This window comes from Salmo salar, chromosome ssa18 (assembly GCF_905237065.1).
Source record: "Salmo salar chromosome ssa18, Ssal_v3.1, whole genome shotgun sequence".
Lineage (NCBI taxonomy): Eukaryota > Metazoa > Chordata > Actinopteri > Salmoniformes > Salmonidae > Salmo > Salmo salar.
In genome coordinates, this window is record NC_059459.1 from 56070681 (window position 1) to 56142769 (window position 72089).

The window sequence follows — 72089 nt, forward strand, 5'->3', positions numbered from 1 at the left end:
TATCTTGAAAACTTGACTGCTGACATGAAAAACATTTTGGGACTGTATCAACAGAGAACTAATGAAAGAAAATAAAGATATAGTTTTGAGTGGAGTTTCCCTTTAACCCTTAACTTAATAGATGTGAAACAGACCAACACAGAGTTAGGTAACAGTGTCTCAACTTAAAATGTCAAAAACCGACATTTACTTGACTTCACCCATAGACATTTGGAAAAACATACACAAACGTCAAATTTGGAGGGTCAAACGGGATAATTTGTTGACCTGTGCATGCTCATGTCTCCTGGTCTCTCTTTTCAAACAGAGGGCTGACATTTTCCATTGGAAGAGAAAATCGTCCTCCCAGGCGCTCATGATTCATAGCATTGACAGTGAGGTTAAACAATGTTTAGCCGTAAACAGCTCCAGTTGCCCCTGAGAAGGTGAGAATGCACGCAAGCACACACTTTCTGTCACACACACACACACACACACATTACAGTAAGCCCTCGCCCACACTCTCTAATGCCATTAACCCTCAACATCAAACTCCAACTCAAGCTATACCACAATAAACAAAGTTCAAATGCAGAGACTCCGAGACCATTGAGAGCTTTTGAAGTGACAGGTTGACGCAAAATCTGTAGCCCATCTCCGCTAAACTGTATCAGCACAATGGACAGCGTCCTACACAGAAAAGCAATGCCTATTCAGCAATGGATATTAGGGTACGCTACGAGATAGAACGGGTAATTCACCTATTACAAACAGCCTGTGTGAATGCAGCATAATAAAACTAGTTGTTTTCCCGCAGTGCATTTCAAATGCTACTTGCAGTGCCTAGCGAATCCTTTGGTTTTAGCAATAGCATGCTTCCAGTCAGAATACCCGCCTTGGGCGAAGGCCTTGTCTGTGTTATTCCAGCCACTCTTCCTATAACCAGTTGCTATTAAATTAACCGTTTGGACAGAAAACCTGCGGCTGTAGGACTCTAGGCTAACCTGGGCTGGCTCCTCTTTTCCAAGATCGTCAGGAACAATCGGGGGTGGAGGGAACTATGAAGCCATCACCCTGGCGGCACTTGTGGAAAGGAGGGGCTCTTCACGCCGCACTAGCAGAGCTCGACAGCATCAACGCTGATGTGCTTGGCGGCGGCCTTGGTGGTTTCATTTCTGATATCCATGGTGGCAGTGGCAAATTAGTTGGTTAGAGATAAATAGGCTAATAACACTAACGCCTTTTATAGCGAGCTAAGAAGCTAACTAAACTATGTAGTGGTGGGGCGTGAGGCAGAGTTGAGTGAAGCAGCTTCAACTGTAAGCCTGACCCGTCCTTATAAATCAAAAATGACAGGCGGAGGCATATCTCGTTATTGACGTAGCCTAGCATAGATGAGCAGTGTTTCCACCGCTTTTTATGGAAACGCAAAGGAGTCCTACCAAACCGCCCAGCGGCTTTCCATAACCCCCTTACACACAAACACAAACTCTGCGGCGCGCTCTTTTCATGGTGCTGACACGTCGCAGCGGAGATACAGATTTGGCGCCAACCGGTCACTCAATCATTTGAACTTTTTGCTATTTTTAAAATAGGGACATAAGTTTCAACTGAGGGCTAAGGCCCCTTTTGCCCTCTCGTGGAACCGGGCCCATCTCCCTCGCTCTTTCTTCTCGCTTTCCCCAGTCTGTCCTCAACATTGTCACTTAGATTGCACAGGCCCTCGAACGAATTGAGGAAGAGAGACATTGCGAAGGAGGAGGGGATCAATAGGCAGGTAGTCTGGATTGAAGAGGCCACTTTGTTTGGGGGGGATGGAGGGAGGGATGGCGGAATGGAGGGATAGAGTTCTGGTAGTCATCAACCCACACTGTCCCTAATCTAAACAATTCAGTCACAAACTGGAGGTACTTAATGAAAAGTACTTTACTTAATCTGTACGTTTGAAGAGCCTGTAACACTAGGGTAGGTTATCACATTTCCACAGATTACAGTATCTAACCAGGACGACTAGTTTACTCACCATGGGTCTCCATTGGATTTGAAGTACTAGGAACTTGGTGTTATGAAGGTTATGGGCCAATATACAGTAAATACTTCTCTATGGTTTCTGAGCCATCACCCTCTGTCTCACTGCAATAATCTGAGAGTACAGTTAAGAGGGGTTAGGATTTAGAGAACAAGAAAGAGAAACAACACATCTGGAAGCTGCAGAAGAAAGGCCAGTAAAAAAAAGAAGACCCATACATCAGTGTGAATGATAACCTACAGATGGCATTCCAATTGCTGCCAAGACTCAAATCATTGGTGTAAAAACCTTCAGTATTGATACGTCGTAATTCACTGGGTTATTTCATAGTCGTACCCATATTCTGGTGAGGAGGAATCTAAATGACAAACAGGCGAAGACGGCAAGCTTTATTGGAGTAATGCCGGCAACTCCATAATCAGCTCCTTTCATAAGAGACAGCAAGTGGAATTGAATGTGACACAGACATCATAAAAACCCCATGATGGGAGTCTCATGTAGGCCTACATCCACGCGTATGACACTCTCTCACTCTATAGCCAGCTAGCTTCCCCTCTAGCGCTAATTCATTTCGATTAAAATTAACATAAGAGATCAACGTTGGAGGACGCTGTGCGGATTGCATCAGAGAGGGTGTTTGCTTGCAACCATACCGCCCGTTCAGATCCTTTTTTTGTTTTAGGGACCGAGTAATGTTCGCTCTCCCTTGAGACGTTTTTCCGAAGCATGATTCACAGCCCTTGAACACAGGCAGCGTTAGAAAAATAGAGTTTTGCAAAGTGTGTGACAACAGATAAAGAAATGGGTGAGGTACAATACGATGAAGGCCACAGGGGGACTTGAGTGTGGTGCAGAAAAAAAACTATGCAGGTGGAATAACTAGAACACCATCAGAAAACATAATAAGAATCAATGCTTGATGGATCCAGACCACAGAAATAAACACAGGGAATGGAGATATCTACAAAAAAAATCCTCCCAAGACATATTGATAAACTCAAAATAACTGTGGGGATGGCAAACAAAATAAATCAGCGTACTGCACACACCATCGCACACACACACTCTGGGGAGCTACTACAGTATAATGGATACTACTTTCAGCAAGCTAAAGATTCAGCCAACGAGGTGTCCTCACATCCCCTTTCTGCAATGGCTGATTACCATCTCTGTGCGTCTACTCATCCCCAGGATGACTATAACAAAGCGACAACAACTTTCCATCGTGTAAAAGTGTCTGCAGCACCATTGAATGGAGCCTGGCCTTTAACTAATTATTAAATCATCTGCTGGGCTGTTCTTGTGATGACACGTGTGATATTAAGTCTGCCAGGAACAATATAAATGTAGATTTTAGTTACACAACTAAAGTATTTGTATAAGGACTGAGAGGAAAGATATCTACCTGGTCATTAAAAGAAAATCAAGACAAATTAAATTTGATGATGATCAATACCGTATGGACTATAGGTCTAGCTTATATGGTTGGCTAACTTTCAGCACTACAAACTTTGATATGTTGTTCCTAACCAAAGGGTGAACTCTGACATCAGAAACAGACTCAATACAATCATTACTCAGTACATAGAGCACTCAACAACTTGGGACAGATCCAGGAATTCAACGAGTCAGTCATTGATTTGAGTGAAAAGCACAACATCGGGCACAAAAACATGACAAAACACCTAGAGACGATTTATAAAATTAGATAGTTTATTTCCGAATGGCTGAGATTATTTTTGCAGTGTGTGATTTCTATAAGATCCCATAAAAGATTGTCATCATAAAAACACTGGCCATTGAAGATTGGTGAGTCTCCAAAAAATGGCATTGCACACACAAAATACACATGCACATATCAGTACATTCAAGTCCATGTCACCAAAATAGATTTGATTTACAAAATAAAGTCTTTAATAAAAACATCTGGATAATATTGTTGTTGGTTTTTTACAACCAGGTCAGAGTCACAGCACGTATTCAACTAGTCTGAAAAATCCAAGCTTTAAAATCATTCTGTTGTGTTGTTTTACTAAAATAGCAGAGCTACATATTCAGTTACAAAAATATATATATATTCCTGTCTCTACTGCTGTGTTTCCGGTCTATGCATATACTGTAAGTCACTACTTAGAGTACTGTTGATACGATTGTTTTGCTAGGACATTTGAGAGAAAAATGAAGAAAGATACATACAATGTGACAGTGTTTTCAGCATGAAAGTGGAGTCAGCATTTCTGAAGCCTAGTTATGTCTACCGGATTTCAATTCAAGTCAATGCCAGGAAAATAAAGTAAGAACAGTGGTGAGAAGTAGCCTAAAGTGTGAATCCTAAGGCAGGATTCATACAATACGAGCCAGGGACAATCTTTACGAGAAATGTCTCTTTTCCAAAAGGGGACAATGTTGATGATGTGGGAGAATGATAAGCAACGGGTGAGCACAGATGAAACTTGATTGTATTGAAACACCTCTCTACATGTGCTTCTTCTGACCCTACCTAATACAAATTCAACACAGCTTCGACATTGAGACGTGAATGTGTAGATTTACTTTGTTGTCGAAATTGATCGGCTACCTGAACCTGACAGCATGTCTCTGTAGGGTTAAACATCTCAGATTCTCCGAAACCAGTGATTGATTGAACTCCAAAAATGTTTTTCTAGGGGCTAGGCCAACGCCTCAGGCAAAAACATTCAAGGGCATCATTTTGGATGTGAGATGGAGACCGCAAGATAGTTTAGAGTTTGACTCTAAAAAGAAAGGCTAGAGTCTTTGTTAAATTGATCAGAGAGAATGCTCAACAGAGAGACAGGTAGCTATCTAAGTTCTTAGGGTCAAACTCCCCTTTCCTCTCTAGAACTATATACGACTTCTCTATTGGGACGGGGCGCCGTGTGATGAGACGAAGAGGCAAGAGGAAATAACAGAATAAAAAAAAAAAAGGATTGTTTTTTTTCAAGTGACGGATGACCACCCATCAGAGAAACCTAATGAACAGATGTGCGAAGGTCCCAGATTCCTGTGATTCACATTTCCACAGCACAACACCCAGACTTGGTACTCTGGCGCTCTCTGGCGTACATTTTAGATCATTACAGCTGGTCTGGATGCATGTACCTTGCAGGTTCATTCAAGAGAATGTATATTAAAACCTTCAACTTGGGGATATATGGCCCATCTGAGGTCAGCTTTAACAAACGATCTACTCAAAATACTGGCTGATCATTATTCTGATGTCAAAACCTTCAATCACCATAGTATTTAACATTTCACCTCTAAACGACAGGAATGGGCATATATTTATTTTTTATTCACATATATACAGCTTTTTCAGATAATTCCCTGATTTTGGTCATTTTCCATCCACTAAGTTATTGCTGAAGAGCGTAATGTAACTACTTCATAGATTATACAGTACAGCAACTGACAACTCCTCGCTGCTGTGGTAGAAAGCTTCACAGATCTATCTTCCCGTCAGTGAACGTTAGAGCCTTTTGCAGGGGCCTCTCCAAAAATATGGATCCAATTTACACAGTGAAGTCTGTTTACAAAATGATCAGTTCATTCATTTACCTTGACATCCCATTTCAATACATTCAGTGTGATGCAATCTTCTAGTTGATAAACCAGTCTACACTTCTGTTTTAGTCAACTGGAGTTGTTACATAGTATTGCGCCGGGTTCATAAAAAGGGGATAAAGTCCATTAGCGTTCCCCGTAAAAATCTACAAACCACCAAGCATTTCGCTACACCCGCAGTAACAACTGCTAAATGTGTCAAATTTGATTTGAAATTATTTAAAAAAAAAAAAAAGGAACATTTTCACCTAAACGCCCTGTCTATACAGTGAAATGGACTACAATGGTCATAGCCTGGTCAAATAAGTAACGTATTTTCAAAAAAACGATGCAAAGTTTCAGTAGCTGAGATGAGTAAGTGGATAAACATTGCGATATAACACTGAGTCTGTACATGATCTTCTTTTGGAGTATAGCTCGGTTTGTGCGAAAAATGTAAACGCGTCGTCTTGTCTGACATCCGTACGTGTAGCAGCATGCTAAGTAGTGGGTAGATAGCATTCAAAACGACATACATATGACTACACCTGAGTGTTCTAGAGGGTTTGAGTCCCTTGAGGGGGAAACGGTCTGTCATCGCAGCCCAGCTTAAGGTAATTCCCTCTTTAAACACTCAAATAAAATGAACATAGATAACCCTGGGTAGAACTGTGTGTGAAGCGAATGGTAGGGGCCCAGAGTTTTTCCTGACCAGGTTCACATGGTCAGGGAAAAACTCCTGGCCCAACAAATGAGCAATGGTATTGTTAGCTTTAGTAATTATAGGCTTCTATCTGCATGACTTGGAATGGATATTTGGAATGAGCGTCAACTAGAGTGAATGATTGAATTCAGGGCTGGGTAAAGACTGTACCCTTTGTGACATCGCCTAACACGAATTGTCTGGCGTCTTAAAACAGTTGGACAGAAAGGCTTTGCAGCCAATTCAAATATCAGCCTGAGTTAAAAGCTGAGAGCATCGTGGCTAAACTGTCATAGAAGAGGTAATGGAAAAAAAACAGTCTGCACGTCCAACCCTTTACAATAGTAACAATCCAACCCAACCCTCAACCCACTACATCCCCCACCAATAAAACAAATAAACACTACATTATAGAAACATGCAGATGTGTAAATAAATACTCTTATTCAGCATCTAGGACCTATGAAAACACTGAAATATTCACCACTAGAATGTATTACTACTACAGTGCCTCACATCATAGCCAGATAGTGTTCCTACACTACAGACCACGTAGGCCTATAGACTGACTGGCTAACTGACTGACTGAAAGCCAATGTGACCTGAACATAAGGAATGGCTATTTAAGTTACCCTGCTCCCCCCCAGCAGCATACATAGTAGAGACAGCCCATAGCATTGAGTGTCCATACCTGAAATTACCTAAACCCTCACCTCTGCTCACCTTCCCACATCCCACCAGAGAAATCACACTCAAGCGGGCATGACCGAAGAGCTAAAACACCCCTCGTTCTTGGACCACTTGGAACCGCTCCTACTTTTGGCTGGTGGTGGCGACCCGCTCAGTGGATCAGACCATCTAATACAGAGGGGTGTTTGGTGGGGGTGGGATCAGGAGACGCAGAGGGAGCTGGGGACGGATGCCAGGGTGCAGACGGGGGTGGGAAGGCCGTAGAAGATGGGGTCTGTGAGGGGGAAGAGGAGAAGAAGGAAAAGGAGGACCCCCAGCAAGTAGCAGGACAGGACGGTGAGGCGGTGGGGGTGCTCCAGGGCCATGCCAAGGGCCGGGAAGCCCATGTGGTTACAGAACGAGTGGCACAGCACCGGCCCCACCAGGTGACCTGACGACCAGAGGGGAAGGGAATGACAAGACTGCATATAATGCATACAGGTTGGTATTACAGTACACAGTAGTAGTGGATGGGGTGAGTTAGCCCCAAACAATGTGAAGTGCCTTGAGACATAGCATTTATGTAGAGCTTTCACCATCTAAAACAAAATGAAACATATATTAGGCGTGTGCGTTTTCTGTACACCAGAAAGAGAGAAACTGTAGGATCACCTGTTCTGATGAATATGAAGGCAGTGTAAGCTCCAAAGACAGCGGTGTAGGAGAACTGGAATACTGCAAAGCAAACAGCACAACAAGTCATTAACTAACCACTCCTAAACAATCTAACGGTGCATGGAAAAAGAAAGGCATAACAAACTACCAGCACATGGAAGTGAAGGTAGAAGAACAATGAATATGGTATGGTCCTTACCTGCAGCGAGAAAGATCCCAGACAGGGTGCCCTGTCTGAAACGCAGCAGCTCGATCACATGATGAAAGTGGGCTGCGAAGAAAACAGTTGACATTTAGCACAAGCAAAATATCCATTATATTTCAAATAGTTGGGAAGGGCACATTATCCTAGGAGAGTTCAGAATACTGCAACTCACAATTGATTGCATCCAGCAGTTTCCAAAACACAGGTTAAATCATATTCCCCTTATAAAAACGCTCATCTTCGCATATATACACCGCAAATTTAAATGTAGTACATGGCACTGACATAAACTTACATATCAGACACATTTTAAGAGTTGTTCTAATTAAATTAGCTATTTTTGTCAGTTGGGATCGAGGAAAGATCTAGAAGATCCCCCTATGCTGTTTATTGAGTGGGACTCACCCACTCCGAAGAAGAGGGGGCAGGTGAAGATGGCAGTGGAAGGACTGGTGCAGGGTACCAGCATGGGCAGCATACAGGCCCTGAACACCAGCTCCTCAGTCAGAGGGGCCACCACCTGGTTCCTCAGCCAGCGCATGTCACTGAGGCACAGAGCCCAGAACCACGGGTCTGTGGAAGGGACAGAAAGCTTTAGAGAGATGATGTATGCGATATTGTGCGTGTGAGAGGGATACTGTACACGTCTAGGAAAAATGGATGCACTTAGGGCTGAATCCTACTTTGAGATTGGCACACTTAACTTATAAATCATGCATTGGTGTCAGTGGGAGGTTTGAACGAAACTCAAGTTAAGCGTCCAAATCTTAGGTTAAGATTTAGGTCATAATCTAAATTTGACATATAGCAGAAATGAATAGTCTCCACTCCAGGATAACACAGTAATAGACATATTGGATGAATAATAATCTCCAGACAGTATCTCACCAAAGGTCACCCGTATCCCATCCATGAAGCCCCAGGGGCAGTCCATAGCCAGCTGGATCAGGGGGCCAACAAACAGCACCTACCAGAGCAAAGGTCAGAGGTCAACCAACGGTCAGACCATAGGCAGAGGTCGATCAAAGCGAGTTTCTATTACCATGGTGAGCAGCAGAGGCAGTATGATGGCTGGGATGAGGCCCTCAAAGCGAATGCCCATCAGAGCCAGCAACGAGGGACCAGACTGTGGAAGAACAAAATGAGACATACTGATGGAATTCATGGAAATGTTTTCATGTGTATTAGGGATGTGAACGTTAAAACTTTAAACAAAATTGGAATTCCTAACATTAAGAAAAATCTCTAACCGAAAAACAGCTTTGATGTTTTTCTTGCCCCGTAAAATTAAAAGCACAGTGCAGTAATCCCAAAACCTTATATTCTGTGTTATAGCCTAACTAGACGCTAGGCTATAAAGGCCTGGGGAAAGTTGTGTAATTTAAAGGTAGAAAGTAAACAGCATTGTGGGTCAATTTCCACAACAACTAAGAGCGTTGAAGCGCGAGGCTCAACTTCTCCTCTGTTTTGAAGCCCTGGCTACCATGCTGTGAACAGCTTGAAGCGAACCCGTGCACATGAGAGCAGACACTGTATGTGTGTGTCTGTGTGACAGCATAGTGTTGCATCACACTCATCTCAGTATCCTAGGCCCTGCTTTACTGAAGTCGAGAAATTACAAGCCCAAAAAAATTGCAAGATACAGCTTTTGATTCCTGATAGGCATAGCGCATGGTTTTGACTCCGTCTGCCTGGTGGCCGACCTGCCTATACTGTGCCCCTCTCTCTCCGTCCCTCGCTCACTGTGAAAGATGCGAGTGTTTGTGTTCTCGGAAGTACGGAAACTAAAATCAGTCGCCTCGGATTCAAAAATACTGAATACCTAGTGGAATCTAAAATTGACACAAAGAAATGGGAGTCGATGTGCAAGGAGTCGAGGAATCAATTATTTGAGTCGACACTCCACCACTACGTCAAAAGTTTAAGATGCCAGTGCATCGGTTAGTGGGAGCCCAAACCAATCCAAATAAGGCATGCATCCGTAAGAAAAATGATTCAAACGTTACGAATCAGCGGTTTTTATTTTTTATTCTAAAAAATGACTTAAAAAAAATCGGTAGTGACGGAATTGATGAGTCGTCTCCTTCAGCCTAACATTTATGCATGTAACTGCATATGACAATGATCTACAATTCGGATAACAACTGTGCCCACAGTGCAGGAGACGCAGCTGCTCACTCCAACGAGAAGGCGGCCTACCCTATCCCTGTTCTAATTAGAGGTCGACCGATTATGATTTTTCAACGCAGATACCGATTATTGGAAGACCAAAAAAGCTGATACCGATTAAAATCGGCCGATTTTAATATATAATAATGACAATTACAACGATACTGAATGAACTTCTTTTAAATTAATATAATACATCAATAAAATCAATTTAGTCTCAAATAAATAATGAAACATGTTCAATTTGGTTTAAATAATGCAAAAACAAAGTGTTGGAGAAGAAAGTAAAAGTGCAATATGTGCCATGTAAGAAAGCTAACGTTTAAGTTCCTTGCTCAGAACATATGAAAGCTGGTGGTTCCTTCTAACATGAGTCTTCAATATTCCCAGGTAAAGATGTTTTAGGTTGTAGTTATTGTAGTAATTATAGGACTATTTCTCTCTATACCATTTGTATTTCATATACCTTTGACTATTGGATGTTCTTATAGGCACTATAGTATTGCCAGCCTAATCTCGGGAGTTGATAGGCTTGAAGTCATAAACAGCTGTTGCTTGAAGCACAGCGAAGAGCTGCTGGCAAACGTAGGAAAGTGCTGTTTAAATGAATGCGTACGAGCCTGCTGCTGCCTACCATCGCTCAGTCAGACTGCTCTATCAAATCATAGACTTAATTATAATAACACATAAATACGAGCCTTAGGTCATTAATATGGTCAAATCTGGAAACTATCATTTCGAAAACAAAACGTTTATTCTTTCAGTGAAATACGGAACCGTTCCGTATTTTATCTAACGGGTGGCATCCCCAAGTCTAAATACTGCTGTTACATTGCACAACCTTCCATGTTATGTCATAATTATGTACAATTCTGGCAAATGAATTACGGTCTTTGTTAGGAAGAAATGGTCTTCACACAGTTCGCAATGAGCCAGGCGGCCCAAACTGCTGCATATACCCTGACTCTGCTTGCACGGAACGCAAGAGAAGTGACACAATTTCCCTAGTTAAAAGAAATTCATGTTAGCAGGCAATATTAACTAAATATGCAGGTTTAAAAATATATACTTGTGTATTGATTTTAAGGAAGGCATTGATGTTTATGGTTAGGTAAACATTGGTGCCACGACAGGGCTTTATTTGCGAATGCGCTTGTTAAATCAGCACCCGTTTGGTGAAGTAGGCTGTAATTCGATGATAATTTAACAGGCACCGCATCGATTATATGCAACGCAGGACAAGCTAGATGAACTAGTAACATCATCAACCATGTGTAGTTAACTAGTGATTATGTTAAGATTGATAGTTTTTTTATAAGTTAAGTTTAATGCTAGCTAGCAACTTACCTTGGCTCCTTGCTGCACTTGCGTAACAGCCTGCCACGCAGTCTCCTCATGGAGTGCAACGTAATCGGCCATAATCGGTGTCCAAAAATGCAGATTACCGATTGTTATGAAAACGGCCATTCCGATTAATCGGTCAGCCTCTAGTTCTAATATTCGTAAGCAACATCTGCACGGCACCTTCAGCATTCAGATGTTTGTACAATGGTTTAGCAACATTAAATTATAGGCTTTATTAAATTGATGGACAACCAATGTAATTTGCTGGGTCATTTTTACCAAATGCGCTGTAGAAAACGGTATTTTCAAAATTGTAGAATAATAGTGAAGACATCAAAACTACGAACACATATGGAATCATGTAGTAACCAAAAAAAGTGTTAAATCAAATATATTTCAAATTTGAGATTCTTCAAAGTAGCCGCCCTTTGCCTTGATAACAGCTTTGCACAGTCTTGGCATTCTCTCAACCAGCTTCATGAGGTAGTCACCTGGAACGCATTTCAATTAACAGGTGTGCCTTGTTAAAAGTTCATTTGCAAAGAGAAACGACAGTCCATTACTTTAAGACATTGTGGTCAGTCAAAACGGAACATTAAGAACTTTGAACGTTTCTTTAAGTGCAGTCGCAAAAACCATCAAGCGCCATGATGAAACTGGCTCTCATGAGGACCGCCACAGGAAATGAAGACCCAGAGTTAACTTTGCAGCAGAGGATAAGTTCATTAGAGTTACCAGCCTCAGATTGCAGCCCAAATAAATGCTTCAGAGTTCAAGTAAGACACATCAACAGTTCAGAGGAGACTGTGTGAAATCAGGCCTTCATGGTCGAATTGCTGAAAATAAAACACTACTAAAGGACACCAACAAGAAGAGACTTGCTTGGGCCAAGAAACACGAGCAATGGATATTAGACCGGTGGAATTCTGTCCTTTGATCTGATGAGTACAAATTTGAGATTTTTGGTTCCAACCACGTATCTTTGTGAGACGCAGAGTAGGTGAACGGATGATATCTGCATGTGTGGTTCCCACCGTGAAGCAGGTGATGTGATGGTGTGGGGGTGCTTGCTGGTGACACCGTCTGTGATTTATTTAGAATTCAAGGCACACTTAACCAGCATGGCTACCACAGCATTCTGCAGCGATACGTCATCCCATCTGGTTTGCGCTTAGTGGGACTATCATTTGTTTTTCAACAAGACAATGACCTTACACACCTCCAGGCTGTGTAAGAGCTATTTGACCTGGCCTCCATTCACCCGACCTCATCCCAATTGAGATGGTTTGGGATGAGTTGGGCCGCAGAGCATAGGAAAAGCAGCCAACAAGTGCTCAGCATATGTGGGGACTCCTTCAAGACTGTTGGAAAAGCATTCCTCATGAAGCTGGTTGAGAGAATACACAAAAGTGGGCAAAGCAGTCATCAAGGCAAACGGTGGCTACTTTGAAGAATATAAAATATATTTTGATTTGTTTAACACTTTTGGGGTTACGACATGTGTTATTTCATATTTTTGATGTCTCCACTATTATTCTGCAATGTAGAAAATGAGTAGGTGTGTCCAAACTGACTGCTACTGTATCTACAGAAATAAGACAGAGCCTGCTTCTGTTGCTGTTTGAGTGTTTGTTTAATAGCCTACTGATTCCATGAGCACCAAGCCTAATGATATGTCAAGTAAACAAATTTGGCTATTTTTAAATCTTTGCTTTGCTGTTATATAGGCTTTACACTTTTTTTTTCGTTAGAACAGCTTCTGTTATTATTTATAATGTATTTAATGTTTACACTTTTGTCAGAGAAATAATATTTATAATAATAATGCTCCTTTTTCTTGATCTCCTTCTTATGAATATTATAATAATAATAATAAGTAATGTCATTATCATTAGTAGGCTTAGCATAGCAGCCTTGTATCACCACCACCAGCAGCTGTATAGCAGCCTTGTATCACCACCACCAGCAGCTGTATAGCAGCCTTGTATCACCACCACCACCACCACCACCCCAAGCTGTATAGCAGCCTTGTATCACCACCACCACCACCCCCAGCTGTATAGCAGCCTTGTATCACCACCACCACCACCACCCCCAGCTGTATAGCAGCCTTGTATCACCACCACCACCACCACCCCCAGCTGTATAGCAGCCTTGTATCACAACCCCCCCACCCCCAGCTGTATAGCAGCCTTGTATCACAACCCCCCCCAGCTGTATAGCAGCCTTGTATCACCACCACCCCCCAGCTGTATAGCAGCCTTGTATCACCACCACCACCCCCAGCTGTATAGCAGCCTTGTATCACCACCACCACCACCACCCCCAGCTGTATAGCAGCCTTGTATCACCACCACCCCCAGCTGTATAGCAGCCTTGTATCACCACCACCACCACCCCCAGCTGTATAGCAGCCTTGTATCACAACCCCCCCCAGCTGTATAGCAGCCTTGTATCACCACCCCCCCCAGCTGTATAGCAGCCTTGTATCACCACCACCCCCAGCTGTATAGCAGCCTTGTATCACCACCACCACCACCAACCCCAGCTGTATAGCAGCCTTGTATCACCACCACCCCCAGCTGTATAGCAGCCTTGTATCACCACCACCCCCAGCTGTATAGCAGCCTTGTATCACCACCACCCCCAGCTGTATAGCAGCCTTGTATCACCACCACCCCCCCAGCTGTATAGCAGCCTTGTATCACCACCACCACCCCCCCCAGCTGTATAGCAGCCTTGTATCACCACCCCCCCCAGCTGTATAGCAGCCTTTTGTCAGAGAAATAATATTTATAATAATAATGCTCCTTTTTCTTGATCTCCTTCTTATGAATATTATAATAATAATAATAAGTAATGTCATTATCATTAGTAGGCTTAGTATAGCAGCCTTGTATCACCACCACCAGCAGCTGTATAGCAGCCTTGTATCACCACCACCAGCAGCTGTATAGCAGCCTTGTATCACCACCACCCCCAGCTGTATAGCAGCCTTGTATCACCACCACCACCACCACCCCCAGCTGTATAGCAGCCTTGTATCACCACCACCACCACCACCCCCAGCTGTATAGCAGCCTTGTATCACCACCACCACCACCCCCCAGCTGTATAGCAGCCTTGTATCACCCCCCCCCCAGCTGTATAGCAGCCTTGTATCACCACCACCACCATCCCCAGCTGTATAGCAGCCTTGTATCACCACCACCAGCTGTATAGCAGCCTTGTATCACCACCACCAGCTGTATAGCAGCCTTGTATCACCACCACCAGCTGTATAGCAGCCTTGTATCACCACCACCAGCTGTATAGCAGCCTTGTATCACCACCACCAGCTGTATAGCAGCCTTGTATCACCACCTCCAGCTGTATAGCAGCCTTGTATCACCACCTCCAGCTGTATAGCAGCCTTGTATCACCACCTCCAGCTGTATAGCAGCCTTGTATCACCACCTCCAGCTGTATAGCAGCCTTGTATCACCACCTCCAGCTGTATAGCAGCCTTGTATCACCACCTCCAGCTGTATAGCAGCCTTGTATCACCACCTCCAGCTGTATAGCAGCCTTGTATCACCACCTCCAGCTGTATAGCAGCCTTGTATCACCACCTCCAGCTGTATAGCAGCCTTGTATCACCACCTCCAGCTGTATAGCAGCCTTGTATCACCACCTCCAGCTGTATAGCAGCCTTGTATCACCACCTCCAGCTGTATAGCAGCCTTGTATCACCACCTCCAGCTGTATAGCAGCCTTGTATCACCACCTCCAGCTGTATAGCAGCCTTGTATCACCACCTCCAGCTGTATAGCAGCCTTGTATCACCACCTCCAGCTGTATAGCAGCCTTGTATCACCACCTCCAGCTGTATAGCAGCCTTGTATCACCACCTCCAGCTGTATAGCAGCCTTGTATCACCACCTCCAGCTGTATAGCAGCCTTGTATCACCACCTCCAGCTGTATAGCAGCCTTGTATCACCACCTCCAGCTGTATAGCAGCCTTGTATCACCACCTCCAGCTGTATAGCAGCCTTGTATCACCACCGCCAGCTGTATAGCAGCCTTGTATCACCTCTGCCAGCTGTATAGCAGCCTTGTATCACCACCGCCACCCCCCCCAGCTGTATAGCAGCCTTGTATCACCACCACCACCACCCCCAGCTGTATTGCAGCCTTGTATCACCACCACCACCACCCCCAGCTGTATTGCAGCCTTGTATCACCACCACCACCCCCAGCTGTATTGCAGCCTTGTATCACCACCACCACCCCCAGCTGTATTGCAGGCTTGTATACACCACCAGCTGTATTGCAGCCTTGTATCACCACCACCACCCCCAGCTCTATTGCAGCCTTGTATCACCACCACCACCACCACCCCCAGCTGTATTGCAGCCTTGTATCACCACCATCAACTGTATAGCAGCCTTGTATCACCACCACCACCACCTGTATAGCAGCCTTGTATCACCACCACCACCAGCTGTATAGCAGCCTTGTATCACCACCACCAGCAGCTGTATAGCAGCCTTGTGTCACCACCACCCCCAGCTGTATAGCAGCCTTGTATCACCACCACCACCACCACCACCCCCAGCTGTATAGCAGCCTTGTATCACCACCACCACCACCCCCAGCTGTATAGCAGCCTTGTATCACCCCCCAGCTGTATAGCAGCCTTGTATCACCCACCCCCAGCTGTATAGCAGCCTTGTATCACCACCACCCCCAGCTGTATAGCAGCCTTGTATCACCACCACCCCCAGCTGTATAGCAGCCTTGTATCACCACCACCCCCAGCTGTATAGCAGCCTTGTATCACCCCCCCAGCTGTATAGCAGCCTTGTATCACCCCCCCCAGCTGTATAGCAGCCTTGTATCACCACACCCCCAGCTGTATAGCAGCCTTGTATCACCACCATCCCAGCTGTATAGCAGCCTTGTATCACCACCACCAGCTGTATAGCAGCCTTGTATCACCACCACCAGCTGTATAGCAGCCTTGTATCACCACCACCAGCTGTATAGCAGCCTTGTATCACCACCACCAGCTGTATAGCAGCCTTGTATCACCACCACCAGCTGTATAGCAGCCTTGTATCACCACCACCAGCTGTATAGCAGCCTTGTATCACCACCACCAGCTGTATAGCAGCCTTGTATCACCACCACCAGCTGTATAGCAGCCTTGTATCACCACCACCAGCTGTATAGCAGCCTTGTATCACCACCTCCAGCTGTATAGCAGCCTTGTATCACCACCTCCAGCTGTATAGCAGCCTTGTATCACCACCTCCAGCTGTATAGCAGCCTTGTATCACCACCTCCAGCTGTATAGCAGCCTTGTATCACCACCTCCAGCTGTATAGCAGCCTTGTATCACCACCTCCAGCTGTATAGCAGCCTTGTATCACCACCTCCAGCTGTATAGCAGCCTTGTATCACCACCTCCAGCTGTATAGCAGCCTTGTATCACCACCGCCAGCTATATAGCAGCCTTGTATCACCACCGCCAGCTGTATAGCAGCCTTGTATCACCTCCGCCAGCTGTATAGCAGCCTTGTATCACCACCGCCAGCTGTATAGCAGCCTTGTATCACCACCTCCAGCTGTATAGCAGCCTTGTGTCACCACCTCCAGCTGTATAGCAGCCTTGTATCACCACCTCCAGCTGTATAGCAGCCTTGTATCACCACCACCACCCCCCCAGCTGTATAGCAGCCTTGTATCACCACCACCACCACCCCCAGCTGTATAGCAGCCTTGTATCACCACCACCACCCCCAGCTGTATTGCAGCCTTGTATCACCACCTCCAGCTGTATAGCAGCCTTGTATCACCACCACCACCCCCCCAGCTGTATAGCAGCCTTGTATCACCACCACCACCACCCACAGCTGTATAGCAGCCTTGTATCACCACCACCGCCACCCCCAGCTGTATTGCAGCCTTGTATCACCACCGCCACCCCCAGCTGTATTGCAGCCTTGTATCACCACCACCACCCCCAGCTGTATTGCAGCCTTGTATCACCACCACCACCAGCTGTATTGCAGCCTTGTATCACCACCACCACCCCCAGCTGTATTGCAGCCTTGTATCACCACCATCAACTGTATAGCAGCCTTGTATCACCACCACCCCCAGCTGTATAGCAGCCTTGTATACCACCACCACCACCACCTGTATAGCAGCCTTGTATCACCACCACCACCAGCTGTATAGCAGCCTTGTATCACCACCACCACCAGCTGTAAAGCAGCCTTGTATCACCACCACCACCAGCTGTATAGCAGCCTTGTATCACCACCACCACCAGCTGTATAGCAGCCTTGTATCACCACCACCACCAGCTGTATAGCAGCCTTGTATCACCACCACCACCAGCTGTATAGCAGCCTTGTATCACCACCACCACCAGCTGTATAGCAGCCTTGTATCACCACCACCACCACCAGCTGTATAGCAGCCTTGTATCACCACCACCACCACCAGCTGTATAGCAGCCTTGTATCACCACCACCAGCTGTTAGCAGCCTTGTATCACCACCACCAGCTGTATAGCAGCCTTGTATCACCACCACCAGCTGTATAGCAGCCTTGTATCACCACCTTCCAGCTGTATAGCAGCCTTGTATCACCACCTTCCAGCTGTATAGCAGCCTTGTATCACCACCTCCAGCTGTATAGCAGCCTTGTATCACCACCTCCAGCTGTATAGCAGCCTTGTATCACCACCTCCAGCTGTATAGCAGCCTTGTATCACCACCTCCAGCTGTATAGCAGCCTTGTATCACCACCTCCAGCTGTATAGCAGCCTTGTATCACCACCTCCAGCTGTATAGCAGCCTTGTATCACCACCTCCAGCTGTATAGCAGCCTTGTATCACCACCTCCAGCTGTATAGCAGCCTTGTATCACCACCTCCAGCTGTATAGCAGCCTTGTATCACCACCTCCAGCTGTATAGCAGCCTTGTATCACCACCTCCAGCTGTATAGCAGCCTTGTATCACCACCTCCAGCTGTATAGCAGCCTTGTATCACCACCTCCAGCTGTATAGCAGCCTTGTATCACCACCTCCAGCTGTATAGCAGCCTTGTATCACCACCTACAGCTGTATAGCAGCCTTGTATCACCACCACCACCACCCCCAGCTGTATAGCAGCCTTGTATCACCACCACCACCCCCAGCTGTATTGCAGCCTTGTATCACCACCACCACCACCCCCAGCTGTATTGCAGCCTTGTATCACCACCACCACCAGCTGTATTGCAGCCTTGTATCACCACCACCACCAGCTGTATTGCAGCCTTGTATCACCACCACCACCCCCAGCTGTATTGCAGCCTTGTATCACCACCACCACCCCCAGCTGTATTGCAGCCTTGTATCACCACCACCACCACCACCACCCCCAGCTGTATTGCAGCCTTGTATCACCACCATCAACTGTATAGCAGCCTTGTATCACCACCACCACCACCACCACCAGCTGTATAGCAGCCTTGTATCACCACCACCACCAGCTGTATAGCAGCCTTGTATCACCACCACCAGCAGCTGTATAGCAGCCTTGTATCACCACCACCAGCAGCTGTATAGCAGCCTTGTATCACCACCACCAGCAGCTGTATAGCAGCCTTGTATCACCACCACCACCACCACCACCCCCAGCTGTATAGCAGCCTTGTATCACCACCACCAACCCCAGCTGTATAGCAGCCTTGTATCACCCCCCCAGCTGTATAGCAGCCTTGTATCACCACCACCCCAGCTGTATAGCAGCCTTGTATCACCCCCCCCAGCTGTATAGCAGCCTTGTATCACCACCACCAGCTGTATAGCAGCCTTGTATCACCACCACCAGCTGTATAGCAGCCTTGTATCACCACCACCAGCTGTATAGCAGCCTTGTATCACCACCACCAGCTGTATAGCAGCCTTGTATCACCACCACCAGCTGTATAGCAGCCTTGTATCACCACCACCAGCTGTATAGCAGCCTTGTATCACCACCACCAGCTGTATAGCAGCCTTGTATCACCACCACCAGCTGTATAGCAGCCTTGTATCACCACCACCAGCTGTATAGCAGCCTTGTATCACCACCACCAGCTGTATAGCAGCCTTGTATCACCACCACCAGCTGTATAGCAGCCTTGTATCACCACCACCAGCTGTATAGCAGCCTTGTATCACCACCACCCAGCTGTATAGCAGCCTTGTATCACCACCTCCAGCTGTATAGCAGCCTTGTATCACCACCTCCAGCTGTATAGCAGCCTTGTATCACCACCTCCAGCTGTATAGCAGCCTTGTATCACCACCTCCAGCTGTATAGCAGCCTTGTATCACCACCACCACCCCCCCAGCTGTATAGCAGCCTTGTATCACCACCACCACCCCCCAGCTGTATAGCAGCCTTGTATCACCACCACCACCACCCCCAGCTGTATAGCAGCCTTGTATCACCACCACCACCACCCCCAGCTGTATTGCAGCCTTGTATCACCACCACCACCCCCAGCTGTATTGCAGCCTTGTATCACCACCGCCACCCCCAGCTGTATTGCAGCCTTGTATCACCACCGCCACCCCCAGCTGTATTGCAGCCTTGTATCACCACCACCACCACCACCCCCAGCTGTATAGCAGCCTTGTATCACCACCACCACCACCTGTATAGCAGCCTTGTATCACCACCACCACCTGTATAGCAGCCTTGTATCACCACCACCACCAGCTGTATAGCAGCCTTGTATCACCACCACCACCAGCTGTAAAGCAGCCTTGTATCACCACCACCACCAGCTGTATAGCAGCCTTGTATCACCACCACCACCAGCTGTATAGCAGCCTTGTATCACCACCACCACCAGCTGTATAGCAGCCTTGTATCACCACCACCACCAGCTGTATAGCAGCCTTGTATCACCACCACCACCAGCTGTATAGCAGCCTTGTATCACCACCACCACCAGCTGTATAGCAGCCTTGTATCACCACCACCACCAGCTGTATAGCAGCCTTGTATCATCACCACCACCACCACCACCAGTATAACAGCCTTGTATCACCACCACCAGCTGTATAGCAGCCTTGTATCATCACCACCACCACCACCACCACCACCTGTATAACAGCCTTGTATCACCACCACCACCAGCTGTATAACAGCCTTGTATCACCACCACCACCACCAGCTGTATAGCAGCCTTGTACCACCACCACCACCACCACCAGCTGTATAGCAGCCTTGTACCACCACCACCACCAGCTGTATAGCAGCCTTGTACCACCACCACCACCAGCTGTATAGCAGCCTTGTACCACCACCACCACCAGCTGTATAGCAGCCTTGTACCACCACCACCACCAGCTGTATAGCAGCCTTGTATCACCACCACCAGCAGCTGTATAGCAGCCTTGTATTACCACCACCAGCTGTATAGCAGCCTTGTATCACCACCACCAGCTGTATAGCAGCCTTGTATCACCACCACCACCAGCAGCAGCTGTATAGCAGCCTTGTATCACCACCACCAGCTGTAGGCCTTATGAGCACATCGTGTTTAGTCTTAATGTAGGTCGGGTAATGTAATTATGTGAACGAGCACAAAACACCATTTAGTCCCGTCCGAATCTGCAGTCAGTTATTAATTACATGGCAGGACAGTAACAATTCTAGCCAGAATAAGATACCGTTTTTTTGCCGAACTCCTCTGGTAATCCTAGTCCGGTGCGAATCGACATCCCTGTGTTTTGAGAGAAATGTCTGATTGCAAAAGCAGCAGCATACAACTGACCTAATTTACCATTTCCAAACGGTTAACTTTCTCATCCATATAATTAAAATGCATCTCAAGTGCAATTGCACTGTTTAGTTTACATCTGAAGGCTGGGGGGCATTTAGGACCTACAGCGGATCGCCAAAATATCCCACTGATTATGATCACACTTCCTCAATTCAAATATTATAGCGACACTATAGGAAAGATGGTCTGGTATGGTTTAAAAACTTGGGAACCAAGCTAGAGTTATCACTGTGGCCCTACCGCCTGGACATGTTGAAATACTGTATCTTCATGACTAGAATAGAAACCTCTAGGCTTCCGTCACAACTGTAAATTTATTGGGAAAAAATTATTACAGTTTAAGGTAATCCTGTTTTAATCGTCCTCTGGAATAACGGACATTCTGGAGTAATAATTACATAGCCTACGTTCTCTAGTAATACTAGTCCCGTGCGAATAGGGCTATGGTCACGTGCATACGTGTCACGTAAAGAGAGCAAGGATTGAGGGCATAAGAAATGGTTTTCCTAAACAAATTAGGGATTTCCGTAACAACTTTCTAGTCACATGGCTGTAATTATGTTGCAGCTTCTGCAACACGGACAGCGCGATAAACACGTTGATGTTATGTGGTGTTCGCTGCAGCAGGGAGGAGAGAGACAATTGTTGGAAAAATTATTTGTGTCATGCACAAAGTAGATGTCCTGACCGACTTGCCAAAACTATAGTTTGTTAACAAGAAATTTGTGGAGTGGTTGAAAAACGTGTTTTAATGACTCCAACCTAAGTGTATGTAAACTTACGACTTCAACTGTACATACATATACACACACACACACACACAAAGCCATCGATCACGTGACACCACCCATTCCTATGTAAAGTCTCATTAGCGCATTGAAGCCAAATTAAGTCGGTTAAGATGGCGACTCATGGAGACATAACATGTGCAGTTTGAGCTACTCCAGGGCCTTTTCTCATTTGGGAAAAAGTCCGTCCACCCTCCTCCGTGACCCGTAAACCGATAAGTGGTTGAGGAGAGTGTCAATACATTAGTAGGCAAATGGAAGACGGTCCTCCCCTCATGATAGTCTCCTTTTGGCAAGGAAGCACAAGTGTTTCCAACCAGAGTCCTTTGCAGAAGAGTTTTGAAATCTGCCACCCCCCTTTGAATCAGCTATTGTTTTCTCTAACATTTAATAATTATATTCTACTTATCTTTCTATAAAATGTATTTCACAACTAGCAATTTTATTTTTGTATCACTTTATACATATTTTTGGATTCCACCCTGTAAACGTAATTTGCCTATTGGCACACGATTGGAGAAGGGGAGTCTCATTTCCAACGAATGTATTTTCGTCCCCTTTCTCTCTCCTTGAAGCATCTCCTCGATTACCTTTTTCAAAAGGTGGCCAGAGAGGACGCGGGAGTTGAGCAAACCAATTGACAAAAGACCCAGGAAGTGATGGGGCTGGCTACCTCAGTGCTGCCTCTCATTGTGTAACTAAAGTTGAAGGCTGACCGGGGTACTGCAGGCTGCCATTAGCAACTAAATTATCCTTAGAACTTCTTCTGTGTGCGATTTTTTTATAAAATCGGTTCAAGGACATACAACATGTGTATTAGAAGCAATTATTGGTACTATCATCGTCTCCCCCCCCCAAAAAAAAATTACATGAAGATTGCAATTTTTCCATTCACTATAATGGGGGGATCCTGTTTTCTGCAAACAATGCCTGCATTAATGCGGTCGGCCCTGAACTTCCGTGGCTTCAATGAGAAGGGTCACTCTCCCCTGATTAAAACAGATCAAAGATTTTTACCAAATTCGTAGTCAATGCACTTTGCCTTTGTAGGGCAGTATAGCACTCAGCCTATAGCTGGGCTCCATAAGGCGGCGCACAATTGGCCCAGCGTTGTCCGGGTTTGGCCGTCATTGTAAATAAGAATTTGTTCTTAACTGACTTGCCTAGTTAAATAAAGGTTGCTGAGACAGTGCTGTGTAGAGACTCACCATCACACCAGTGTACATTTTCCATGCCCACACGAAGGCAGGCGACACGGCAGATACGATCAGGACACTGGTGAATCGCCTCTTGATAACGGCCGGGTGGTCTCTGGGGGGCAAGCACGTGATGGACACACAAGCAGACACATGTCAAAATTACATTTTGTAAACAAACAAACTCCTCAAGAAACTAGTATAAGAACACTGTAGTTCAGCAGGAAACAATAAATAAACCCAGATGCGTTTGATCGCTTGCTAATTTACCAGCAAATAATGGAATAAGCGAAGGCTTTGATTTCTGGTCAAACAGACGTAAAAGGGTTCTTAGATAACATCTACCAGAAAGTAGATTCAAGTCTTAAGATAGGCCTATTAAAAATACATAAAAACAGAATAATGTTGAAGTTAAGACCCCTGACAACTAATATCAACATGTATTTAATTTTGCTGAAATGATTTGCCTTCTGTAAGTTTAAGAAATATTGCCGAGTGTCTTGTCATTTTATTACAAAAAAAAAAACATATTTAAGATATTTCCTAATTTCTCTCCCTCATGAGATAGACCTACCAACTAGTATTTTTTCTGACTATCAATTTTGTTTATGATTTATTAAGTTTTTAAATGTGTCATTCTCTTACAAAATCCGTAACTGAAAAATCTTTCACAGAATGATTTCAATTAATTGGCTAAAATGGGAAATGACAGTCACAAACCAGTTGGGTCACCTGCTACCGTCCTCCCTCCCACAGGTGTTAACCCACTTCACTTACTGTAGTATATAACCAAAATAGTAAAAAAAAAAAAAGGTGTCATATTATAGCTGACACCCTATTCTTTCTGCTGACATCTTTTAATCTTAATACAGAGTAGATATTTAACACAGGTTTTTTTTTAAACTGCACTGTTCTTAAGTAAAATGTTTTTGTGAAATGTTCAGGAGAAATTGTTAAAAGCAGTCCTTGTGCATAGAGTTGTATGGTTTCTTTAAACTTTGGAATCAATTATTTTTGTTTGGCATACATGTCAAGGTGAAAAATCTGAGTTTGGCCATAGCTCACCCAAATATTTTTATGTACATTTTCTTATTCATTCCTTTACACAGGTGTGTATAGGGTAGCTGTTGTGAAATTGTTAGATTACTTGTTAGATATTACTGCATGATCGGAACTAGAAGCACAAACATTTCGCTACACTCGCATTAACATCTGCAAACCATGCGTATGTGACAAATAACAATTTGATTTGAGTCTCAGCGTCGTTCTGTTACGATGGAATTGCCCCCAGACTGCTGCACGAAAGCCATGCTAGCTATTTAGTTCCCTAATTTAGATAACTACCACCTAACATGCGCCGACAGGATAGCTAACTACTGCTCCCACATTCCTCTACAGCATTTTCTACGAATCAAGAAAGTAAAGAAATTGAATAAACACGAGGCTTACCTGGGTAAGTCACTTCTCCATACGTATAAACTCCCGACGTAGGAGCAGGCAAGCAGCAAACAGGACAGTACAGACACCCAGCATATTCCGTCTGGAGGTACAAACTCGCCATTGCCGCGCCACACTTGGTTTGACATAAGATTTGGCGTTAAATCGTCATCCTCTACCATGGCGAGGGGACAGTGTCAATGGTTGTGTTTAAACGAAGAGCTTATGTCGTGGTGTAGTAATTCCTTGACCACTTTAATTCGTGAAAAGATTCATAAAAGCAAGATAAGAAAAATGTCAGTTCTCGCTCACATATCCTGGCGTTATAATATAACGTCATCACGTTGCGTCGGATGCACACCTTCCCATGATCAATGCACTGAGGATCAATCATAGGGTGCGTTCGTAAATTCACTTTGGAGTGCCAGAGAGCGCGCTCTGGGCGTTCGTAAATTCAGAGCGTTGTCAGATTGTCAGTTCGTAAATTCAGAGCGCACACTGGTCGCTCTGGCCGAGGAGTAGGGTTGATCCGAGGGTTCTGATCTCACAACGGCAATCAAGCACCCAAGCTAACTGGCTAAAGTTAGCTAGCTTGCTAGCTACCTCCAGACATATTAGGCAGTTTTCATATTATCCAGAGCGTTGGTGACTGTAACTGTTCTGCTGGGAACACTTGAATTACACTTTTTGCCGACGTTTACTGACACCGGCCATATTCAACCGGTGTTGAGCGTTCATAAATTCATCAGTTATTCTGCGCTCTGGCACACTCAGACGAGTGCTCTGACACACTCAGACGAGTGCTCTGAAATCGGAGTAGATAGCCAGAGTGAATTTATGAATGAACCCACAGAGAGCTGTGCTCGAATATACATACTAACAAACGGTATACTACATACTTAATGAGTATATACTATTAGTTAATTCTGGTATACTGTAAACGAACAGTATCCTTTCAATTGAGCGTACTAGCTTCGCCTGTCTACCGGAAGTTGATGCTGTTGCTATGCAACCTCTTGCTAGCTTGTTAGCGTAACAAATTACTAGCAATACATTTTATGACTGGGTGTGTTAAATTCAATCTGGTGTACCAGAGTGCGCTCTGGTTGTTCATAAATTCAGAGCGTTTTCAGATTGTCTGTTTGTAAATTCATGGCAGAGCGCACACTGGATGCTCTGGCCGAGGAATAGGGTTGACCCTAGCGTGCACCCAAGCTAAGAGGAGATTGCTTTGAAATCGGAGTAGATAGACAAAGTGAATTTACGAAAGCACCCGAGTGTCCACTGAGAACGCACAACGACTACACCACTTAGCTAAGAATGACGGGAATAAACAAGTCAATAAACGTTGGGTAGTTAGTTAGATAGCATATAGTTAATATACTGGCAAGTTTGATGTATTAGTAGTCAACTAACGTTACGTAGCTAGCTAACATACTGGTACATACTGCTGTAATGATATGCTAGGTGGTTCGCAAGGATAGCATAGCTAACAAATTGTCAGCTAACATAACATGTAAGGTAACTTATTTGAAAAGTCATTACTTTATTATATTGCTCAACATTTTCTTAACATTTGTCATAATTAATTAAAACAATGAATTATGCTCTCGTTGGACTTCGACTGCATATTTTCCGCCATTTTCTTCAAATCTGAAAACAATGTGAAGCCACGCCTTTCCTGACGAATTTTGGAGAATGTAGTATGACATCCGGGAACTTTTGGCATACTAACTATATCCATTCTATGACCAATAAGCATACTATGTACTCAATAGCACGGTTAGTGCAATTAGTATGAATATTCGAACACAACTGAGGTGTCATAATACCCATAAAACCTAGTGGTCAAACAGAAATGGTTCCAATTGTTTTCCACCATTAATTTTTCCGACAGGGTATTTTAGAAACATTTAAAATAAGGGCTGTGTCGAGTCTAGGCTTCCCCTAATGTGATGTTTTGATAACCATGTAAATCTCTCTCAGACAAGGTGACTTTTATCAATATATTTGGCTCTATTTACTCTCAGATTCAAAAATGCTAATTAGCATCAAAGTAGACATCATGCAAAACTACAAAGCCCTGCAAGCTCCTGCACGTCATCTCTAGCTGGCACCTTTGCTAACAGGTATTGTGTCAATTTAAAGCTTGCACAAGACACTTCACAGAATTGTCCATTTAAAAAAAACGTAGCCAATTTATTCATTGCTACATTTAGCTAATGTTAGTTCATCCAGAGATTCTTACCTTTTCATCAATTCGGCAGTCTTGTCCAGATCATCATGGCATTTGTAGTTCTTTATGATAGCCACATTAGCAGCTAATTAGCATTTCATTTTGGGGGGTGTAAATACAGGCAAATATATTGATAAAAGTCACCTTGTCATAGAGAAATTTACATGGTTATCAAAACGTCACACCAGTGTTTCTAAAATCCCCTCCCCTAATTGGAGTAAATTTATGGACAAAAATGCTTGTGTCACAGCAGACAACCAGCTTACGGACTGCCTGTATGAGTAAGCATCAGTCATGCAGGATTCATCTGTGCGACGGTAGACAGAAGTCTATTTAACAAGACTGTGAAGCACGCATTTTGAATGGGAGTATGTTTAAGTGTGAGGAACTTACTCATTAGGATTGTCTGTATTTACTCTTTGAAGTTGTAAACAGTATTAACGAAGTTGTGTATTTACCCTATAGGGGGAGGAGGAAGAATAGGAGGAGGAACAGGGGCAGGCAAAAGAGAAACAAAACAGACAGATTCCCAGTAGGCTCTAGCAAGGACACAGGAGGAGAACATAGAGGCCTCTTTAACAAGCACAGCAAGACCACAGCAAAACTACAGTACATGATGGGGAATAGGAAACTGGTTATATGGAACATAAAAATTGAGAATGAGATGCTGCAAACCTGTTGTTTGTGTGTGTGTGTGTGTGTGTGTGTGTGTGTGTGTGTGTGTGTGTGTGTGTGTGTGTGTGTGTGTGTGTCCATAATGTCTACTGTATACACACCATCATATACATAAAAACAGTACCAGTCAAAAGTTTGGACACACCTTCTCATTCAAGGGTTTTTCTTTATTTTTACTATTTTCTACAATGTAGAATAATAGTGAAGACATCAAAACTATGAAATAACACATATGGAGTCATGTAGTAACCAATAAAGTGTTAAAAAAATCTAAATATATTTTATATTTCAGCTTCTTCAAAGTAGCCACCGTTTGCCTTGATAACAACTTTGCACACTCTTGGCATTCTCTCATCCAGCTTCACCTGGAATGATATTCCAACAGTATTGATGGAGTTCCCACATATGCTGAGGGCTTGTTAGCTGATTTTTCTTAAATCTGTGGCCAACTTATCCCAAACCATCTCAACTGGGTTGAGGCCGGGTGATTGTGGAGGCCAGGTAATCTGATGCAGCACTCCATCACTCTCCTATATATTTTATATTTGAGATTCTTCAAAGTAGCCACCCTTTGCCTTGATGACAGCTTTGCACACTCTTGGCATTCTCTCAACCAGCTTCACCTGGAACCCATTTCATGAAGGTCCTGACAAACACATTGTTTCCAGAGGCAGTTTGGAACTCTGTAGTGAGTGTAGCAACCAGGAACAGAGGATTTTTGCACGCTAAACTCTTTGACACTCAACACTCGTTCTGTGAGCTTGTGTGGCCTACCACTTCAGGGCTGAGCCGTTGTTGCTCCTATAAGTTTCAATTTCACAATAACAGCACTTACAGTTGACCTGGGAAGCTGTAGCAGGGCAGAAATTTGACTAACTGACTTGTTGGAAAGTAGACTTTTGGCCATGTAGTGTATTTTCTGTTATTTTTCCTTGGAAAGAGGTAGCACATACGTTTTTAAGCAAGTCAACAACTTGCTCTTTCTTCAATTTTACAACCTCTATAATCACATCTCCCTATAAAATAGACCTGGGGGTGTTTCCCAAAAAAAGAATACATGATCATTCACACAGAATCATCTACACACTGCCTTGGCAACTGTACCTTCCTGAACAGCGCCTCTTTACAGTAGCCTACCAACTGTACTGTACAAGCATCATGCGCATGGGCTGGGATCAGCAGGTAGGTGGAGCCAGCACATTGTGCAAATCTTACGCAAGAATCGCGGAATCCTGATCAACCGCAGAGAGGCAATAATGTGGGCGATGGTGTGTCGGTGTTACTCCTGTGTTTTTTCCAAGGTAGAGTGCTAAAGAGAGATGGGCGTGACAACAGGCTGTCTGGACCACGAATAGTCTCCGGGAGGAAAGAGCATCTCGCAGTCTCCGATGTACCCGATGACAACGGAGAGGCAATGCCGACTGTCCGGTCCAATGGTTGTTCCATCCAACATACCTTCGCAGGTGGTGTTTTAACAACGGCACGACGTCCGATATTGAGGCCGCACGGGGATTGACACAATCCAAAAGGGAATAAAAAATCTAACGGACCTCCTTCGGCACACATTAGCGGGTATTTATTGATTAATTTGCCAACCTGTTCAATTAGGCTACTGTCCATCGATGTGTGTTTTGGTGCTGAAGTGGGTTGACAATTGGCCTGTCTTATGTCTTTTTTATTTTCTTACATTCATGATAGCAGATAGGATAGGCTATTCTGTTGTCTGTGCGTGTGTGCTTGCGTGCTTGGTGATGTCTTATTATTGTAGTATTTATTGTCTGTGCAGTGGATTCCCTCGTGTACTTCCCTGCCTCAAAGACTGCTGTGCTATGGAGCAGAGAAACGTTAAAACAAATTATTACAATGGGTAGGCTATTAAAAAAAACACTAACCTCAGTAGGCCTAAAGATATTGTAATTACCAGCCCATCATAATCACTTTTCACCATAACATGTCATTTTTTAATATAGCCCAATAGATTTTTCCTGCGATGGTTCTTTCAGCAAGCCTACATTAAACAAGGTTTTAATAGCTGCAATATTTATATCCAACTGAAATGTCATCTTCCATGCTATTACGGCTATGATTATTATGACCAAAATGACAAGTCCTTGTTAAAATTATTGCGTCTCCTTGGCTTTAGCGATCATAGGCGTCTGTCGTGAGCATAACAGAGGGAGACGCAATCCTCTGCAATCTGGCCCTTGAAAGCACAGAGCAGAACCAGCCATGATCATGTTCTCAGTGCCCAAGTCAGTGTGTAGCTTAGTTGGTTCACATTACATATCAAAATATGTTTAGCTTAGCCTTATCGCATAGCTGAAGGACTCTGAGCATAGCCTATTTATTCTGGTTAGGTGTTTGGCAAATTATGTGCTTTGGGGAGGCCTGCTTGCTGAGAAAAAAAAATCCTATACGCATGATGATAATGGGGAACAAGATGGCTTACAACTCTCTCAGACTTTGGAGTGCAAGTATACATTGTTGACCCTGGAAGTGTATAAATATTATTGAGCAGGTTTGGTTCCATTAGGGCCTCTTGTCCAACACACAAAAATATATATAATTGTTTAAGATAAAATAAGCTGTGTAGATAAAGATCTTTAGAAATAAACAAAGGTCCCAGTCTAATAAATCTGTGTTAATTTGCCATATACTGAATTATGTGCACAGTATAACACACACACACACAAGCGCACACACACACCCACACACACACATATTTTGCAGATGTTATCGCTGGTTTAGCGAAATGCTTTTGTTCCTAGCTCCAACAGTGCAGTAATAGCCTACCTAACAATACAAAGCATAGAATTAAGAAATATAAAAATATTAGAACGAGCAATGTCAGAGTCTGGAATATAAATACAGTACCAGTCAAAAGTTTGGACACACCTACTCATTCCAGAGTTATTCATTATTTTTAAAATTTTCTACATTGTAGAATAATAGTGAAGACATCAAAACTATGAAATAACACATATGGAATAATATAGCAACCAAAAAAGTGTGAAACAAATCAAAACATTATATTTGAGATTCTTCAAAGTTGCCACTGCCTTGATGACAGCTTTGCACACTCTTGGCATTCCCTCAACCAGCTTCATGAGGTAGTCACCTGGAATGCATTTCAATTAACAGGTGTGCCTTGTTAAAAGTTAATTTGTAGAATTTATTTCCTTAATGCTTTGAGCCAATCAGTTGTGTGACAAGGTAGGGGTGGTATACAGAAGATAGCCCTGTTTGGTAAAAGTCCATATTATGGCAAGAACAGCTCAAATAAGCAAAGAGAAACGACAGTCCATTATTACTTTAAGACATGAAGATCAGAAAATGTCCAGAACTTTAAACGTTTTTTCAAGTGCAGTCACAAAACCCATCAAGCACTATGATGAAACTGTCTCTCACGAGGACAGCCACAGGAAAGGAAGACCCAGAGTTTCCTCTGCTGCAGAGGATAAGTTCATTAGAGTTAACTGCACCTCAGATTGGAGCCCAAATAAATGCTTCACAGAGTTCAAGTAACTGTTCAGAGGAGATTGCGTGAATCAGGCCTTCATGGTCGAATTGCTGCAAAAAAACTACTAAAGGACACCAATAAGAAGAAGAGACTTGCTTGGGCCAAGAAACACGAGCAATGGATATTAGACCGGTGGAAATCTGCGATGTTTGCGATGTTTGGTTCCAACCGTCATGTCTTTGTGAGACGCAGAGTAGGTGAACGGATGATCTCCACATGTGTGGTTCCCACCATGAATCATGGAGGAGGAGGTGTGATGGTGTTGGGGTGCTTTGCTGGTGACAGTCTGTGATTTATTTAGAATTCAAGGCACGCTTAACCAGCATGGCTACCACAGCATTCTGCAGCAATACCCCATCCCATCTGGCTTGCGCTTAGTGGGACTATCATTTGTTTTTCAACAGGACAATGACCCAACACACCTCCAGGGTGTGTAAGGGCTATTTGACCAAGAAGGAGAGTGATGGAGTGCTGCATCAGATTACCTGGCCTCCACAATCACCCGGCCTCAACCCAGTTGAGATGGTTTGGGATAAGTTGGCCACAGAGTTAAGAAAATTCAGCTAACAAGCCCTCAGCATATGTGGGAACTCCATCAATACTGTTGGTATATCATTCCAGGTGAAGCTGGATGAGAGAATGCCAAGAGTGTGCAAAGTTGTTATCAAGGCAAACGGTGGCTACTTTGAAGAAGCTGAAATATAAAATATATTTAGATTTTTTTAACACTTTATTGGTTACTACATGACTCCACGTGTTATTTCATAGTTTTGATGTCTTCACTATTATTCTACATTGTAGAAAATAGTAAAAATAAAGAAAAACCCTTGAATGAGAAGGTGTGTCCAAACTTTTGACTGGTACTGTTTTTATGTATATGATGGTGTGTATACAGTAGACATTATGGACACACACACACACACACACACACACACACACACACACACACACAAACAACAGGTTTGCAGCATCTCATTCTCAATTTGAATGTTCCATATAACCAGTTTCCTATTCCCCATCATGTACTGTAGTTTTGCTGTGGTCTTGCTGTGCTTGTTAAAGAGGCCTCTATGTTCTCCTCCTGTGTCCTCGCTAGAGCCTACTGGGAATCTGTCTGTTTTGTTTCTCTTTTGCCTGCCCCTGTTCCTCCTCCTATTCTTCCTCTTCCCCCTATAGGGTAAATACACAACTTCGTTAATACTGTTTACAACTTCAAAGAGTAAATACAGACAATCCTAATGAGTAAGTTCCTCACACTTAAACATACTCCCATTCAAAATGCGTGCTTCACAGTCTTGTTAAATAGACTTCTGTCTACCGTCGCACAGATGAACCCTGCATGACTGATGCTTACTCATACAGGCAGTCCGTAAGCTGGTTGTCTGCTGTGACACGTGGGAGAAAGAGAGAGAGAGAGAGAGACAGACAGAGAGAGTGAGAGAGAAAGGGAGGGAGGGATAGAGAAAGAGAAAGACAGTGAGGACGAGTGACGGGGAGAGTGGAAGAGAGGAGAGCGGGATAGCGAGAGGGTGAGTAATAGAGGAAGAGGAAAGGAGAAAAAGAGAGGGTGAGAGAGAGAGAGAGAGAGAGAGGGTGTGTGTGGTACCGGTGAAGAGGTGATGAGGTGACTGAGCGGCCCACCTGTGTGTCTTCTTGTAAAGCCAGAGGGGTCAAGCAGGTAGGTGGAGGTGGCAATAACACAGAGAGATTACATAACGTATACTTACCAACAAAATACTATGAAGTCTTTAGTGGAACCTTAGGCCAAGTGTAGGCTGAACCCATTTGAACCATTAAGATATACGTATATTAACCTGTGCATTTTAGCTATTGAGATATGAACCCATTTGAACCTGACAAAGAGTAGTCTCAGTAAAGGAAGAGAACATCCTCAACTATGAACCCTCTTAAACAAGTAAAAAAGGAGCTTGGAACCAAAAATCAATGAGCTAAAAAAAAATGAAAATACACCAGACAAAGATACCCCAGTGTGACTCTGGGGGAATACAATGTGTTGTTCACTGAACAAGGGCCCCTTTACCGAGAAGATACAGATAAAACCTGGACTAAGATGTCGTATGGAATGGATGGTTGAACCTGGTAATGGATGATGTTGTTGCTGCTGTTGTCTCAGAGTTTGACTAAGCACTCTATTGGGATACCACAGGCTCTATTATGCCTGTGTGTCAGCTTGATGTGAAAGGAGGATTTCTTTACTCGGAATATTTGTCTCCTAGTGTAGAATATTGTTTGAGTGATTTACCTAACCTGATTTAAGGCGGAACCCTCTTGAAGTTTGTTGGAAAGACACACACACAATCTCACACGCGCACACACACACTTTCTCTCAGTCTCTGAGGTAGTATGTTGTTCCCGCTCCGTTAACGGCATCATAGCACCTGCTGCACAGCACAGCACTGGCCGGCCACAGCCTTTATCAAGCAGGCCCATTAGTACACAACGCCAGTGCTATCAGGCTTTGTGTCTGCTTCGATAAACAGGTGACACCTTGGCCACCATAGACCATGACCGACCATTGACTGGCAATCAATGCGATAACTCAGGTTTTGCCGACAGTGTAGTCTCATGTGCCTGTGCATACTGTGTAGGTTAGATAGCCTCGATCAGCTAGCATTGGACACGGACTGGAATCGAGGTGGTGATATGAATATAAACATAACAGTAGAGTTAGGGTATATCTCAGTTTATCTCCTGCCAAACATCTTGCTTTTCTTAGCAAGGTGCTAAATCTGAGTCCCTCGTTGCCATGTTTTCGTCGTGTTGCATACCAAGATAAAATGTCGGAGATAGTATCACAGATACCATGACAGTACAGTCATGTACAGCAGGAAATGTATTCCCAGCGATATCCAGTATCAGGAAGAAGCTGACACTAGGCAATACCATGGAATTCACTGCAGTACACTCTTAGAAATAAGGTGCTATCTAGAACCTAAAAGGGTTATTTGGCTGTCCCCCTAGGAGAACCCTTTGAGGAACCCTTTTGGTTCCAGGTGGAAGAACTCGTTGGGTTTCAAGAAGAACCCTTTTGTTTTTTCTTATGGGGCAAGACACAGAAGCCTTTTGGAACCCGTTTTTATAAGAATGTAGTAATAACCCTACTACAAGCAACGATAGTGGCACCACTGTGCAAACATTAGCACCGCTGCTACAAATGTTAAACCACAAACCATCACTGAGTGGAAATTGTCGCCTCTATAATCTTATACAACTGATATGATAGTGGCTACATTTCTCCAGACATGGGAGAAAATAAAAAATACATGTAAAAAAAATGTCTGGAAAGGAGTAAAATGTGATCAATGTTGTCAGGAATTCATAATTTATTCCTGAGATCATTTCCTGGTGTGTATATTTAGCTCTCTGTTCATTTGTTACTGGATGGAGATGGAAGAGCTTCACCCCTCCATTTCACTCCTCTCTCATTTTCCCTCTCTCTCTCTCTCTCTCTCTCTCTCTCTCTCTCTCTCTCTCTCTCTCTCTCTCTCTCTCTCTCTCTCTCACCCACACACACTCACCCTTCCTCTGCAGTAGGAGGAGAGAGAATTGTGGGTGAATTGTGGTGAAGAAGAGGGAGGGAGGGAGACATTTGGAGCCAGAAAGGGGGAGCTAAGGTTGAAGAATGTTCTTAATAAAACCAACCAAAGATAATATAATAAACGTTAGATTACGTTGTGATACCCTGTGTAATAACTGCAATGGAAATCGTGAAACATGTCGCTATGTTTCATTGTTTTCCTTTGTGTTTGTTGACCTGTGTATTATCAGTGGTCGCTATTCCTTTCCAGTCCCTATAGCTACCATCCCAGTCTTTTAATGTGGACTGCATTTCTATCTCTCTTTCTCTCTCTCTCTCTATTATTCCCTTTCCCTTTGTCTTCCTTTGTCACACAGCTTTTCTTTGTTCCTCTGTCTCTTTCTCTCAATAACCCCCTCCCACCCACCCACCCTCTCTCTCTCTCTCTCTCTCTCTCTCTCTCTCTCTCTCTCTCTCTCTCTCTCTCTCTCTCTCTCTCTCTCTCTCTCTCTCTCTCCACTCCCAGGTTGTGGCAGTGGGTTGATTAGAAAGTGCGTGGCAGAGAACAGGTAATCCATCACCCTGCCAAACCCCTGCACCGGCGAGCATGCGCACACACACACTGTCTCACACACACGCCCACGCACACCGTAAACTGTGTCCCCTCTCTCAGTCCCATCGTCTGTCTGCCTCCATCACTCCTATTCTCATTGTCTATCTCTGGTTTCCCATTTTGCCTTTGGTCTTAGTGCCATGCTTTATGTCTGTCTGTGCTTGTACACATCAGTGCAAGGTATCTTGTATCTCCACCTCTCATTTCTCTCCTCCTCCATCCATCCATCCATCCATCCATCCATCCGCCCATGCCGCCATGGTTTTTCTATTTCAGTCTCATCCTCCTCTCCCTACTCAACTCCTCCCTCTTTCTTTCACTCCCTTTCTACCTCCCCTGTGTCCATTCTTTCTCTCTATCCTACTCCTATAACACTCCATCTCCCAGCCATAGCAATGGAGAGCCGTAATGAAATGGCGACCGCCTGCCGAAATCCGCTCTCTGTCGTCCATCATCTCATTACGAGGGGATGTTCTCTGTGTTGGCCTCCGATTAGACGTGTTTATATCGAATAAAGTCTCATGTTCACGTCGTGGTGCAATTGACAACTCGCCGGAACAGCTGTGGTCCCCATGCTCTTGTCTGGTCTGGCCGTTCATTTTGAGAGATGGGGCTTTGAGGTTTGAATGCCCAAACCCAAGATTATATCGGATATCAGACACATAGACATAGAATGGGAATGTCAGTTCTAGTAAATCTATTTCTATGATCAGACAATTTGTACTTCTGGGGGAAGATAACATATAGCAGAGTTGGAATTCCAGTCTGTTTATAACCATAACATTATGTTCTTTGTTGTTGTGTAGGTATGCCATATTCATGATCCATAAATAGTGAACAAGGCATTGGTCTATTATGGCTGGCTGTGTGATGTCACTGGCTTCATTGGATTCGTTATGTAGGTGGTCTCGCCCACTTTTGATTGATAATAGGGTATTTATAATAAACATTGGCATAGAACCTGTGTTTGCCTCATTGCCAACACAGACAGGGAATGTAGAGATTGGTTTTACTTGTGTACATTTGCAAATGTCAAAGGATTTAAATGTAAATAGACGTTTTACTGTATATGTACACCCACTGTTTGAGGAGATAATCATCTTTCCTTTATTCATAATTCATGTGATGTGATGCTTGTTTCTGTAAAGCACCACTAGAATGTAACCCTGTGGTATTATACAATTGCATTAGACTATCATAGAAATGTATTTTTAGTCCAATTCCTTTAATGCCAAGTGCTTGTTTTCATTTGACAGTGCCCCCAATCGAACCATTGAAATGCCACAGCCAGCCAGGCAGCCATAAACCTTTTGTAAAAACTGAAAACCAATCATGTTGAACCCAGAGAAAAGTTGCAGCTCTCACAGGGTTTGTTAAGAATCTCGGACACGACAGAACATCGATTGATGGTTATCTGGTTGTTAACTTTAAAAGCTTTGGGAAACATGTTCTCTTGTTTTGAGTGATTCTTGGCCCTACAAAGGACTATAGTAACACTTGCCAATGGCCATAGAACTTGAGTTCATTTAACAATGGTAGGATATGTCAGATAGAGACACAATGTGGTACAAGCTGAGGCTGTAGATTTAGGCGTTTAACTCCCTGCATGAAAATGCTTGGCTCACTTGTACCCACCTAGCCCTATTCATTTTGCCTGTCTTGCGCGCGCACACACACACACACACACACACACTCTGCAAATGCACCAAGTCAGCAAAGAAGAGAGAGTACTTCTGTTTTGTCACATAATGTCACGCCCTGACCTTAGAGATTCCTGTTTATTCTCTATATTTTGGTTAGGTCAGGGTGTGACTAGGGTGGGTACTCTAGTTTTTGTATATCTATGTTTTCTTTTTCTTTGTTGGCCTAGTATGGTTCCCAATCAGAGGCAGCTGTCTATCATTGTCTCTGATTGGGGATCATACTTAGGCAGCCCTTTTTCCCACATTCAGTTGTGGGATCTTGTCTTTGTTTGGTTGCATGTATTTTTTTGCACGACGAAGCTTTTCGTTCGTTGTGTTGTTTATTGTTTTTTGCTGGTTTAAATAAAATATGATGAACCCAACTCACACTGCCCCTTGGTCTACCCATAACGACGAATGTTACACATAATGCAGAATGACAATTAGACATCCAAGTATAGCGACAGCATCATGATGACTGTCTGAGTAGGACCACAAATGCTGCGTCTTTGTTGAGGGCCACGTTACATTGATTAAGCCTACATATGATTTCTTAGCTATTTTAGGTGCAGGGGCCTTGATCCAATAATTACCAAACACAAATGGATGTTTTTTTCCTGACTTGACAAACTGTCATGTTAGAGAGGGTACTTCGCATGATCAGCACTAACTGACATTTCCCTTCATGCCGGTGACTTGAAATGAATAGAGACTTTTCGTGACGTTGTCCCGATTCAGAGGAGGGCGGGGGGGGAGTTTACAGGTCATGTGTATTTCAATATTGAACTCTTTGATGCGCTGATGATACATCGAGTGACCGCCTACAGCTGTATCCTTTTCTTGGTGGACTGATTGTCTTGAGTGTCTCCTATATCTCTTTCTGTCTCCCTCCCCCTTTCTCCCTCCCCCTTCTCTCCCTCCCAGCTGCGAGCCCACATTGTGGCCGGCGGGCATGGTTTTGGAGGGTAGCTCGGAGGCCCTGTGTCCCCCGCCCTCGCTGGAGCTGCGCCCGTCCTGCAACAAGAGCCAGCCCTCGCCTCCCCTGGGCTCATGCTCCACGCCTCACGACGGACTCTTCCCCGGGGACAAGGAGCCCGTCAAATACGGGGAGCTCATCGTCTTAGGGTGGGTAACCCGTCCCTCTATTGTGTGTGGTGGAGAGGTACCGGGCGGGTGGGTGTTTCTGTGCGTGTTTGCTTATCTGTCTTCAACAGTGGTCAATATGTACAACAGTTGCCCATACCGTTCATCTCATTCCAGACTGTGTTATAAACACCTTGAAGAAATGTTATTTATATGGGCTTATAAGTCTATGGTTGTGTACGCTCTTCAGCAATCCTTGTCAGTTAGAAGAACCCCCCCCCTTTCTACCTTCTTTACAAAGCTCCTAGACACACACAGTATCTATCTATCTTTCCGTTTCAGTGGCTCATAAAAAAAAGAGCTCATTTGACTCCCTTACAATGATGCCATTGTAAGAGTCTTGGGGCAGAATAGGCAAATTACACCCTCAGAGAGAGAGAGAGAGAGAGAGAGAGAGAGAGAGAGAGAGAGAGAGAGAGAGAGAGAGAGAGAGAGAGAGAGAGAGAGAGAGAGAGAGAGAGAGAGAGAGAGAGAGAGAGAGAGAGAGAGAGAGAGAGAGAGAGAGAGAGAGAGAGAGAGAGAGAGAGAGAGAGAGAGAGAGAGAGAATTGTACACATATCATATGTACACGGCTTACACCATTGATTCATACAGTGATGGTAAATAATAATTGTGGATTATGAGTAAGGCTGAATTTTCTATGGATTTTATTAAGAGGGAGTGTAATGCCAGCTGCAGACATTTTATGAGCCCTATCCAATCATGACATGGGCAGGTAATAGAACATAGGCAGACTAACCCATATTGGGAATATTCCCCCTCAGAAGCAAATTATTCTTTATGGATTGAGATTCAAGCCATTTGGTCCAGTTTTAAACGAATACTTCATCCCAAAGTTTGTCACATGTTCACATCTCATAGGTAGTCTAAAGTTGTAGTCTAGTTTGTTGTGTAGATCCAACTATATGTATTAGGATAATACATGTAAGCCTCAATCCCAACTGAATGGAAAGATAGGCTGCCAACTAATACAAATGTACAGTATATTTGGTTGTATATTGAATAAGTGTTTTATATTATGGCCCATACTGTACTCAGGCACAATGGTTCCTTGGCCAATGGGGATAAGGGGCGAAGGAGAAGTCGCCTGGCCCTCTACAAGAGACCCAAAGCCAACGGGGTCAAACCAGATGTCATCCACAATGTCTCCACCCCTCTGGTGTCAAAGGTGAGAGGTGACTGTCTAAATCACGTTAGATTTAGACAGTCTTTCACAGTATTAAACGCTATTTAATAACTCTATAAATGTTTACTCATTAACTCTAAAAACGTTCTGAATGCAGGAATGAATAGTACACGCTGTATGTACGACTCTATTTATATAAACGCTTACCACATATGGTACTAATACATTTCCAAGCAGGCAAAACTTTTGGGATGCCCTTTCCTGAGTAGCTGGCTATATGACCTGCTTCCTGTATATGTGTGTGTTCTGCATCGACAGGCCCTCAGCAACAAAAGCCAGCACAGCATCTCTTACACCCTGTCCAGGAGTCACTCGGTCATTGTAGAGTACACTCACGACACCAACACAGACATGTTTCAGGTGAGTCATCTTTTATATTACCTACACATGACATGCCAAGTCAGCCAGAGCCCCAACACTTCAGCACAACAATGACCTAGAAGCTGACAACGGAGTGTGTGCATCCTAAATGACAATTCCTATTTAGGGCTCTACTTTTGACCAGGGCCCATAGGGGTCAACATCTGTGCATTACATAGGGAATAAGGGTACCGTTTGGGGCGCACCCCGTCAGAATAGGAGCAAGGAGAGGGTTTATTTCCTGTGTGTTAGATAGCAGACTCCCTCTCTCCCCTCCCCCTCTCCTCTCCTTTCGGACAGCGACAGACTGCTCTAGCTGTCTATCTCTCATCCCAGTGATGAATGAAGGAGTCCAAACTCCTGCGGGCAGAATGGATCTGAGGTGCTGCAGGCTCCAGGGCTACGGTCCCATCTGTTCATCTGCCTGCTCTCTCTCTCTCTCTCCAACCAGGGGCTGTGATGAGGCTGCCATTTTATCTCCTGGCAGCCTGGGAGGAAACAAAACTTGTTTACTGGTATGTTGTGGGCATTTGTCCACAACACTCCAGATGATATCCTGACTTCAGTGGGAGTGAAATGGGATTGAGTTTTCTACCTCCCTCCTCCCCAAAGACATGTTTCCACTCATATACCCTATTCTATTCTATTCTACTCTATTCTACTGTACTTTATTCTATAATTCTATTAACCATGAATCTACCTCTATCTCCTATGTCCTACCTCGCCCTACAGATCGGGCGTTCTACAGAGAGCATGATTGACTTTGTGGTGACGGACACAGCGGGCAGCAGCACCAGTGGTGGTGGCGGTGGGTGGCAGGTCCAGGGGGCGGCAGGCGAGGGGGTTGGAGGAGGAGGAGGGGGGCAGTCGGCCCAGAGCACAATCTCCCGCTACGCGTGCCGCATAATGTGCGAGCGCAACGCCCCTTACACGGCCCGCATCTACGCCGCCGGCTTCGACTCCTCCAAAAATATCTTCCTGGGGGTGAGTCGCGGTGATGACCACAGTGTGAGTGACAGCATGGGCGACATCACACCCCGACCATGTCGATCGCAGTGATGAGCGTCACCATGTGTGATATACTGTGGAGATTGATTGAAGTCCGGGAGGAAATGGTGGTGTGGTGTGTAGGAGTTGTTAGTGGGTGTGTGAATGTTCACCATGTGGTCTGTTTCTTGGGCAATATTTATTAGAGGTGTATATTCATACACAAATTACCCGTCTGTACTGGACAAAGAAATTAGCAATCTCTTGTCACACACACACACACACACACACACACACACACACACACACACACACACACACACACACACACACACACACACACACACACACACACACACACACACACACACACACACACACACACACACACACACACACACACACACACACACACACACACACACACACACACAGGTGTGTCTTCTTCGCCTTAGGGCTATTGCCTCTCATTGGCTGGTTGGCCCAGCACCCAACCACAAAAACAGCCCTGGCCGCACTTTGTTTAGAGATAAGACTATCAATGGTAAATATCAATAGACACACGTCCGGGACGGCCAGGCCGCATTTGCTTTCAGGCTCTGAGGGCCACGGCTTTTTTAATGGATTGAATTTATGACAGCATTGTTGGATTCTATACACACACATTTGCACAAACGGCAGAGAAATGGGAATCAAGGAGCCGTGATTAAATTGATATGTGTGCAGTGGTGGGAAAAGTACTCAATTGTCATACTAGAGTAAAAGTAAATGCTAGACTTCAAATTCCTTATGTTAAGTAAACCAGACGGTACAATTGTCTTCATTTACGGACAGCCAGGGGCACACTCCAACAGTCAGACATCATTTACAAATGCAGTATTTGTGTTTAGTGAGTCCGCCAGATCATAGGCAGTAGGGAAGACAACGCGTTATATTGATAGATGTGCGAATTGGACAATATTGCTGTCCTTCCTGAGCATTTGAAATGTAACAAGTACTTTTGAGTGTCAAGAAAATGTATGGGAATAAAAAGGTACATATCTTCTTTAGGAATATAGTGGAGTAAAAAGTTGTCAAAAATATAAATAGTAAAGTAAAGTACAGATACACACATACAGTAAGTCGTTTATTGGGGTATGTGAGTGACGTGTGTGTTAGAGCTGGGAATTGCCAGGGACCTCACAATACAATATTATCACGATACTTCAGCGCCGATACTATATGTATTGTGATGTTCACGATTCTCACAATTCTGTATGTACTGTATTATGATTCAATACTGGGATTGTCCCAAACATATTTCTCACCATACGGTATGTCTGCTGCAGGGGGACAAGAGAGAGCCATAAGAAAATGAGTGTTGATCAGTCATGGAAATAAAAGTGAGGAAAACAAATTGGCTACCTATTTAAAAAGAAGATGAAGAACAAGCTATGAAGGAAAAATTGTTTTGGTGCCGCTACAGCAAACTAGTGCATAAAGAATATTGCGATACACTATATCGTCAAAAATAATATCCCGATATGTAACTGTATCGATTTTTTTTCACCCTGTCAAACACTTCTGTCTTTATCTGTGTGCAAGTATGTGCACGCGCGCGTGTGTGTGCTTGCCCGCACGTGTGAGTGTTTGCTAAAAACCACTCCAATCAGCAAACACAACAATACACTGCATTAAAATTACAGTGCAGTGGTCCAGTGCAGTGAAGTAGAGGGGGGTTGCTTGTGTTTGATCCATTCTGGCAGAGGCACTCAGTTCCCCCACTTCTCCCTGTCTTCCCCCATCCCCCTCGCCCATACAGGGAATGAGTTATCGAAGGGGTTCTGCGAGATGAACATGGAGTGTAAATGGAGAAAGAGAGAGAGTTGGCAAAGGAGAGATGGGGAGGCCATTTGGGGGGGAGGGCGGGGGGTGAATGGAGCGGGGGGGGGAGGGGCCATTGTCATTGTGGAAGACATTGGAGGCAGGAGTCCAGCTGTACTCATCTCCATCGATGGGAGTCGGCCCTAGGGTCAGAGTCAGACACACTGTACTGCCGCACCGCCAGCCTGCCACTGACCTCCACTAGCACTTCATTATGAGGGGCAGGAATGGCGGCCATATTGGATTAGATTAAGGAAGGTGGTAATGTTTTTGAAACGATTGACTGGTCAATGTGCGTCGTGTGCCAACAGTGACCAAGGGCAATGACAGGATAGTTCATATACCATACACAGTTAAGATATACTTACATATGTTTTACTGAATATCACACAAGAAATGTGTTTATTCTGAAAATGGTTTCGTTGACTACAAATATACAACAAAATGATGGCATCGATGACAATTATAGCATGACATCACATGCAACCTTGTGACACTAAAAATACAAACAAATAGGACAATGTGTCCACGTCATGACATCATCACGAGATAACATCCGGATGACTAACCTAACCCCACCACAGAGACGTGTATAATTCATCGTAGCATCGTAGCATGTGGCCGGTGCGCGGCTATGCTAAAAATACAGGGAAGAAACCTCAGAGCCCTCAATAGCTTAAGAGCTGCTAGCTGCTGTCAATGAAGCGAAGGCTGAATAACCTCCGCACGGCTCCCTCCTCTATAACTGGCACACACACAATGTCCTTGGCAGATAGCGGAGCCAGGCAGGCAGCTCGGCCCACTGCTACTGTGGAGGTGGAGAGGGAGAGAGGGATGGAGAGAGAGTGGGATGGATGGAGAGAGGGAGAGAGAGGGGATGGAGAAAGAGAGTTTATTCAAAATATTAGGACATAAATGTTCTGAAAGGCTTATACAATAACACTGGTTGAATGGCTTGTAGTCATGCCTGCTTTGAAATGTATGCCCACTGACAGAAAATATCTTAACACTGCCACTGCAGGGACTGAATGCCCTGCAATGTTTATGTGTGCTTGTGCATCGCTGTGTGTTAGTCAGTATAGTAGTCCTACTCTGGTCTAAATATAGCAGTGCAGGAAAGCAATGTTAGCTGTTTATTTTCTCTCTCTCTCTCTCTCTCTGTCTCTCTCTCTCTCCCCCACCCTTCATCTCTCTCCCCCACCCATCTCTTTCTCTCTCTCTCTCTCTCTCTCTCTCTCTCTCCCCCACCCTTCATCTCTCTCCCCCACTCATCTCTTTCTCTCTCTCGCTCTTACTCTCTTTCTGCCTCTTCCTCCCCTTCTACCCCCTTCTCTCTTTTTATCTTTCTCTGCTTTTATCCATCACTATCCCTCACCTTGGCTCTATGTCTGTCTGTTTGTGTGCGGGTCTCTCAGGAGCGGGCTGCCAAATGGCGAACGTCAGACGGCTTGATGGACGGCCTGACCACCAATGGCGTGCTGGTGATGCACCCGGCGGGAGACTTCGTGTCGGAGCCGGCGCCGGGCGTGTGGCGGGAGATCTCGGTGTGCGGGAACGTCTTCGCCCTGCGGGAGACGCGCTCGGCCCAACAGAGGGGAAAATTGGTGAGGGGGAGGTCGTCATCAGTGGCAAGCCACGGGGGGGGGGATAAAGCCTCAAACCTGTCTGGTTATCAGGACTACTGTTATGTCTGGAGTTATCTGAAGGACACTGAGATTAGACTATCCAACTATGAATGATAATTGGTGATATTTTATGAGTAAAATAATTGATCAAGGAAACATTATCTCATTATCAAGGCGATCACGTGTGTGTACAGTATATATATATATATATATATATATATATTCTACATTGTAGAATAATAGTGAAGACATAAAAACTATGAAATAACACATATGAAATAATGTAGTAACCAAAAAAAAGTGTTAAGCAAATCAAAATATATTTTATATTTGAGATTCTTCAAAGTAGCCACCCTTTGCCTTGATGACAGCTTTGCACACTCTTAGCAGTCTCTCAACCAACCTGGAATGCTTTTCCAACTGTCTGAAGGAGTTCCCACATATGCTGAGCACTTGTTGGCCGCTTTTGGCCCTTCAATCTGTGGTCCAACTTATCCCAAACCATCTCAATTGGGTTGAGGTCAGGTGATTGTGGAGGCCAGGTCATCTGATGCAGCACTCCATAACTCTCCTTCTTTGTCATATAGCCCTTACACACCCTGGAGGTGTGTTGGGTCATTGTCCTGTTGAAAAACAAATGATAGTCCCACTAAGCGCAAACCAGACGGGATGGCGTATCGCTGCAGAATGCTGTGGTAGCCATGCTGGTTAAGTGTGACTTGAATTCTATGTAAATCACAGACAGTGTTACCAGCAAAGCACCCCCACACCATCACACCTCCTCCTCCATGCTTCACGGTGGGAACAACACATGCGTAGATCATCTGTTCACCTACTCTACGTCTCACAAAGACACGGTGGTTGGAACCAAAAATCTCAAATTTGTACTCATCAGACCAAAGGACAGATTTCCACCGGTCTAATGTCCATTGCTCGTGTTTCTTGGCCCAAGCAAGTCTCTTCTTCTTATTGGTCCTTCGGTAATGGTTTCTTTACAGCAATTCGACCATGATTCACACAGTCTCCTCTGAACAGTTGATGTTGAGATGTGTCTGTTACTTGAACTCTGTGAAGAATTTATTTGGGCTGCAATTTCTGAGGCTGGTAACTCTAATGAACTTATCCTCTGCTGCAGAGTTAACTCTGGGTCTTAATTTCCTGTGGCGGTCCTCATGAGAGCCAGTTTCATCATCGCGCTTGATGGTTTTTGCGACTGCACTTGAAGAAATGTTCAAAGTTCTTGTAATGTTTCCGGATTGACTGACCTTCATGTCTTAATGTAATGATGGACTGTCGTTTCTCTTTGCTTATTTGAGCTGTTCTTGCCATAATATGGACTTGGTGTTTTACCAAATAGGGCTATCTTCTGCAGACCAACCCTAGCTTGATTGGCTCAAATGCATTAAGAAGGAAAGAAATTCCACAAATTAACTTTTAACAAAGGGTGGCTACTTTGAAGAATCTCAAAAATAAAATATATTTTGATTTGTTTAACACTTTTTTGGTTACTTCATGATTCCATGTGTTATTTCATAGTTTTGATGTCTTCACTATTATTCTGCAATGTAGAAAATAGTCAAATAAAGAAAGACCCTTGAATGAGTAGGTGTGTCCAAACTTTTGACTGGTACTGTATATATCTGTGTGTGTGTGTGTGTGTGTGTGTGTGTGTGTGTGTGTGTGTGTGTGTGTGTGTGTCTCTCTCTCTCTCTCTCTGAGGGGTTAAATCAAGGACTCCACAGTCAGGCTAAACATCTGATGAGCTTTAGAGTTTCCCAACTATGAGTTATGAATGATGTTTTGTGAATCAATCATTAAAGTTTGATTCGATTCTTGATGGTATGCGACAGGGTAGGATGATCACAGTGCCATAAAGTGGTCGTAGGATAGGGAAACAGAAGAAAAAAAAAAAAGTCAAATGCACACAAAAAGGAAAAAAATTATGCAAATAGTTATGGTTTGACAGTTACAGTATTGTCTGTACCTGTTTACGAATCCTCCCCTTAATCCTCCTCCCCACCCCGTTTCCCTCCAGGTGGAGAACGAGTCCAACACCCTGCAGGACGGCTCTCTGATTGACCTGTGCGGCGCCACCCTCCTGTGGCGTACCCCGACGGGCCTGCGCCGCACCCCCACCCTCAAGCAGCTGGAGTCCCTCCGCCAGGAGCTGAATGCCGCCCGGCCCCAGTGCCCCGTGGGTTTCAACACCCTGGCCTTCCCCAGCCTGGCCCGGCGAGAGATTGTTGACAAGAAGCAGCCCTGGGTCTATGTCAACTGTGGTCACGTGCACGGCTACCACAACTGGGGCTACCGGAAAGACAAGGGCCACAATGTGGGCCCCGGGGGGACGGCTCCGGCGAGTACCGGGGAGAGGGAGTGCCCCATGTGCCGGCGCGTGGGCCCCTACGTGCCCCTGTGGCTTGGCTGCGAGGGCGGGCTGTACCTGGACGCTGGGCCACCGACGCACGCCTTCTGCCCCTGCGGCCACGTGTGCTCTGAAAAAACTGTGGCGGGCTGGAGCCAAATCCCGCTGCCGCATGGAACGCACGCCTTCCACGCCGCATGCCCCTTCTGCGGCACCTGGCTGACAGGCGAGCAGGGGCACATCAAACTCATCTTTCAGGGGCCCGTCGACTGAGACTGGAGCTGAGTGGCTGAGATAGGGGGCAGGGTAGAGGGAAGGTGGACTGGGGAAATGTATAAAAGGACTGTCTATAAGGAAACGTGAAGGGACAAGAATAGCAAAGACTGTCGAAATGACGATGGACTGAACTGAAGAAAAGAGGCAAACGTGATGGAAGTAGATGATGCATAAATGGCATTTGAGTTGTATTTGGGGAAGATGTAAATAAAAGGTGTTGAAATGAATACGTGACTGGTGTTTGGTGATCTTTGGAATACTGATTGTAGGTAAAAAAGCGTGTCATCCGACGCATAGTTTCATCATTAGATGTGATTTCAATATTTGAAAATGTGAAATTCTTGGTGAACTGGTTATTGTTTCAGTTAATCCAGATGAATTAGATCTCATGGTAAAACCATCCATTGTATCATTGTGTTTACAGATCTAAAACAAGTGATGGTTTTTGAGCACTTGATTCCCCATTGACCCTATGTTAGAGCTAGATCTGCAAACTGTTTCTATCCTGGTGATTCACTAATTCGATCGGATTCATCTGAATTACTACACCAGGTCTAACCAAAAACAGCTAATGGATGACGTGATTGCCATCCACTTGAGGAAACCTATCCAGTGAGGTCTGTTTTTAACCTTCATCAGGGTCCATCTCTCTCTTTGTCTCCCCTGAGGAGCGTCTGGTACCCAGCTCCTAGTCTGCAGCGCCGCCACCAACACCAACGCTATAAATAACTCGCTCAAGGTCACCAGCGCCCCACCACCACAGGGCCACGACAGGGGAAGAGAGGGATGGATGGAGGGAGGGGGGAGGGAGGGAGGGAGGATGAAGGACAATGGGTCAGTTTAGTAATGAGATTCCACATACTGTAGGTCAGGTCAATGAGCACATCACACTCTCAAAATCAGTACATATTGCATTGGAATTATTTTAAATAATGGCCTAATTCTAAGCCTGAAATGCTATATATTTAGACCAATGTCTGAGTGAAAATTATGTATTTGCCATATATCACACAACCATACAGTAGCGCCATTGAATTCAACATACAATATGAATTTTTTGTACACATTCCTGCAATTCTCCATTGTAATGACTTCTAGCTTTATCATTATGTGATGCAAATCGCGCTGGAAAGGGATTAGCTGGTATGTTTTTGCTGAGAGGGTCTTCTTACTGCAGACACTGCCGACTGCAGCAGTAGTCCTAAGAGGGATGTCTGCAGTACTTTATATTAGACTGAATAAAAAAAGAGCCAGCATTTCCCTGCCCACAGCGCAAACACTCCTCCCCAGCAATATGTGAATTATTCCATTTGAAGCATCTCCATATTGAACGCATTCCTTCATACTCATGCGGTGTTAGAGTAGAGTACCCCTTCAGATGAGAAGCTGCCTGGGTCTTCTTCAGTCTGACTGTTTGTTTATTTATGTGTGTGTGTGTGTGTGTGTGTGTGTGTGTGTGTGTGTGTGTGTGTGTGTGTGTGTGTGGAGATGATACAAGTCAAGGACAAAGTAGAGATGACAGGCAGGCTGCGAGGCAGATACTGGATGTGTTCAGGGTACTGAGCGACCACATGCAGAGGAGACACACTAGCTGACACGGACTTGTATGTATAAACACGCACACATTCACACACCTAACAACGCTGGTGCACTGATAATACACAGTACATGGGGGAAATAAAGGGACAGTTTACCCTTGTTGACATTGATCATTTTTTATTATATATATATTTATAATATGTACAGAAAAAAAAAACATGATGAAAATCAGCAGTGAGACAGAGCACCAAAGTGGACAAGCGAAAAACAGAAAAGAAAAAAGTGCCGACGACCAGGAGAGGACCTGCATGATGCTCGGTATTAAAGAACAGTGCGTGCTCCTTTATTAAGCCACGGAAGAGCAACAAAGTAGTGGGAAAATGACATGGAAAAACATTCTAGGGATTCTAGCAAGATTCTAGTTCCGTCATAATCACATTCATGAGTAAGCTCCCAACCAGAGCCCACCCCTAACTCCACACCCCATGTGTTGTCCCACCCACATTTCCTAAACCCCTCCCTCTTATCCTTCGACGGACCAGACGACACAATATTACCACAGTATATTTTCAATTCATATATTAAAAGCAGTAGAATATGAAGATGTCTTGGAAGGAAAAAGCACATCCAGAACAAATCAAAAGGAGACTCCCGCTGTTATGGCGTGAAATGTCCATTTTACGTCCATTTTAGCATGTCCGTGTGACCAAGTGTGCGTGTGTCTGTTTGTGGAGTTTCAAACAATTGTTTCATTCGCAGAAGGGCTCATGTAAGATTTGAGGGAAAAGCCAGAAAGCCAGCCTGTGTTCAGAGAGCCGGAATGTTACACACACAAACCCCAACCCTGTCTCCACCCGCCCCCCCCCCTCACCTCCTTACTACTGTTCCCTCCCTTCCTACCAGTGACAGTCAGCTGATTACTACCAGGTTCTCAAATTCATCACACCAAACTGCCTGAGCATAAAATGAGTCAGCACAATCCAGTCCGGTTGAGTCTTGCATTGTGTCACGGGGTTTAGCCTAGTTTTCCCACCCTATCTGTAAGGGCTCTACTAAAAATACAAGTGCTAAGATGGCTACTGTATCTACTACCCTACATATAAAAAGAGTCACACCTTCTCTAAACCTGCTGTTCACACTTAATAATCAGATACTGCATTCTGCTGTAACATCCCTCTTCTAGACATGAATGCCATAGGCTGGTTGGTAGCCATATGCTGCAGACAGCAAGAGCTCACTAACTTATCAGTATTAATTGGACATCACAGTTTGTAGAGGCTGAAATTGCACTTTGCAATTGCATGGGGAATGCATAGCATACCACACTACCTGGAGCGCTGAGCCCGGAGGACAAGGCCGTGCCACCTTAAGCACTAAGGAATTTCAAGTCTCTCTCGAAGACCAACCGGGAACACCAGGAATGCTCCCAAAGTCCAAGCGAGATTCCATTATCAACGATGAGTAGTTGGAACCGGTCACAAAGGACATTGTTGGATTGGTTGAATTTTAATAAAATGGATTGGCTTTACGAGGAGGTTGATGGGAGTTCATACCCGGTCTGCATGGCAAGACCAGTCAGTCCCTCTTAACCCCGAACGCTCAAGCACAGTCGAACACTTCAACCCAATGAACCAGAACCTAGGACCGCGACCATGCTCTACGAACGTAACATGACCACGATGACGTAACATGATCAAATCCAATGAAGCCAAACGGAACATCCTGAACCAGGCTTAATGACCAAATAGCATGACCATAACTTGCTTATATAGTTGTCGTAAAAGTAAGAACCTCTCTGTCTGCACTTTACATAGCTATACAGGTACAAGATTAGAACTGTTACACACACACACACACACACACACACACACTCACTACTGGATGATTTCAGACTGTCAAGACCAAGACAAGGGAAAACCATAAAGACAAAAAGAATATCACTTTCTGCGTATCAATTCTACACACATACAGGCCCACTATAGTGCTGTCACGTCTTTAGGTCTAGTCCTGGCTCTCAGCATGTCACCCTAATTCCCACCAAAGCCAGAGAATAGATCTTCCCGAAGTCCGATTGTAACCATGCCTACTTATACAGTCGTAAACGGTCTTGAAATTTAAAAAAAAGGGTTGAAAACTGAGGTTGTAATAATCAACGAAAGCCAATAGTCTTTGTTGTCTAGAACACAAAAGCTTAGAGGCCTTGTTCACTGTACTGCAGCGCATGAAATTAAAAACCACCAGTGTTGGTTAAGGTCAGGGGTTGAAGGGTTTTCTCCACATCCCTGTGAGGCTCCATAGTTCCATAGGAATGCCGCTGACAAATCAGGACAGCCGGAACCATTGACACACATTCCGACTTTCCAAACACTTAATGTCTTCGGCTATATAGAGGCTACAGGAACCAGCAGTTGACAATGATGAACATTGAAGAACACTATTCACGCACTGATCTAAAGAGAGAGCTTCTGAGGTAATGGGTTGACGGGTGGTCATAGTACAGTACGGAGACCTCGGTCCGAGTAGGGACTCTGCTTGAACATAATTAGCTAGGTCAGTCAGGACATCTTGGGCCATTTAAACCGTGATGCACTGGCTACGCTTCTTAACAACCACACTAACTGACATGAAACCGTGACAACCATAAAGGAAATGCACTGTGGGACACGTGACGACAAAGGGGGGGGGGGAATGGAAAACACGGTCTGAGAAGTCGGTCATGGCCAAGGCATAAAGAACCTGTGGGGTGAGTGACATGCTACATAAGTTACGCATGCGGTCAGTATCTTTAAGAGACCAGTAAGGCACAGGAGGGAACAGTAGCTTTCATAGACAAACTCCCCCGACCAAACCTAGCAACAACCAAAAAAAAAAACATCCCAACCCACCCACCCACCCACCCAATAACGTAAGTTATTAACCCACCCACCCAATAACGTAAGTTATTAACCCACCCACCCACCCACCCACCCAATAACGTAAGTTATTAACCCACCCACCCACCCACCCAATAACGTAAGTTATTAACCCACCCACCCACCCACCCAATAACGTAAGTTATTAACACACCCACCCACCCACCCACCCAATAACGTAAGTTTGACAGCATTTCAAGCAATTTGATTAGAAAAAAAACAATTCTACAAAAAACAAAAACAATATCAAATAAAATCATTGTAATAATACCTATGAAACAATATGAATAATAATCTATTAAGATGAACACAGAATGTAGGATATTGCCAATTTGTGGTGTCAGAGCAATGTCCTATTAATTCGTTGTTGAATATCAGTTGCATTGCCCAAGCCGCTATCTACGCCTGCCCCTAACCTAGTGCTACAGTATGTCAAGCCCCGTTATCTGTGTGTGTGTACTGTCTGTGTGTGTGTGTGTTGAAGAACCACCTTGGGTAGATTTAAGGAATAAGGCCCGAGGGGTTGTGGTATATGGCCAATATACCACGGCGAGGGCTGTTCTTAGGCAAGACGCAACACGGAGTCCCTGGACACAACCCTTAGCCGTGGTATATTGGCCATGTCACAAACCCCAGAGGTGCCTCATTGCTATTATAAAACTGGATACCAACGTAATTAGAGCAGTAAAAATAAATGTTTTGTCAAACCTGTGGCAGACGGTCTGATTTTCCACAGCTGTCAGCAAATCAGCATTCAGGGCTGATTTATAAAAGGTAATATTTAGTGTCATGACAACTTAAAGACATTCAAACATGACCTAAGCGTATCTCACATATTTATGTGTTATTTTTTTAATTCTTATTCTTTAATATGTGAAATCCTAACAGGAGGAGTGATGTGGGCTAACTAACACCATATATTACAGAACCAAACAGAAATGTCTTGCTCTCTCCCCTTCTCTCACTACATCCTCCATTCTGCATGTAGAGGGATGGAGGGAGGGGGAATGGAGTGACTCCAAGTTTGACCAAAAGCTCTCATGTTCTGCATGGAGTGTCGAGTCAACCTAAAGCACGCGGTCTACGAGAAGTCCCACCACCCCCAGAATACCCTCTTCACACAGACTGCAGTGTATGAGTCTCTCCTCTCTCTCCCCCCCGTCTGCTGATGCCTTCATTCAGAGGCAGAAAAAGCGAGCGATTGGAGGTGGTTGGGGGAAAGCACAACAAATGGGCATCCCCATCAATTAATAACATCGATGACTCACCACCGCCTCACTAGAATGTTAGTACGCTGGTAGTGGCACACAACTGTCTGCTTTCTGCTCCAATGCCAATTCAGTTTGTATAACGGATGCATAGTCATGAATACATGAGTGTTACTATTGCATTTGAGCCATAAAACGTGGACCAGACGGTGCACGTGACTCACTCTGCTGTAGACAGACTTAAGATGACTACAAGGCACCCCAACATATAAAATACGCCCAATAGACAGATGACTATTGTAGCACACTAAACTTACATTTTGCTATATGACTTTCACTGGGCTGCAATGAAAGACATAGCCTGAAGGAAAGAGAGACCCATACCTGTGACTATCTCGAATGGGAGAATCACTCCGACCCACTTTCAATGTGTGTGTGTGTGTGTGTGAGGGAGGGAGAGAGATAAGCGCTCGCCAGAATCTAAAACCTAATCTTCTATCACCCAGTTCCCCTCTAAATCAATACCAATCTTTTCTCATATCTGTTTACCTTCCTGCCTCATCGCTCAGCAAAAATGAAGAAAAAACCCCCAAAAAGTCCTCAAACCCCCCCTCACCCCTATCTAACTATTTTTCCCCACTCACTTTTTTAGGGGAGATAGTCTTCAAGTCAGTCCCCAGTTCGAGCCCTTCAACTCCTCCTCTCCATCCCTTTCTCTCAACCTCTCCCTGACCACCCATCCCTCACTTAACCCTGTTCCCATAGGGTAAGAGAAAGGGAGATGGAGATGGGAGGGAGGCTGAGGGGTGAAGAGTGGAGGGAGAGGTGGAGGAGGTGAGCATCCAGAACAGGGTCCGGTTTAACAGCATCCCCCGCCAGACTGCCTAACCGGGGTGCTGTCTATCTTCAGGTTGGGCTTGTCCCCGCCGGCCGTGGCCCCGGGTCCCATCCTCTTTTTAATCTCAGCAGCCATGGTCATGAAGGCCTGCTCCACGTTGGTGGCGTTCTTGGCACTGGTCTCCAGGAATGGGATGGCCAGGGAGTCGGCAAACTCCTGCAGACGGCAGACAGGGACAGAATAGATAGGGGTTAAACATAGATATAAAAACATACAAGGTAATGCCCAGCTGTTGTAGTATTGACCATGGGGGAAAAAAAATATTAAAAAAACAGTATTAAATATAAAGCAATATGATGCTGCAAGGAGGGACAGAAAGGATAAAAAAAAGTAGGTATTTTGTGAATTGTATCAATGTGAAAAGTACGGTCTGTAATTTTGTCCGAGTTGAAAATGCATGAATGAAAATTGTAAATAAGTTAAAGCTCCAATATCACGCTATTGATCACCACAGGAGCCAACTCGATTTTGTATTCCCACATTGACGAGGAAATAGCTTCCTAGAGAAATCGACTGCTCAAAACAACAAAATTAGCTACTTAATTGTTTTGTGTTGTGCCTGAAATGTAGTGTGTTTTGTGAAGTGCCCAGAACCTTTTGATGGATGAATAATTTCAAAATTGCAGGCTGTATGTCTGATATGAGTTTCCATAACTTACAAGCTAGGTAGTATGCCATAGGGATATGGTTTCGCTATTACTTTACTGAAAACTGTGTGCGCCCAAACCATTCAAACGATATGATAAATTTGACTGGAAATAATATCTTCTTTGCTTGAGGCGTCACCACAGACCTGGGTTCGACCCCGGCTGTGTCACAACCGGCCTTGACTGGGAGTCCCAGAGGGCGGCGCACAATTGGCCCAGCGTCATCCGGGTTAGGGGAGGGTTTGGCCGGGCTTTACTTAGCTCATCGCGCTCTAACGACTCCTTGTGGCGGGCCGTGCGCCTGCAGGCTGACCTGGGTCGTCAGTTGAACGGTGTTTCCTCCGACACAGTGTGGCTGGCTTCCGGGTTAAGCGGGCGGGTGCTAAGAAGCGCGGTTTGGCGGGTCATGTTTCGGAGGACGCATGACACCACCGAGCCCGTTGGGAAGTTGCAGCGATGAGACAAGATCGTAATTGGATATCACGAAATTGGGGAGAAACATATTATATAATAAAATAGCGGACTGCGAGAAGCCTATTTGTTTGATACACCATATATACACAAAAGTATGTAGACACATTCAAATTAGTGGATTAGGCTATTTCAGCCACATGTACAAAATAGAGTACACAGCCATGCAATCTCCATAGACAAACATTGACAGTAGAATGGCCTTACTGAAGAGCTCAGTGACTTTCACGTGGCACCGTCATAGGATGCCACATTTCCAACAAGTCAGTTTGTCAAATTTCTGCCCTGCTAGAGCTGCTCCAGTCAACTGTAAGTGCTGTTATTGTGAAGTGGAAATGTCTAAGAGCAACAAAGGCTCAGCCGCGAAGTGGTAAGCCACACAAGCTCACAGAACGGGAACGCTGAAGAACGTAGCATGTAAAAATCGTCTGTCCTCGGTTGCAACACTCACTACCAAGTTCCAAACTGCCCCTAGAAGCAACGTTAACACAAGAACTGTTCGTCGGGAGCTTCATGAAATGGGTTTCCATGGCCGAGCAGCCACACACAAGCCTAAGATCACCATGCACAGTGCCAAGTGTCGGCTGGAGTAGTGCAAAGGTCGCCGCTATTGGACTCTGGAGCAGTGTTCTTTGGAGTGACAAATCACGCTTCACCATCTGGCAGTCCGACGGGGAAGTCTGGGTTTGGCGGATGCCAGGCGAACGCTACCTGCCCAAATGCATTGTGCCAAATGTAAAGTTTGGTGGAGGAAGAATAATGGTCTGCGGCTGTTTTTCATGGTTTGGGCTAGGCCCCTTAGTTCCAGTGAAAGGAAATCTTAACGCTACAGCATTCAATTGCATTCTAGACGATTCTGTGCTTCCAACTTAGTGGCAACAGTTTGGGGAAGGCCCTTTCCTGTTTCAGCAGGACAACGCCCCCATGCAGAAAGTGAGGTCCATACAGAAATGAGATCAGTGTGGAATAACTTTACTGGCCTGCACAGAGCCCTGATCTTAACACCATCGAACACCTTTGGGATGAATTGGAAAGCATACTGCGGGCCTAATCGCCCAAGTCCCCACAGCAATGTTCCAACATCTAGTGGAAAACCTTCCCAGAGTGGAGGCTGTTAGAGTGGAGGCTGTTATAGCAGCAAAGGGGGGAATCAAATCCATATTAACGACCCCGATTTTTGAATGAAATGTTCGACAAACAGGTGTCCACATACTTTTGGCCAAGTAGTGTAACAAACAAGCTTGTTCAGTCATGTTACCTTATTAGCTAACAATCTGGTAACTGAACGGGCAAAAATTTGTTTTAAGATGGCACATGGAGAAAGAGATTGTGAACCCAAAAGTATACGTTTTATTCTAATAAAACAAATAAACATCATTTGGGTAGGGTGTAGCCCTGGAAAGATTTAGGCTATGCCATGTTGTCTTCAAGAGATTTTCTGTTGAATTTCTTTCTTTCACATTAGCTGATGTAAGTCAATGGAACATCTATTCCTTATGATGGGATATCATATTATAGGATAATTAGTGCGCTTGTCAGCAAGAACAGTACTGTTATTCCTCATACTTCTTTTAGTATGTCACTTCCTCACAGTTTTGCTGGTGTAACTACTTCTTTGAAATCTATTATGCGCACTTGTGCCTTCGAAAATAAATATGACAAGAAGCGATGCATTTTTTAGCCATTCGTGTAGGTAAGTTATGTCATGGACATGTTGATTGTAAGTCATAACAAGGAGAATAGGAAATACTGAAATGTCTCTTACCTCAATTATTCTGTCATTTTAGCTGTGTGCACAAGCTGCTATGCAGATATGGCAAGGGGAATCTCAAAAGCTCGTAAACGTAAAATATCTTGCCTATATACAGTAAGATGACACATTTTCGCAACATGTCAGCCTCAACCACCTTTAGATTTTTGTTGATGGTGAGGTGACTTGGAGTAATTCATTGTTATAGCGTGAATATTTTCAAATCCCTTCCACTTGGGAGAAACACCTCCCTGCAGGACTTTCTTCAAGCCCTATTTTAAAGGGATTGTTCACCCACATTATTATAAAAAAATGTGTCTTTAAATTATTTATTTTTTTAACACAATTCTGAGTAGATCTAATCTCTTAGTGTTCATCTCAAAGTGCACCTGATGGATGCATTCATGAAGCAGGTGAGATTTAATTTTTCTTCCTGGGGATGCCCCCGGAACCCTCGATTAGGGTTCCCCCTCTGGCTTTGGGGTAAGCCCCCTATATCCTCAAATCATAGAAATGCCCCTGTAGCCATACCTTGGCTGTTGTGTAGTCCACCACTTTCTTGGTGGTGAGGTCACACTTGTTCCCCACCAACAGCTTGTTGACGTTCTCGCTGGCGTAGCGGTCGATCTCCTGCAGCCACTGCTTCACGTTGTTGTATGACTCCTACAGCACACAGGACAGAATGAGATTAGTCACACAGTGCATGGCTGCCTATCCTACAGGCATGTGAGAAACAGTGGACAGTTTTAGGGATTTTTACCCATAAGAGTCTAAGCCCTGTCTAAGCCGGGGGAGGGAGGAGGTTCTACTAAGCTATATGGAATTGTTTTAAGAAGGTCATACCAATGATCATTTTGATATTTGATTTTGAAATGTAAGACCCCTTGAAGTGTCAAAAAAATAAATGCAATAAATTGTATTTGGCCTTACTGCTATTAGCCCATACAAATGCATTGAATAACAGATTCAGTACATGGAACAACAGATAGTCTCCCAAAAAAGGAACTTTGTTCTGAAGTGTCTGTTTTATATCTGAGAGATATAAGAAAGATCAGGAAACATTTTATATACATTTTTTGGACATTTATTTAACCCCTTGTTTTTGGCATTAAACAGTTTCCATATAGACTTCCATTCATTTTTCAGCAGGTACAGGGAGACATTCAAAAGAGTCTTGTAAGGCCTGCGGGCGAAACCGTTCGGACGATACAGTTGACTTTGTGAGAAGACTGATTTTCGGGATCTCTCATGGTCTGACAAACACCGCTCTAACTCTGTGTCACCTTTCACCGCAGATGCGGAAGTGCGACATCGGCGGATGCGGTGGATTGAGAGGCATCCAATGCTAGCTTAAACTGAAAGATTTTTTAATGGGGATTTTTTTTTAAATTATGCCAATTAGACATTTTTGAAAGTCAAAAGAACTTGGGAAATACAATATTTGACTACAAAAATACACAATAGAGTATTAAGCTTAGGTCTAAGCATAGATCCCCCTTGAACTAATAACCCACCTGATCTGTGACATCGTAGACCACGATGATGCCGTGGGCACCCCTGTAGTAACTGGAGGTGATGGTGCGGAACCTCTCCTGACCAGCAGTGTCCCACTGGAAGAGAGGGAGTGGAGAATTACAAAAGAGAGAGGGAGGGGAGAGATAGTTGTTTAATGCAAACAAACGAAACAGGCTAATTTAAATAACTAAAAACACACACACACACCTGTCATCACCCAAGTTCCATTCATTCCTGTCTTGAAAACATTTGGAATAGCACTAGTTAAGCATCTATGGACATTAGAATACCACACCTAACATCTATAGTTCCTCTCCTTGCATCTAAAGAGCCATGGTGGGAACAGAACTGGATCGCAGGCCTGTTGTTCAGCCTTAGGGCGAGGTGTTAAACTACAGAGCAAGCACAGGACGTAAAACTAAGCAACATAACTAGGTTACTGAACCGTTTATCAAATCTAATCAAGCCTTTATAACATCAGGAGTTGGCGGGGGGAGCCGCTCCTCCTGTTTTACCAGATGTATCCGTTCGTAATGGTACAGCCTTTTCTCCTACCAAAACAGTATCCTATTACATCCTATTAGACTATAATAGATCACACACGCAAGCGAGCGGTGCAAAATAGATCACAGCTATGAGCGGTGCAAAACCCTCAAATGTTCATGATAATAGCAATAGCCGGGGCTAAGCTTTCTAATTAAAATGAAGCGTTCCTAACAGCCACTTCTTAATTGTAGTTGGTGGTGTGGGTAGCGGCATGTTGCAGTGTTCATTGTGTCAGACTCACAATCTGCAGTTTGATGGTCTTGCCGTCCAGCTCGATGGTGCGGATCTTGAAGTCTACGCCGATGGTGCTGATGTAGCTCTCTGTGTAGGTGTCATCCTGAAGAAAAGGAAGGAGTTTACAGAGGGCAGAAGAGAGAGAACAGTCAAGACAGATTCCGGAAGCTGCATTTTGACAAAAAGGCACCTACACGACACTTACTAAATAACTGTGTACAGTCATAGCATACGGTAACTATACTTACAGCAAACCGGAGCAGAAGACAGGACTTTCCCACACCGGAGTCACCAATAAGGAGGAGCTTGAACAGGTAGTCACTGAAATTAAAGCATCCAGCATTAGACCAAAGACTAGACATACTGAACAGTGTTGCTACTTAACTCCAGTCATAAGCCCTACTGATGTTATGTTGCGTCAGTTTCTTCCACTTCGGACAGAGAGCCTAGAATTCTAGGCTAAAGGGCGAATAGAGAGAAAGTGTGGGGAAAGACACTCCCGAGGCAACCAACCGATTGACCAATATCAAGTTGTGTTCAAGCAACTACTTCTAAATAGGTCATTTAGCAGGGCCACAGCCAGTACACGGTGAACTCATTCACCAATATGGAACTCTCCGAAATGTTTGTGAGTAAGTAAATACTATGGTGTAGTACTTTCACATGAACTCTCTCTGCAAAATATGGTCACATGCATGTGACACACTTCCACTGCACAGAAGTGGCGCAATGACAGAGCTATTCTTGTGTCTGCTGAAATTGAGATGTGTCATGTTTTTCTGCCAAAGAACTTCCATGCTATGGAAACTAACACAGGCTGCATGTATGTGGCAATCTCTTCCCCAAACGCAGACTTTGATGTGATGTGGCGATGTCTCCCACATTCACGAAGGTAAGTGGCTTTTACAACAAATCACCTATGCTTTCTAAGTCGATGTCCATACGCTTGCTATGTACGGAAACGGCATATGCTGGCTAAATTGCTATCACCCGGCACATAGCCAATCTACTCGTAAAGTTGGCAAGTAGCAACCTATGTTTTGTCCCTAACATAACGTTAGTTAACTAGCTAGCTAACGTTACACACTAACGTTAGAGACAAAGAAGAGAGCACCATCACAGAACGGAGGGTGTGTGTTTGTTAATGACAAAGCGATCTCAAAGCAATTATTGGTGTTTGTTAGCTAGATCTCCATAGGCAGCAAGACAGCTTTGCTACTGTAAGTTAGTGGGCCGGTATGACGTTTCAGCACCACGTCCTATTTCTCCGGTCGCTACCGCACAGAGCAGGGGATCTATGCGCGTGTTCTCTCATTTCAGGGCCACACACAAGTGACAGATGTTTGAGGGACTAACTAGTTATGTTCATTGACAATACTGACAACAATTATATTATAGCTAGCTATTTCTATGTAAAACGTATGCTAGCTAGCCATCTATCGTTAGCTGACAATGTGGCACGAACAAGCGATCAGCTGACGTTGGCTGAATGTTAGTTAAATAACGACCGAGACTCACATTTATGGAATTGCCCGCGCCCCACTACAATAAAACTACAATAACGTGTTCGATCTATGCATGTGACATTACAAAAGGAAAGGGAGTGTAAAATATATCAGTGGTTGTGTTGGTGGTAGTCTACTCACTATTCTGGATTCATGATTTGACTGACGTTCGGGATATGTTTCTATCGGCGATTTCACTGTTCCTTCCTCCTCTCTCACTCACTCCGCTTTCACAGGCAAATGTGGATTGTCGGTCTCAATTTCCTAGGCACTTGGATGTCTTTCACCGTATTTTCTAACTCCCCTTGTCCTTCTTGGCTGTCTAATCGTTATGAGGCTATATAACGTTTACAGACATTCCTATTTTCGTCTGATTTGACAGGTTTATTTTCTTCCTTTTCTTTCTTTCTTTCTGTGTCCGCTCTTCGCTCAAAGTACAAGATGGCTGCGCAGGTGCGGCAGTGACATCAAATGACGTGGCACTACGGACAAATCTAGAATGTCTCTGAATGCTGGGAGTTGTAGTTCAAAGTCTACCTAGATATGAGGGATTTTGTACTTGTTTAACCTTTATTTAACAAGGCAAGTCAGATAAGAACAAATTATTATTTACAATGACTATCTACCAAAAGGCAAAAGGCCTCCTGCGGGGACGGGGGCTGGGTTTAATTTTTTTATTAAATAAAAATATAGGACAAAACACACATCAAGTTAAGTACACACCTTTTGTATATGCATAAGTATATGGATACACTGTATTGTTGCAAAATATCCCTCTTTCTTCATGCAAATTTGAATTCAATGGAAAAAGGAAAAGGTAATAATTTTATGTAATTATGGGTTTCAAAGAAATCACCAAAACAATGTTCATTAGAAAAAAGTATCAAACTTTATTCAAGTTCACATATTATGAACAATTAAACATTCAAGTTGGAGAAACATTGTGGCACAACAGTAATGCCCTTGCCTGGCTACCCAGACTCCTTGCTCAGGCCAAACGCTACTCCGTGACCACGTTAGTTTCTTCTCCTTCTCCGCAATAAGTCTACATCTCAAAATCAAATCAAATGTTATTTGTCACGTGCCGAAAACAACAGGTAACCAGTGTTAAGAAACTATTTACTAAATAAACTGACGTAAACAATAAGATAAAAAGAAGAAAATAGAAACCTTTAAAATGATTTAAGAGCAACAATAAAATAACAGTAACGAGGCTATATACAGGGGGTACCGGTACAGAGTCAAAGTGCGGGGGCACAGGTTAGAGCATCGAGCCAGCGGGGTGGTGGCACTGGAATCCTCATCTCTCCCAAGTGGACATTCTCTCTTTCTCCCCTGACCCATCTGTCTATCTCCTCATTTGAATTCCATGCTGTCACAGTTACCAGCCCTTTCAAGCTTAACATCCTTATCATTTATCGCCCTCCAGGTTCCCTTGGAGAGTTCATCAATGAGCTTGACGCCTTGATAAGTTCCTTTCCTGAGGATGGCTCACCTCTCACAGTTCTGGGTGACTTTAACCTCCCCACGTCTACCTTCGACTCATTCCTCTCTGCCTCCTTCTTTCCACTCCTCTCCTCTTTCGACCTCACCCTCTCACCTTCCCCCCCTACTCACAAGGCAGGCAATACGCTTGACCTCATCTTTACTAGATGCTGTTCTTCCACTAATCTCATTGCAACTCCCCTCCAAGTCTCCGACCACTACCTTATATCCTTTTCCCTCTCGCTCTCATCCAACACTTCTCACTCTCCCCCTACTCGGATGGTATTGCGCCGTCCCAACCTTCGCTCTCTCTCTCCCGCTACTCTCTCCTCTTCCATCCTATCATCTCTTCCCTCTGCTCAAACCTTCTCCAACCTATCTCCTGATTCTGCCTCCTCAACCCTCCTCTCCTCCCTCTCTGCATCCTTTGATTTCCTCTGTCCCCTATCCTCCAGGCCGGCTCGGTCCTCCCCTCCTGCTCCGTGAACAGGGCTCCGGTGCAGCCGAGCGGAAATGGAGGAAAACTCGCCTCCCTGCGGACCTGGCATCCTTTCACTCCCTCCTCTCTACATTTTCCTCTTCTGTCTCTGCTGCTAAAGCCACTTTCTACCACTCTAAACTCCAAGCATCTGCCTCTAACCCTAGGAAGCTCTTTGCTACCTTCTCCTCCCTCCTGAATCCTCCTCCCCCCCCTCCTCCCTCTCTGCGGATGACTTCGTCAACCATTTTGAAAAGAAGGTTGACGACATCCGATCCTCGTTGCTAAGTCAAACGACACTGCTGGTCCTGCTCACACTGCCCTACCCTGTGCTTTGACCTCTTTCTCCCCTCTCTCTCCAGATGAAATCTCGCGTCTTGTGACGGCCGGCCGCCCAACAACCTGCCCACTTGACCCTATCCCCTCGTCTCTTCTCCAGACCATTTCCGGAGACCTTCTCCCCTACCTCACCTCGCTCATCAACTCATCCTTGACCGCTGGCTACGTCCCTTCCGTCTTCAAGAGAGCGAGAGTTGCACCCCTTCTGAAAAAAACCTACACTCGATCCCTCCGATGTCAACAACTACAGACCAGTATCCCTTCTTTCCTTTCTCTCCAAAACTCTTGAACGCGCCGTCCTTGGCCAGCTCTCTTGCTATCTCTCTCAGAATGACCTTCTTGATCCTAATCAGTCAGGTTTCAAGACTGGGCATTCAACTGAGACTGCTCTTCTCTGTGTCACGGAGGCTCTCCGCACTGCTAAAGCTAACTCTCTCTCCTCTGCTCTCATCCTTCTAGACTTATCTGCTGCCTTTGATACCGTGAACCATCAGATCCTCCTCTCCACCCTCTCCGAGCTGGGCATCTCCGGCACCGCGCACGCTTGGATTGCGTCCTACCTGACAGGTCGCTCCTACCAGGTGGCGTGGCGAGAATCTGTCTCCGCACCACGTGCTCTCACCACTGGTGTCCCCCAGGGCTCTGTTCTTGGCCCACTCCTATTCTCGCTATACACCAAGTCACTTGGCTCTGTCATATCCTCACATGGTCTCTCATATCATTGCTATGCAGATGACACACAATTAATCTTCTCCTTTCCCCCTTCTGACAACCAGGTGGCGAATCGCATCTCTGCATGTCTGGCAGACATATCAGTGTGGATGACGGATCACCACCTCAAGCTGAACCTCGGCAAGACGGAGCTGCTCTTCCTCCCGGGGAAGGACTGCCCGTTCCATGATCTCGCCATCACGGTTGACAACTCCATTGTGTCCTCCTCCCAGAGTGCTAAGAGCCTTGGCGTGACCCTGGACAACACCCTGTCGTTCTCCACCAACATCAAGGCGGTGACCCGATCCTGTAGGTTCATGCTCTACAACATTCGCAGAGTACGACCCTGCCTCACACAGGAAGCGGCGCAGGTCCTAATCCAGGCACTTGTCATCTCCCGTCTGGATTATTGCAACTCGCTGTTGGCTGGGCTCCCTGCCTGTGCCATTAAACCCCTACAACTCATCCAGAACGCCGCAGCCCGTCTGGTGTTCAACCTTCCCAAGTTCTCTCACGTCACCCCGCTCCTCCGCTCTCTCCACTGGCTTCCAGTCGAAGCTCGCATCCGCTACAAGACCATGGTGCTTGCCTACGGAGCTGTGAGGGGAACGGCACCTCCGTACCTTCAGGCTCTGATCAGGCCCTACACCCAAACGAGGGCACTCCGTTCATCCACCTCTGGCCTGCTCGCCTCCCTACCTCTGAGGAAGCACAGTTCCCGCTCAGCCCAGTCAAAACTGTTCGCTGCTCTGGCACCCCAATGGTGGAACAAGCTCCCTCACGACGCCAGGACAGCGGAGTCAATCACCACCTTCCGGAGACACCTGAAACCCCACCTCTTCAAGGAATACCTGGGATAGGATAAAGTAATCCTTCTAACCCCCCCCTTAAAAGATTTAGATGCACTATTGTAAAGTGGTTGTTCCACTGGATATTATAAGGTGAATGCACCAATTTGTAAGTCGCTCTGGATAAGAGCGTCTGCTAAATGACTAAAATGTAAAAATGTATAGTTGTGGACTCCAGGATACGGTGTCCTTTCCCTCGATACTATCTCCCAATTCGTGACCCCAAATGACCACTGTAGTAGAGGGACAGACACACGCACGAATACACACACACTTTCTTCAATTTAAACATGAATTGACATAACAGCCAGTTATAAACATGCATTCATTATGATCAGCCTCTGCTAGCGAATTAGTCAGGCCTTTTCATGGACAGGTCACATGGTCAGGAAAAACTCCTGGGACTCCTTATGAGTCAGTCAGATGTCATGCCAGTGATCTCTTAGTCATCCGAGTCAGGTGTGACTTACCACGACACTATTGCTGGTAAAGATGGACTCTAATAGGCTCTCTATGTCCATCCACTTGACCGGCGTGTGGACGATCACTGTCTGCCTGTAGTATTTGTTGCTGTATATCTTCTTGGAGAGTCAGCCACACAAACACACGCAAGTCATCCCCCAACCTAGGAAAGTCACACACGTATGCAGGCAGGCACACACGTATGCAGGCAAGCAGACACGTATGCAGGCAAGCAGACACACACACACACACACACACACACACACACACACACACACACACACACACACACACACACACACACACACACACACACACACACACACACACACACACACACACACACACACCAATTATGACAGGTAGTCAACTATACTTTTCAACTATACTATTATACACTTTTCATACATATACTTACAGCAACAAAGAAAACATGTTCACTAATTCATGATCATCTGTAGGCCTACTCATTATGGCTTGCTTTGTTTCAATTGAGTTTCCAACAACTGTATCCATCCATCCCACAATTCTAATATCTATGGCTTTATACTATGTCCTTGAACACCCTTATCCATCCTCATTGAAATTGTTGGTTGCGTCCATCTCATAGTAAGTCCAAGCTGAATACAAATGGTGTGGGCAGATGCAGTCTTCCTTTGAACAAGGAGGCCTTATGTGGGGCTCCCATGTGTATACACTGACCGAATGGCATCCCCTGGTGGACTCACATGCAGTTGCGTGCAGCCAGGTCCCTGTGCAGAAACCCCTTCGAACTCAGATACTCCATCCCTACTGCAATGTAAAGCATGAAGCGCAGGAGACTCTTCTGGGGCACAAACTGTGAGGAGGGGAGAGGTAATAATTTATAATACACATATTAGTCAGAGACTAATATGTGTATTTATTTTTCTCTTCCAATATGGCGTAGCAGTCAGACGTCTTTGTCTTGTCCCGTGTATATATCGTTTTCTAAGTATATATTTCGTATATATTTTTAATCTCAATTTCAACATACTCTCCTGCAACCCGCCTCACCCAATGTGTTATGGATCTGCTGTTTTTTATACTTTAGAACCGGAACCCCCATCAGTAGCTAGCCAGCTAACTAGCTACTAGCTAGTAGTCAATTAGACCTGCTAGCGGTCATCACTATTAACTAGGACATCAGCCAGCCTCAGCCTGGTCAATTCCTGCCAGTCTGCACAGAGCAATATCAACCCTGAGCATATCGGACAGATTTTTCTCTATCACATCTCCGGATTCCTATCGCAAGCTCTAAACCTTTACACCGGATCATCGCATGTCCCGAAGCAAGCACCAGTTAGCCTGGAGCTAACCTCGAGCTAGGCCCATCTCCCGGCTAGCCGAAGAGATCCATCAGACATTTCCTGGGCTTCAATACCTCTTTTGCCAATTGGCCTGGACCCTTTGCTGCCGACACGGAGCCCTGCCGATCCATCACGAATGGTCTGCCGACGTAGCTGTTCGAGGGTGTTTCAACAGGCTCGCCCGTTGCGACGTCCCCCTGACACCCATCTGCTAGCCCCGGCCTGCTAGCTGTCTGAATCGCCGTGTCTCCAGCTCGCCTAGCTACTCACTGGACCCTATGATCACTCGGCTACACATGCCTCTCCCCAATGTCAATATGCCTTGTCTATTGCTGTTTTGGTTAGTGATTATTGTCTTATTTCACTGTGAGCCTCCAGCCCTGCTCAATATGCCTTAGCTAGCCCTTTTGTTCCACCCCCCACACATACAGTGACCTCACCTGGCTTAAATGGTGCTTCTAGAGACAAAATCTCTCTCATCGTCACTCAATGCCTAGCTTTACCTCCACTGACCTCACATCCTACCATACCCTTGTCTGTACATTATGCCTTGAATCTATTCTTCCGCGCCCAGAAACCTGCTCCTTTTACACTCTGTTCCGAATGCACTAGACGACCAATTCTTATAGCCTTTAGCCGCACCCGTATCCTACTCCTCCTCTGTTCCTCTGGTGATGTAGAGGTTAACCCAGGCTCTGCAGCCCCCAGCATCACTCCTATTCCTCAGGCGCTCTCATTTGTTGACTTCTGTAATCATAAAAGCCTTGGTTTAATGCATGTTAACATTAGAAGCCTCCTCCCAAAATGTGTTTTATTCACTGCTTTAGCACACTCCACCAACACGGATGTCATAGCCATGTCTGAATCCTGGCTTAGGAAGGCCACCAAAAATCCTGAAATGTCCATCCCTAACGATAACATTTTCCGACAAGATAGAACGGCCAAAAGGGGCGGTGTTGCAATCTGCTGCAGAGATAGCCTGCAGAGTTCTGTCATACTATCCAGGTCTGTGCCCAAAAAATTTGAGCTTCTACTTTTAAAAATCCACCTTTCCAGAAACAAGTCTCTCACCGTTGCCGCTTGCTATAGACCCCCCCTCAGCCCCCAGCTGTGCCCTGGACACCATATGTGAATTGATCACCCCCCCATCTATCTTCAGAGTTCGTACTGTTAGGTGACCTAAACTGGGACATGCATAACCCCCCCAGCCGTCCTACAATCTAAGCTAGATGCCTTCAATCTCACACAAATTATCAAGGAACCTACCAGGTACAACCCTAAAGCCGTAACCATGGGCACCCTCTTAGATATCATCCTGACCAACTTTCCCTCTAAATACACCTCTGCTGTCTTCAACCAGGATCTCAGCGATCACTGCCTCATTGCCTGCGTGCGTAATGAGTCCGAGGTCAAATGACCACCCCTCATCACTGTCAAACGCTCCCTAAAACACTTCAGCGAACAGGCCTTTCTAATCGACCTGGCCCGGGTATCCTGGAAGGATACTGACCTCATCCCGTCAGTAGAGGATGCCTGGTTGCTCTTCAAAAGTGCTGTCCTCACCATCTTAAATAAGCATGCCCCATTCAAAAAATGTAGAACTAAGAACAGATATAGCCCTTGGTTCACTCCCAGACTTGACTGCCCTTGATCAACACAAAAACATCCTGTGGCCTTCTGCATTAGCATCGAATAGCCCCCGCGATATCCAACTTTTCAGGGAAGTCAGGAACCAATATATTCAGTCAGTTAGGAAAGCTAAGGCTAGCTTTTTCAAACAGAAATTTGTTTCCTGTAGCACTAATTCCAAAAAGTTTTGGGACACTAAAGTCCATGGAGAATAAGAGCACCTCCTCCCAGCTGCTCACTGCACTGAGGATAGGAAACACTGTCACTACCGATAAATATATGATAATCGATCATTTCAATAGGCATTTTTCTACAGCTGGCCATGCTTTCCACCTGGCTACCCCTACCCCGGCCAACATCTCAGCACCCCCTGCAGCAACTTGCCCACATCCCACCGGACCTTCTCCACTATGCAATCTGTTTCCGAGCTGGTCATGGGTGCACCTCAGCCACGCTCAAGGTCCTAAGCGATATCATAGCCGCCATCGATAAAAGACAGTACTTGCAGCTGTCTTCGTCGACCTGGCCAAGGCTTTCAACTCATTCACCGCATTCTTATCGGCAGACTCAATAGCCTTGGCTTCTCAAATGACTGCCTCGCCTGGTTTACCAACTACTTCTCAGATAGAGTTCCATGTGTCAAATCGGAGGGCCTGTTGTCCGGACCTCTGGCAGTCTCTATGGGTGTGCCACAGGGTTCAATTCTCAGGCCGACTCTTTTCTCTGTATATATCAATGATGTCGCTCTTGCTGCTGGTGATTCTCTGATCCACCTCTACGCAGACGACACCATTCTGTATACATCTGGCCTTTCTTTGGACACTGTGCTAACAAATTTCCAAACGAGCTTCAACGCCATACAACACTCCTTCCATGGCCTCCAACTGCTTTTAAATGCTAGTCAAACTAAGTGCTTGCTCTTCAACCGATTGCTGCCCGCACCTGACCGACCGACCGACTAGCATCACTACTCTGGACGGTTCTGACCTAGAATATGTGGACAATTACAAATACCTTGGTGTCTGGTTAGACTGTAAACTCTCCTTCCAGACTCACTCATTTACAAAATAGCCTGCAACACTCTACTCAGCAAACTGGATGTAGTCTATCACAGTGCCATCCGTTTTGTCACCAAAGCCCCATATACAACCCACCACTGCGACCTGTATGCTCTCGTTGGCTGGCCCTCGCTTCATATTCGTCACCAAGCCCACTAGTTCCAGGTCATCTATAAGTCTCTGCTAGGTAAAGCCCCGCCTTATCTCAGCTCACTGGTCACCATAGCAACACCCACCCGTAGCACGCGCTACAGCCGGTATATTTCACTGGTCATCCTCAAAGCCAACACTTCCTTTGGCTGCCTTTCCTCCCAGTTTTCTGCTGCCAATGACTGGAACGAATCACTGAAGCAGGAGTCTTGTATCTCCCTCTCTAACTTTAAGCATCAGCTGTCAGAGCAGCGTACCGATCACTGTACCTGTACACAGCCAATCTGTAAATAGCACACCCAACTACCTCATCCCCATATTATTACTTACCCTCGTGCTCTTTTGCACCCCAGTATCTCTACTTGCACATCATCATCTGCACATCTATCACTCCAGTGTTAATGCTAAATTGTCATTATTTAGCCCCCATGGCCTATTTATTGCCTACCCCCTACTCTTCTACATTTGCACACACTGTACATAGATTTCTCTATTGTGTTATTGACCGTACGTTTGTTTATGTGTAACATTGTGTTGTTGTTTTTGTCGCACTGCTTTGCTTTATCTTGGCCAGGTCGCAGTTGTAAATGAGAACTTGTTCTCAACTGGCCTAACTGGTTAAATAAAGGTTACATTAAAAAAAAACGGGAAAAAAACTATGTGTTATGTGCCTCTGTGTGCCTCTGTGTGTGTGTGTGTGTTTGTATGAGACTCACCATGGGAATATCCCCGTAGCAGGTAGCGATGAGGAACCGGCACAGGTCTCCATGCTTCATGAAGGGTAGGATCACCAGAGGCACTGGCAGGGGAGAATCCTGCTCCTGCTCCAAAGTGACCCTGCAGGACAAACAGACATTACAACCAACTTTCAAAGGATGCCAATATTGCAGACAGAATTTGGATGATGAATGTAATGTTGAATAGAATATTAGCATTAAAGTCAGCGTTAAAATACGTTTCAGAGTAAGGTGAGCTAGAAGTCTGATGACTTTATGGTCAAAATGCTGCATGTTCTCTGCTTCCTTCAGAAACGACTGTAAGTCCTCCTGAACGTGGATTCCAACTGAAGCCACATAGGGATCATATATAAAGTCCGAAGGAATAGGCTACATGAACTTTACATGGGGATAATTCAAGATATCCCTGAATGATGCGTACATCTCATGGTCTTGACCACTATTTTGATATCCATCCATTCCTCTGGAGTAAAGAGCCAAACTCTCCTGGAGGTACAGAGTCAAAACAGATTATAATTAACTGAAACATGCATAATTATCAGGATATATACCGACCAGATATACACTATATATACAGAAGTATGTGGACATCCCTTAAAATTAGTGGATTGGGCTATTTCATCCACACTTGTTGCTGACAGGTATATAAAATTGAGCACACCGCCATGCAATCTCCATAGACAAAGGTTGGCAGTAGAATGGCCTTACTGAAGAGCTCAGTGACTTTCAACGCGGCACCATCATACGATGCCACCTTCCAACAAGTCAGTTCATAAAATGTCTGCCCTGCTAGAGCTCCCCCGGCCAACTGTAAGTGCTGTTATTGTGTTATTGTGGAAACGTCTAGGAGCAACAACGGCTCAGCCGTGAAGCCACACAAGATCACATAACGGGACCGGCGAGTGGTAAATCGCGTAAAATATCGTCTGTAACACTCACTACCGAGTTCTAAACTGCCTCTGGAAGCAACCTCAGCAAAATAACTGTTCTTCAGGAGCTTCATGAAATGGGTTTCCATGGCCGAGCAGCCGCACACAAGCCTAAGATCACTATGCACAATGCCAAGCGTTGGCTGAAGTAGTTGGACTCTGGAGCAGTGGAAATGAGTTCTCTGGAGTGATGAATCACACTTCACTATCAGGCAGTCCGACGGACTAATCTGAGTTTGGCGGATGCCAGTAGAACACTACCTGCCCCAATGCATAGTGCCAACTGTAAAGTTTAGTGGAGGCGGAATAATGGTCTGGGGCTGTTTTTCATGGTTCTGGCTAGGCCCCTTAGTTCCAGTGAAGGGAAATCTTCATGCTACAGCATACAATGACATTACAGACAATTCTGTGCTTCCAAATTTGAGGCAACAGTTTGGGGATGGCCCTTTCCTGTTTCAGCATGACAATGCCCCCGTGCACAAAGTGGGGTCCATACCTCAATGAACCTCAACCCCAATGAACACCTTTGGTATGAATAGGAACGCAGACTGCGACCCAGGCCTAATCACCCAACATCAGTGCCCGATCTCTCTAATGCTCTTGTGGCTGAATGGAAGCAAGTCCACACAGCAACATATCAACATCTAGTGGAAAGACTTCCCAGAAGAGTGGAGGCTGTTAAAGCAGCAAAGGGGGGACCAACTCCATATTAATGCTCATGATTTTGGAAAGAGATGTTCGACGAGCAGGTGTCCACATACTTTTAGTGTAGTGTAGATAGGACTGTCAAATTAATTATCTTGGGTCACATAGTGTTTCTTGGCAGTTTTAGACTCACTACTGTTATAGACTTCCGGGGGCAAAGTGTGGCTTCTTTTAACGATGATAGGCCACACCTGAGTGAATAGGCACCAGCTCCACCTCCTCCTGGTCTTGACTGGAAAATAAATGTATTTCAACGTCTACATCAAAGCTTGACCACAAAGGTCCCAAAGGCTCTGTCCCCAGGTAGTTATTTAGGTTTACCTGAGCTTGGTGTATGTGTTGCAGAGAACAAACAGCAACAGGAACCAGAGCCAACAGCAGAAGGACTCACCGTATAGCTCCTATAGTCAGCCAGGAAGAGGCACCCTCCAGAGGGGATGAGTGGGGGTCCAGGGGGATGGGGCCAGGGGCGTTTATCCCAGAAGATTTCCCTGTAGACAGACGGATACAGTATATGAACGCACACGCACGCGCACACACGCACACACACACACGCACGGAAATTCTAACCAAGTGAGAAAGATTGTTATTTCTTCAAACAATCAATCTTTCTTATCGATTTAGTATTTCAATAATGGAGCTGGTCGTTGAGAGCCCAACAAGCAGATTTGGGTTACAGCTCTTTATAGCAAAGTACATCCTCCTGAATGTTCATGACAAACAACATGTGTAGAATTATACAAAAAGGTACATTGTGCTATCAAGCAACAGACAGCAAGATTTACATTGCGCCAGGTTTCTGTCTCTAGGTCATTTACTGCTTGTTTATGCAGTGTTATCTTCTCCGTTTTGCTCTCCTTAACACACAGATACTAACGCATCAAGTCCAGGGTTCTTCTGCATGTGGGAGAGAAACTGGAGGGAGGGTTCACCTGGCCCTGGCAGACAGGCCAGCATTTCACAGACACTAATCATTCAATGGAATGCAGGCTGTAGGTTCTATCACCAAGCCATCATAAATCAATTGCTAGCGCCAAGCCCCAGAGGCCCAACTCAGTCCCACAGACACAGATGAGAGAGTACTGGGAAACCTTATTCGATGCATAAACAGTATTAACACATCATCTTGTAATTTCCCACCATACACACACACACACACACACACACACACACAAAGTAGATATAATTTCAAGTGGCTTGGATTCATCCATCCTGACAATCCATGTCCTTCTAAAATGACTCCTCTTCCTGGACGAATTTTGGATCCAATAGCAGATGCAGGGCATCTTTCCGTGCAATCCATTTGGTCAGTACTGATCTGCATTTGTTGTTGACAGCACATGCTTGATAGACTGGGACTTC

The 72089-nt window shown here is 44.9% G+C and overlaps 3 protein-coding genes across 7 annotated transcripts; 1 reads left to right on the forward strand and 2 right to left on the reverse strand.

Moving 5' to 3' along the window:
• Positions 1-3698: 3698 nt before the first annotated feature.
• Positions 3699-24942, reverse strand: LOC106577518 (CAAX prenyl protease 2). The gene is made up of 8 exons (XM_014155614.2): positions 24587-24942; positions 23150-23252; positions 8864-8947; positions 8710-8788; positions 8227-8394; positions 7816-7887; positions 7614-7676; positions 3699-7392 (listed from the first exon to the last, which is right to left on the reverse strand). Exons 1-8 carry the CDS (start codon positions 24754-24756, stop codon positions 7163-7165), a joined length of 969 nt encoding a protein of 322 aa, XP_014011089.1. The 5' UTR covers positions 24757-24942; the 3' UTR covers positions 3699-7162.
• Positions 24420-46870, forward strand: LOC106577516 (E3 ubiquitin-protein ligase pellino homolog 1). Of its 5 annotated transcripts, none has more exons than XM_014155608.2 (8): positions 28678-29057; positions 35070-35112; positions 37763-37963; positions 39020-39149; positions 39417-39527; positions 40260-40511; positions 43793-43981; positions 46038-46870. In XM_014155608.2, exons 3-8 carry the CDS (start codon positions 37791-37793, stop codon positions 46638-46640), a joined length of 1458 nt encoding a protein of 485 aa, XP_014011083.1. In that variant the 5' UTR covers positions 28678-29057; positions 35070-35112; positions 37763-37790; the 3' UTR covers positions 46641-46870. The 5 variants fall into 5 exon arrangements, with proteins under 5 accessions (XP_045557266.1, XP_014011083.1, XP_014011084.1 ...); XM_014155611.2 differs by having other exon boundaries at positions 28680-29057; positions 39426-39527; XM_045701310.1 differs by lacking the exons at positions 28678-29057; positions 35070-35112 and adding an exon at positions 24420-24590.
• A 4683-nt stretch (positions 46871-51553) lies between these two features.
• rab1ba (zRAB1B, member RAS oncogene family a) lies at positions 51554-60329 on the reverse strand. The gene is made up of 6 exons (XM_014155615.2): positions 60010-60329; positions 58612-58684; positions 58371-58466; positions 57583-57678; positions 56600-56731; positions 51554-53356 (listed from the first exon to the last, which is right to left on the reverse strand). Exons 1-6 carry the CDS (start codon positions 60021-60023, stop codon positions 53162-53164), a joined length of 606 nt encoding a protein of 201 aa, XP_014011090.1. The 5' UTR covers positions 60024-60329; the 3' UTR covers positions 51554-53161.
• Between the last annotated feature and the right edge of the window lie 11760 nt (positions 60330-72089).

Bases quoted from the DNA above. Each gene is read 5' to 3' on its own strand.
- LOC106577518 (XM_014155614.2), bottom strand. From the start codon at position 24,756: ATGGTAGAGGATGACGATTTAACGCCAAATCTTATGTCAAACCAAGTG. The intron at 8,789-8,863 runs GTAATAGAAACT...TTGCTCTGGTAG, and splicing joins TGCCTCTGCTGCTCACCATG to GTGCTGTTTGTTGGCCCCCT. The intron at 7,677-7,815 runs GTAAGGACCATA...TTTGCTTTGCAG, and splicing joins TGGGATCTTTCTCGCTGCAG to TATTCCAGTTCTCCTACACC.
- LOC106577516 (XM_045701310.1), top strand. From the start codon at position 37,791: ATGGTTTTGGAGGGTAGCTCGGAGGCCCTGTGTCCCCCGCCCTCGCTG. The intron at 37,964-39,019 runs GTGGGTAACCCG...TACTGTACTCAG, and splicing joins GGGGAGCTCATCGTCTTAGG to GCACAATGGTTCCTTGGCCA. The intron at 39,528-40,259 runs GTGAGTCATCTT...CTCGCCCTACAG, and splicing joins CCAACACAGACATGTTTCAG to ATCGGGCGTTCTACAGAGAG.
- rab1ba (XM_014155615.2), bottom strand. The intron at 57,679-58,370 runs GTGAGTCTGACA...CCTCTCTTCCAG, and splicing joins AGACCATCAAACTGCAGATT to TGGGACACTGCTGGTCAGGA. The intron at 56,732-57,582 runs GTGGGTTATTAG...TGTGTGCTGTAG, and splicing joins TCTACGATGTCACAGATCAG to GAGTCATACAACAACGTGAA.